Source organism: Hyla sarda, chromosome 3 (genome assembly GCF_029499605.1).
Source record: "Hyla sarda isolate aHylSar1 chromosome 3, aHylSar1.hap1, whole genome shotgun sequence".
NCBI lineage: Eukaryota > Metazoa > Chordata > Amphibia > Anura > Hylidae > Hyla > Hyla sarda.
This window is the reverse complement of record NC_079191.1, coordinates 30,039,149-30,111,237: the sequence shown is the minus strand read 5'-3', so window position 1 is coordinate 30,111,237 and position 72,089 is coordinate 30,039,149. Positions and strand designations below refer to the sequence as shown.

Sequence of the window (72,089 nt, the reverse complement as noted above, 5' to 3'; positions counted from 1 at the left end):
GGTTGATCAATAGTTTTGATAGAGGCTTCCACGCCGGCATGGTCACACTGCCGCAGGCCACATTTGAATGCGACAATCTGCTGTCTGCCGTAAACGATCCCGCTGTTGTCACTGAATTAATAAATGCTGAGCTAATGAAAGGTTATATGATTGGCCCCTTGTTAGTTTCTCCATTCAGGTCTTGGAGGGTCAGTCCGGTAGGGGTGGTAACAGGCAAGTTCAATGGGAAAAAGAGACTGATATTTGACTTGTCGGCTCCTCATGGGTCACTTGTCCCCAGTCATCAACTCTCTCATTCCATCCGAGGAGTTTAGCATGCATTATTCTTCCATAGACCAGGCTATTCAGGTCATCTTGGCGCTCGGCCCAGGGACTTGGATGGCGAAGGCGGATATCACTGACGCCTTCAAGTTGCTGCCATTGCACAGGGACCAGTGGCAATGGTTTGGGCTCAAATGGCAGGGGGCATATTATTTTGCTTCCAAGTTGACTTTCGGATGCAAGAGCAGCCCGTGGCTGTTTGACCAACTGGCCCAGGCATTGCACTGGCTGCTGGTTAATGTCTCTGGATGCAGCCAGGTAATCCTTTATTTGGATGACTTTCTTCTGCTCAGTCGCCCGAGGGAAGAGCCGGACCAGTTGGTCAGATTGCTGAAACTGTTCACTGATATTGGGGTGCCAGTGTCTCCCAAGAAAACGGTCGGTCCAACTAAGTGTCTCACCTTTCTGGGAGTAATCCTAGATTCAGTCGCAATGCAAGTCAGCTTGCCCACTGACAAACTCAACCGTATCAGAGACACTATCCACAAGTACACGGTCTCCCAGGTCACGACCAAGGGCGAGTTGCAGAGCTTGCTGGGAATGCTGGCATTTGCTATGCGAGCAATTCCGCAGGGCAGAGCGTTCATATCCAGAATACTGTCTTTGCTGCATGGTGTCCCTCATCAACGCAGTAGGGTTTGGTTAGATTGCCAAGCCCTGGCTGACCTGAACATGTGGGATAGGTTCATGGCACAATGGAATGGGACGGCTATGTTTGTCCCGCCAGCCTCCGAGTTGTCCCCCAAGATCTGCACCGATGCGTCATCTTCCACCGGTTATGGTGCAGTGTGGGGCGGCAGGTGGATGGCGGGCCAATGGTCCAAGCAGGTATTGGCTCTGGCAGGCTTCAGCAGCACTTCGGCACTTTTTGAGGTTTTCCCCATTGTAGCAGCTGCAGTGACATGGGGCGACAAGTGGTCAGGGCAGGCGGTGGAGTTTCAGTGTGACAATCAGGCGACAGTTGCCACAGTCAACAAGGGCAGTTCCAGGCATGCTACTGTCATGTCATTCATGCGCAGACTAGTCTGGGTGTCCTTGCAACACAACTTCAATTTTGTAGCCAGACACATACCTGGGGTAGACAACATGGCCGCAGATGCTCTGTCCAGGGCTAATTCCCATCTCTTTTCACAGGTGGCTCCGCAAGCAGACGCAGTAGGAACACAACCCCCTTGCCTGGCACAACTAATCTTGGACTGAATTATTACACACAGGTGGCCCGGGAGTTAATGTCGGACGCCTTAGCCCCCAATACCAGAAAGGCCTATCATGCAGCACACGACACCTTCAGGTCATATCTGTCGCAACACAGCATCCCCTTTTCTTACGACACCACTATCATTCTATCTTTCATCGGTTTCTGCCACTCTTCTCTGCACCTGTCTCATAGCACTATTAAATCTTACCTTTCGGGCATTCAGCATTTCATTTCTTTATCCCACCCAGACAGGCTATCTATCCTATCATCTCAGGCTGTCAAGGCTGCGCTCAGAGGGGTGGTGGCTCGTAGCGCCACAGCGCCACCTCTCAGGAAACCGATCAGCGGCGAGCTGTTCCGAGCCATGTCTGACGCATTAGCCAATAACCTGTTTGGCTTCGAGCGCAGACTGATAATCAAATCTGCCATTTATCTAGCCTTCTATGGCTTCCTCCGGCCGGATGAATTTTCATGTGTCAGGCGGGGAGCGACACATCCACAGAGGACTCATTTAAGGTGGCAGGGTTCTTGGTTCGAAGTTTCACTGTCTGTCACAAAAACTTGCAGGTGGGGGGCGGTGGTCAAGTATTTTCCTTCAGGCAACAACTGGTGCCCGGTGGCGGTGTTGGCACAACTGGTTGAGTTCCTCCATGATAAGCCTCCGGAGTCGCCACTGTTGCCTTTCGGTGGGGGTGCTCTTACCACTTCCCTTTTCACATCGCATGTCCGCACGCTGCTTGGCAATTTAGGACACAACCCCAGAGAGTTCTCAGGTCACTCATTCCGCATGGGAGCAGCATCGGCGGCCTCCAGGCACAAGGTGCCTGTACATGTCATCCAGAAGTTGGGGAGGTGGCGTTCTGATGCATATACCACTTATGTCCCAGATCCCTCAAGGGAAATGGCAGAGGCATTTCAATTTTTGGCATTATAAATAAATGATACTTAATTACCCTAACTGGTGGTGTATTTTTGCCCTCTATAGGCGGACCCTCGACGCGGTTTTCAGGCACACCTCAACCGCTGTTCTATGTTACAAGTAGAGTTTTGTGTTAGGTCTTGGTAAATCTAGTTTCTTGCAGGTGGCCTTGGCAGGAGATAACAGGTAAGCCCATGCACGGTTCAAAGTCCTGACCACAAGTGGGAAGCCTATCAGGCTGAATTTGTGGGAGGGGCTTTGGCTATTTAACATCCATTGGCCCCTCCCTCTGGGCGTATGCTGGGTTGGCGAAACCCACCCTCCTCACCCTTTTCTTCATCACCATACATAAGGGAATGCCCTCAATAGGCGGACCCTCGACGCGGTTTTCAGGCACACCTCAACCGCTGTTCTATGTTACAAGTAGAGTTTTGTGTTAGGTCTTGGTAAATCTAGTTTCTTGCAGGTGGCCTTGGCAGGAGATAACAGGTAAGCCCATGCACGGTTCAAAGTCCTGACCACAAAGGTCATTTAACCCCTCCCCTAATAAAAATTTGAATCACCCCCCTTTTCCCATAAAAAAATAAAACAGTTAAAAAAAAAAATAATAATAAACATATGTGGTATCGCCGCGTGCGTAAATGTCCGAACTATAAAAATATATCATTAATTAAACCGCAGGGTCAATGGCGTGCGCGCAAAAAAATTCCAAAGTCCAAAAAAGCACATTTTTGGTCACTTTTTATGCCATTAAAAAATGAATAAAAAGTGATCAAAAAGTCCGATCAAAACAAAAATCATACCGATAAAAACTTCAGATCATAGCGCAAAAAATTAGTCTTCAGACCGCCCTGTACGTGGAAAAATAAAAAAGTTATAGGGGTAAGAAGATGACATTTTTAAACGTATACATTTTCCTGCATGTAATTATGATTTTTTCCAGAAGTGTGACAAAATCAAACCTATATAAGTAGGGAATCATTTTAACCGTATGGAGCTACAGAATAATGATAAGGTGTAATTTTTACCGAAAAATGCACTGCGTAGAAACGGAATCCCCCAAAAGTTACAAAATGGCGTTTTTTCTTCGATTTTGTCGCACAATGATTTTTTTTTCCATTTCGCCGTGCATTTTTGGGTAAAATGACTAATTTCACTGCAAAGTAGAATTAGCGATGCAAAAAATAAGCCATAATATGGATTTTCAGGTGGAAAATTGAAAGGGTTATGATTTTTAAAAGGTAAGGAGGAAAAAACAAAAGTGCAAAAACTGAAAAACCCTGAGTCCTTAAGGGGTTAAATAGACAGGGAGCAGGTGGAGGCTAATTAGACTGATTGGGCCAGGCACCAATCATTGGTGCACTGGCCCTTTAAATCTTAAAGAGCCGGCACGCGCGCGCCCTAGGGAGCGGGGCGCGCGCACAGGGACAGCACAGACGGGGAACGAGTCTGGTAAACGAGCCGGGATGCGAATCGCGAGCGGGCGCGTCCCGCATCGCGGATCGCATCACGGCTAGGGACATTATCGCAGCGCTCCCGGTCAGGAGAACGCTGCTAGCGCTCCGGAGAGGAGCGGGAACCCGGAGCGCTCGGCGTAACATCTGTCCATGTCAGGAATTGTCCAGAACAGGATAGGTTTGCTATGGGGATTTGCTCCTGACACGGTGTCAGCAGAGAGCAATGTGGTCAGACTGGAAAAAACAACTCAACTTCCTCTGGAGCATACAGCAGCTAATAAGTACTGGAAGGATTAATATTTTTTCTTTTTTAAAGAAGTAATTTACAATCTGTTTACTTTTTGGAACCAGTTTATTTAAAAAAAAATGTTTTCTACTTGAATACCCCTTTAATCTTTGGTCTTTGATCTTTGTCCATTGGTCTTTTTCAACCTGCAGTAAATAACTATTTAATTAAAATTTTTCCATAGATAAAAATTTATAAGCGATCTGCAATATTTTACAAGAATTCTGACCATACCAGAATGACCTTTTCCCCTATTTTAATTTTACCATCTACATTGTGCTCCCATAAATGAAGGAGGTATACAATGTATTTTTTCAGGTTATGTAATGTGTAGTATGAATGAGTAATTGTCTGGTGAAAATAAATCCGTCCATTCATTAAAAACAAATTATGAAAATTGTCTTAGTCTACAGTTTGACCTTTTTCATAGGAAAATGTCTGGCATTAGAATAAAGGATGGTATTTGGACCTTCTGTGCTTTACGTGATTTTTGCCTTCACTTATCGTTAATCTTACATTCACGTTTGTATCTAAATAGTTATCATGTAAAAACCTTCCTTCCTTGAATACCAATGAGGACATTGTTTAAAGGACACAGGTTTTATTGTTTATAGACACAAGGAAAAATTTCCGGGAATATGTGAAACTTTTTTCCTATTATATATTTAACCTAATTTGCAAACTTGTATAACACTTGTCTGTGGTGACATGATAAACATGGTAACCACTGGCCTCTTCAATGAGGATTATACTGCATGTGGTTACCGTTTTTATAATGTTGCTATGTTCCTACAATCTCAAGGTATAGGTTTTTGCAAAAAAATACAAGAAAAGAAAAATCTGCACGTCAGCTCATCAACCATGTGAACACAGTCCAATGTAGAAAGCACAATCTTTAGACTGGAGCATGGAGGGGCATCGGGCCGGATCCCATGTATCATGAAAAAGGGTAAATCCAGCTCCAAAAAGTGAAAAAATAAAAAAATATATCTAAATTTTAATTATGTCATGTTAAAAACAAGAAAGAAACCACCTTTGACATGTCTATAAAAACAAAGGAAACTCCAACTCGTTTCGACATCATGATTAAGAGCTTGTGAAGCTCGAAATGTTTTGGCATGTTGTTCCTGCACTTTTTCCATGGCAGGAACAGTGTTCCCATTAGCACCAGTACTGTAGGACCAGCCCTTGAGTGGAAATCTTGGGCGAGTTCGCACACTTTTTTTCCCCAGGACTTGACCCCTGTATGTATATATATATATATATATATATATATATATATATATATATATATATAATTATTATTATTATTACTTGTTCCTTGAAATCTCCCCTTGGGTTGATGGGACCAATAGTAACCAGACCCCTCAAAGTTTATCTAAATATCTATTCTGGAAGGAAGAAAAGAAAGAGGAGGAAAAAAAATATTTAAGATTTCCGATCAGAGCTTTACAAATTTACTTCTTTTTTCGTATCAGGTTACTTGTCTTTGCCAACTGTTTCAGCAAATTATTTTGAGTCATTAGTCCTGTTATATAATATCCTTCAAAAGGAGGTATAATCTCTCAAGGCCTTTCCTTTCATTGCTTTCGCTATTTATCAGCTAACTTCACTCTCTATTTCTTAAAGAGAGCTTAAAAGGGTATTTCAGTCGAATTTTTAATTTTTTTTTTCAAATCAACTGGTTCCAGAAAGTTAAACAGGTGTGTAAATTATTTCTATTAAAAAAAATTAATCCTTCCAGGACTTATCAGCTGCTGCATGTTACAGAGGAAGTTGACTTGTTCTTTTCTGTTTGACCACAGTGCTCTCTGCTGACACCTCGGTGTTAGTAGAAAGCACTGTGGTCAGACTGAAAAGAACTATACAACTTCCTCTGGAGCATACAGCAGCTGACAAATACTGGAAGGGTTAAGATTGTTTATACAGAAGTAATTTACAAATCTGCATAACTTTCTAGCGCCATTTGATCTGAAAACAATTGTTTTCCACAGGAGTACCCCTTTAAAAGCTGCAACACACACCATCCACCAATTCAGGAACCCTTCCCTTAATCCATAAATAATGGACTACCAGGAGTACAAAATCGGTGATTCAAACAACCAAGAAGAATGATCTGGCCATTAAGTTTAGTTACAGGACCACATCTCATATACAAGGACCTTATCGTATGCTTCCAACATTCGTTTAATGAAAGTTAACAAACCCAAACCAAAGTAAAAGAGAGTTATACCAAAATTATGTTGGCTTTGGCTAACCTTAGGGCTATGGTGTCCTTTGGTTCTTTACCTTTAACTCCTGCAAAGGTAGGTAAACTTTACAAGATAAACATCTATTTTGCAGTCCCCTGTATTGTCCCCCAATTGATGGAAGAGTTGCAGTTGCAGGTTGGGGCCATTAACAGGCAGGCTACTGTCAGGTCCAGGAAATGGTAGCAATACGTAGGGTTTGGTGTCAAGCCAAAGGTTGTGACACCGATGCTCAGGCGAAATTTGTTCAAATGACCGGACCTGAGGGGAGAAAACCACATAATTTTTTTTCTGCAGAACGGAGACCCAACACATCCCATTCAATATCAATGGGACCCAGAAGGAGTCTGTTGTGCAATGGATCATCCAGCTCCATTGTTTGGAGTCTGATGGAGCTCCCGAACTTAGTCCATTAATTGAAAAGAAATTGTCAAGTCTGGGCAGGGAAAGAGTGCAGCCCTGAAATCACCCGCAGCCTCTATCCCTGCCTACTTTCATACCCCCCTGAGGTAGGGGGTCCACAACAACGGTGCCAGTCCCTTCCTATATAAGTGATGGCCGTCATTTGTCAGAATAATAAACTACAAAAACAGACAAAAGGTTGGGGAAAGCTGGAAGCACATAAACTAACAGAAAATAACCTAAACCGGCACACACACTAATTTGTAGTCGCCAAGCCGAGTCCAAGCCAAGAAGGAACAAAGTACAAAAACTGAGTTACAAAGGGAAGTCAAAAAGCAGAGTCAAGAGTCACAAAAAAAACAGAATAAACAGACAGCTTAAGAGGTTGCTAGAACTATCACAAGCAAGGAATGACTGGAAAATACCTCCTAAAAATGCCTAAGCTGCAACCAGGAGGAATCTAATTGGCTCAGCAAGCTGAACCGCACCCAGGAGTACAGAGGCGTCGTCCCAGCAACCAAAACAAACAACAGGGCTAGAAAGCATTAAAGGGGTTATCCACCACAAGGTGATTTTAGTACTTACCTACAGGTAAAGGGTATTTTCTGTTGAATTTTGTTCTCTAAACTACATATCCCACAGTTCCATGCTTGAAAGTTTGAGGTCACTTTCCTTCCTCCCACACATCCACCACCTCACCCATTAAAGCACAGTGTTTTCTAATCAGGGGGCCTACAGCTGTTGCAAAATTGAAGCAGGACTGGCTCCCTCTGATCACCTGACTAGTGATGTCAGGTCTCGTCGCACTGCAACCTGGGAAATCCTGAGACAGGAGTAATTTTGTATGCTGTTAAAAATAAATATTGGTACGATAATCACATAAGAATTGTGAGAAAACCGTCACACACAGGTACAGACATTATATTATGAACTACACTAACTGTACAGCCCCTGTAGCATAGTCAAATTAAAAAACAAAAAACCTGGAATACCCCTTTAACCCTATGGGTTCTGGGAGAACCAGTCATCCCAGTACCCCCTCTCACCCTTTTATGAGGGGCCACAAAACCCTTACAAATCTTAGAGGGTTTGTCACGATTCGGCTGGCTGGAGGTGGATCCTCTGTGCCAGAGAGGGATTGGCGTGGACCGTGCTGGTGGACCGGTTCTAAGTTGCTACTGGTTTTCACCAGAGCCCGCCGCAAAGCGGGATGGTCTTGCAGCGGCGGTAGCAACCAGGTCGTATCCACCGGCAACGGCTCAACCTCTCTGACTGCTGAGATAAGCGCGGTACAAGGGAGTAGACAAGAGCAAGGTCGGACGTAGCAGAAGGTCAGGGCAGGCAGCAAGGATCGTAGTCAGGGGCAACGGCAGGAGGTCTGGAACACAGGCTAGGAACACACAAGGAAACACTTTCACTGGCACAATGGCAACAAGATCCGGCGAGGGAGTGCAGGGGAAGTGAGGTATAAGTAGGGAGGTGCACAGGTGAAGGTACTGATTAAAACCTGATGCGCCAATCAGTGGCGCACTGGCCCTTTAAATCGCAAAGACCCGGCACGCGCGCCCTAAGGAGCGGGGCCGCGCGCACCGGGACAGCACAGACGGGGAACGGGTCTGGTAAGGGAATCGGGATGCGCATCGCGAGCGGGCGCATCCCGCATCGCATCCCGGCTGGGAACATTATCGCAGCGCACCCGGTCGTCAGGTCTGACCGGGGCGCTGTGAATAAGAGAACGCTGTGAGCGCTCCGGGGAGGAGCGGGGACCCGGAGCGCTCGGCGTAACAGGGTTGCAAGACAGATGGACTTCATCCTCAATTTCACCCCATTCATTGGTGTCATCTAGCTCACAATTATACTCATCACATTTCTCAGACTTAGGTTCAACATGAACAATTTTAACTGGCTTCTCCATACCCCCAGAAGAAACATTGGTAGAAACAACAGGCATATCAATTCCCCCCAGATACAAATTGTCAGGTTTACATTTTTGAGAAACAGAAAATACCTGTGCGCCACCATGATAACCACTTGGACGCGGAAGCGTGGCACAGGGCCTGATGAAATGTGCATCCTCCCCACAGTAGAAAGTGGCGAAATCTTGTGCGCTCCTCCGGGGTACAAATGGACCCTAACTGCATGGGGTCCGCCTTAGGCACAGGTTTGTGATTAGACAGGAGAGGAGACAGGCAACAATGGAGAGACAGAGGAAGAACAACATTCTCGTCTGCATTCACACAGACGTCTATCCAAACGTACCGCTAAAGTCACAGCTTGGTCTAAGGTGTCAGGAGACGGGTAGGTCACCAGCATATTATTTAGGACATCAGATAACCCAAGTCTGACCTGGCAAATCAAGGCTGGGGTGTTCCATTTGGAAGCCACACACCACTTCCTAAAGTCTGCACAATATTCCTCAACAGGCCTACGTCCCTTTTTTAATGTACGTAGCTGAGACTCTGCATACGCAGCTCAGTCAGGTTCTGCATACAGAAGACCCAAACCAGCAAACAAAGAGTCCACAGAAGACAACTCAGGACCTGTTTCTGGGGACACACACGCTCCTGTACCTACCATGTGATGTATTGTATTTTTTTCCTACCTTGATCGGACGCTGGTTAGTAATATTGCTAAGTTTGAGGCTGCTTATTATTGTGAATGTGTTACTATTGCTTGTGTTTGCACAGGGATTTGCTCATTGCATGGATTTGCATGCTAGTTTTATAATATTTTGGCTGCTAGGATTAGTGCAATAATACATTTACATCCAAAAATTGTACTGGGGTACACGGTAGCAAGGGAGTGTTTGTTATACATATCTGGGATTGCGGATGTCCTTTGAGGGGACTCTCCAGGTTACTGGGGGTATTCATCTGTGGCTTTGAGAGACTATGTGTTATCTGGCTCCCATATTTTAATTGTTTTTAACTGTGGGATACATACACTGTTTTTTTATGTGATTTAAATAAAGTATAAATTGTTATTTACTCATAGGTGTGTGCCTTTGTGTGCTTTTTCTGTTTCTGGTTTGTTACTATCGTACTGACTATGAAGCATTGGTAGCACCCATCTCTGGTTTATTTATTGGTTGATCCCACATATCTTTATGTGTAGGAGAGGGGTAGGTCACCAGCATATCATTTAGGATGCCAGATAACCCCAGTCTTAACTGGCAAATCAAGGCTGGGGTGTTCCATTTGGAAGCCACACACCACTTCCTAAAAGTCTGCACAGTATTCCTCAACAGGTCTACGTCCCTGTTTTAATGTACGTAGCTGAGACTCTGCATACGCAGCTCGGTCAGGCTCTGCATGAAAAATACCTAAACCAGCAAAAAGAGAGTCCACAGAAGACAACTTAGAGGCATCAGGATCAAGAGAAAATACCCACTCTTGGGGACGCCCTTGCAAAATGGACATAATAATACCAACTCTCTGGGTCTCAATACCAGATGAATGCGGTCTTAACCAAAAATATAGCTTTCACAAAAAGTTTTAAAAGCTTTCCGGTTCCCCGGTTCCAGCTCCAAAGGAGCTGAAGGAGGAGAAGTAGGAACAGTAGTGAGTGATGACTCAAGCGCTAGGACTCTGGACAGCAACCTCTGATTCAGCTGCTCCTGATGTTCAAGCCTCTCAATCAAGTCCTGATTTATTCTATACTGGGATTGAGACGACTCTTGCTGCTGTACCTTCTCAGCTAAATCCTGGACCAACTGAGTTAGGTTCTGCATCTGACCAACCAGAGCTGTCATGGGGTCCATGACTAACAAAAAAACAGATGCAGTAGTTTGTATAGGCTTCTGATAATGTCACATTTGGGCAGGGAGAGAGTGCAGCCCTGAACTCTCCTGCAGCCTCTATCCCTGCCTACTTTCGTACCCGCCCTAGACAGCAGGTCCACTACCACGGTGCCAGTCCATTCCTATATAAGTGGTGGCAGTCAGTTGTCAAAACAATAAACTACAAAAACAGTCAAAAGGTCGGGGAAAAGCTGGAGGCACACAAACTAACAGAAGAGAACCTAAACACACACACACACACTAAATTCATAGTTGCGAAGCCAAGTCCAAGCCAAAGAGGAAACAAAGTACAAAAACTGAGTTACAAAGGGAAGTCTAAAAGCCGAATCAAGAGTCACAGAAAATCAGAATGAACAGACAGAGTAAGAGGTTGCTAGGTCAGTTCCTATCACAAGCAAGGAATGACTGGAAAATGCCTCCTTATATTTGTCTAAGCTGCAAATAGGAAGATTCTAATTGGCTCAGCAAGCTGAACCACACCCAGGAGCACAGAGATGTCGTCCCTGCAATCAAACAAACAACAGGGCTAGAAACCCTACGGGTTCTGGCAGAAAACATATTATGGAACTTTACTTCTGCTTAGGTTCCAATTTGACCTATTTTATTAGGAAAGTATTTGGCACTAGAATAAAGGATGTATTTAGACCTTTTGTGCTATATGTGATTTTTGCCATCACTTCCCACATTCAGGTTTTTACCTACATAGTTATCATGTAAAATCTTTTTTCCTTGAATACCAATGATGTCATTGTTTAAAGGACACAGGTTTTATTGTTTGTTGACACAGGGAGATATTTACGGGAATTTGTGGGACATTTTTCTATTTAGGCAAATTTGCAAACTTGTATCAAGCACAGGGAATCTATAGGAATAATCTGGTACAACACCAGGGAAAACATAACAAGGGCTGATAAAGGTGATGACATCTTGATCTTGCAACTGGGCCTGTGAGCTGTGCCCTTGGCCATGGAATACTACAGTTATGTAAGGGCTAAATGCTTCCAATATACTTAATATTTGATTAAAATTCACCCTGGAAAAAAAAAAGAAGCTATCTTGCCAAAAGATCAGATGACAAGTTATAGTCAAATAAATTGGAGACTTTTAACCTTATCCACTTACATACTTTATATCCATATGTAAGTAAGGTCAACCGGATAATGAAGGTAAACGTGGATCTTAGTGAATAATACAGTATAACTATACTTATAAACAGAGTAGTGGAGAGAAGTGCCAGTAAAGATAGAATGTAGACACAAAGAAGTCTCTTTACAGATTAAAGCTCAGATGTTAATTAGAAAATGTAGATCAGTAGGAAGAAGTTTTGGGTAAGAAGATACAAAGCTACATAGCCAACATTGCTTACATGAACTAATAGATTCTTAACCTCTTCAGGACGCAGGGCGTATGGATACGCCCATGGGAATTCAGGTCCCCGTCGCTAGCCGGTTGGGGACCAGACTTGGATGCCTGCTCAAATCATTCAGCAGATATCCCAGCACATGGCCGAGGGGGGTCCTGAGACCCCCCCATGTCGACGATCGGAGAAAATCGCATGTCAATTCAGACATGCGATTTTCTCCTATTCCGGGCTGATCAGGTCTCTGGTGACCCGATCACCAGGAAAATAGGGATAATCGGAGCTGTCAGTGACAGCCCCGATCATCCTGAGGGATAGGAGCGAGGTTGCAGTGCTGCGATCTCCTCCTATCCCCTGCCATTAGTCAGAAATTAGTTCTGGCCAATGGCAGTGCACGACAGGGGGTTGCCATGGAAACCTCCGACTCTGCCCACCCCTGGATGTCGGGCACTACTGGGGGAGAAGATGGTGGCCGCTATCTGGAAAGAAGATGCCGTGGGGACCACCGATCATCGGTGGAGACAGTGGAGATCAGCTGCGCAGGTAGGGAAGCGACGGTTGGGGGGGGGGGGGGGGGGGCGAAGGAAGGTGGCAGTAAACCGATATTTACTGCTTCCCTTATAGTGGTTGCCAAACTGCAACTCCTAGCATGCCCCGACAGCCAAAGGCTGTCTGGGCATGCTGGGAGTTGTAGTTTTACAACATCTGGAGGGTCACAGTTTGGAGAACACTATTACAGTGGTCACCAAACGGTAGCCCTCCAGATGTTGCCAAACTACAACTCTTATCATGCCTAGACTGCCCAGGCATGCTGGGAGTTGTAGTTCTGTAACATCTGTCCTTTCAGATTTTGCAATTTTCATGAAAATTTTGAAAATTGCTGCCATTCTGTGAAGCCCTCTAATTTTTCCAAAAAGTACAAATATGTCCATTTTATGATGCCAACATAAAGTAGACATATTGTATTTGTGAATCAATATAAAATTTATTTGGAATATCCATTTTCCTTGCAAGCAGAGAGCTTCAAAGTTAGGAAAATGCTAAATTTTCTAAATTTTCATGTAGTTTTGGGATTTTTCACCAAGAAAGGATGCAAATAACAACAAAAATTTACTGCTCACATAAAGTAGAATATGTCATGAAAAACAGTCTCACAATCAGAATAATCGGTAAAAGCATCCCAGAGTTATTAATGCTTAAAGTGACAGTGGTCAGAATTGCGAAAAAAAGGGCTGCGTCCTTAAGGTGAAAATGAGCTGCGTCCTTAAGGGGATAATATATTACAAATATGTTCCTATATGTGAACTTATTTGTTGTGCACTTTACTGAGTTTGCACATATATGCTGTATATCTGTTTGCACTAATAATGTATAGAGGGGGAAAAAAAGAACAGAAGTGGTGCTAATAGTGCAGTTAATCCCAGATGAAATGGGAGGCTGGTGAAGATGTAAGTGAAATTTGCTCACCTTGGTGTGTTGTGCGGGTAGGCACAACACTAGCTGGAGGGAGAGGAGCATGGCAGGGCTGACCTCTCTGGACCAGGATAAAACATCCGATTTTAGGCTCCAAAGGCGCACTCCCGGAGACTTCAGATGTGTAAATCAATGCCGTAAACTGGACCTGAAGAAGAAGGTGTAACCTTTGAAACGCGTTGTCCTTGCTGTAAACTGCCATCCTTGACTTAATAAAGACGGCATTGATTTACACATCTGAAGTCTCTGGGAGTGTGCCTTTCGAGAATAAAATCGGATGTTTTATCCTGGTCCAGAGAGGAGGGCCCTGCCATGCTCCTCTCCCTCCAGCTGTTCTCCTCTGCACTAATAATGTATGGAATAATGGCTACAATTGCATACTGTAAGTTCTGCTTAGATTTATTGATTATATTGCATTAAAGGAGTACTCCAGAGGAAAAATTATTTTTTTAAAGGTATACAGATTTGTAAGTTACTTCTATTCAAAAATAATAATCCTTCCAGCTGCTGTATGCTCCAGAGGAAGTTGTGTAGTTCTTTCCAGTCTGACCACAGTGCTCTCTGCTGCCAACTCTGTCCATGTCAGGAACTGTCCCGAGCAGGAGCAAATCCCTATAGCAATCCTATCCTGCTCTGGACAGTTCCTGACATGGACAGAGGTGTCAGCAGAGAGCACTGTGCTCAAGACTGGAAAAAAAAAACTTCTGGTGATGTATTTTTTCTTCTTTTTTTTTCTTTTTTTTTTTCTTCTAATTTTCCATTTTATTGTCTTTATTTTAAAATAATTCTGAAATATTGCACTTTCCATTCTGGCCAATGAGCCTTAAAACTAATCAGATACTTCCTGTTCTCTACAGATAACTTCCCAGCAACCTCTTCCTTATCATCACAGACAGAATTATGGAGAAAAATGACACCAGTGTATAGATAACAGAATTACAACCAATAGCTAATAATCACAGCTCAGCCTCCCCTTCCTGTAAAATGGCCTCTGAAAAGGTCACAGAGCACGCCCAGACATCTCTCTGTTCATGGGAATCGGACAGGTCCTGTCTATTGTTGCCTATATCCATATGTCTAGCTGTTAAGCATATCTCTAAATGCTGTAAATAACAACAATAGACAGGACCTGCCCCTATAACAATGTATAAAAAAAAATGTTTTACAAATTGAATAGAAACCGATCAGAAAAAATGTTTTAGAATCGGGGTCTAATCAGAAAAATATCTAGGTGATACAATCCCTTTAAACAACTGGGGCATAACTTCTAGCTTGTGCTCTCCAATGCAAAATCTGTAATGGAGCCCAATGTTTACCATGTGTCATTACTACTAGTGTCTTCTTTTGGGGCAAAGGTGCCTTGGGGCCCTCTCAGTCATAGTTACCGTATAATACAACCCTATCCCATATCTTCCCTTATGCCTTGAAACCTACAGTGTGTGTATTGTCTTCTATTTCTTTTACATGTTCTCTTGGCTCCAGGATGTGCTGTATTCCCTTGTGAGTCATTGCTCCGGAGATAATTAGCATTCAATGTAATTATTAGCTACAAATCTGACTTTCCATTTTTGTGGGTGGCAAGTTGTAAAATTCAAATCCTTTCCATCCATCTCAATTAATATGACATGTTATTACTATACTGGGTTTCATTTTCTAAAGCAGTTTGGATTGGTAACTTTTAAAGGGAGCCTGTCAGTAAATGTATGCTGCGGGTAGAGATGAGAGAACTTACAGTAAATTTGATTCGTCACGAACTTCTCGGCTCGGCAGTTGATGACTTATCCTGCATAAATTAGTTCAGCCTTCAGGTGCTCCGGTGGGCTGGAAAAGGTGATACAGTCCTAGGAAAGAGTCTCCTAGGACTGTATCCACCTTTTCCAGCCCACGGGAGCACCTGAAAGCTGAACTAATTTATGCAGGAAAAGTCATCAACTGCCGAGCCAAGAAGTTCGTGGCGAATCGAATTTACTGTAAGTTCGCTCATCTCTAGCTGCGGGTCAAAAGGCTAAATTAAATCCCAAAAAGCTCCCTTCTTAGGAACACCTAAGGCCTTGTTCACATGGCAGTATTTCCAAGCAGAATTTTTTCATAATAAAGTATCTGTGATATTTATTGAAGGGTCAATTTATGGTTTGTTAAAGGGGTACTCCAGTTGAATTTTTTTTTTAAAATCAACTGGTGCCAGAAAGCTAAACAGATTTGTAAATTACTTCAATTAAAAAAATCTTAATTCTTTCAGTACTTATTAGCTGCTGTATACACCCCAGGAAGTTGATTAGTCCTTTTCTGTCTAACCACAGTGCTCTCTGCTGACACCTCTGTCCATGTCAGGAACTGTCCAGGGCAGGAGAAAATCCCCATAGCAAACCTATCCTGCTCTGGACGGTTCCTGACATGGACAGAGGTGTCAGCAGAGAGCAATGTGGTCAGACAGAAAATAAATTAAAAAAGAAAAGAACTTCCTGTGGAGTATACAGAAGCTGATAAGTACTGGAAGGATTAAGATTTTTTAATAGAAGTAATTTACAAATTAAAAAAAAAAATAATAATAATTTCACCGGAGTACCCCTTTTAGTGTCAGACCCCTGTGGGGTCAACCCTTTTGGAGCAGGTGCTCTGTTCCAGTTGAATACTATGGTGTAATAAGGTTGAGTGGCCAGACGGATTGTCCTTGTGTCCTTCCATTTACAGGGATAGCTGTGAGCTATTAACATTGTGGTCAACAAAACCCCAACCATTGTATCCGTTGGACATAAAAGGTTATTTAAATATAGTTATCCTAACTATAAAGTTTATGCATTATTGTTCGTTGCTATTGATTTTGTTCTTCGCTACTACACATCATCATCATGCACTCCCAGCAAATTTTAACGAAGCAGCAAGTCATACCACAAATGCCTCGCCACTCAGTTTACATGACCAGAGACATCCCTATAACCTACAGTATTTGCGCAAATCCTCAAAAAACAAAGTTACAATGTATGGAAAAACTAAAATTTTCCAGAGTGTTTTCTTTTTCTTTTTCAAATGTGGATAACTATAGAGGTTCTAAGGCTATTGACTTACTTGCAATACAGTGAGGCAGACACTACTTCTACTGCATCTAGTAGGTTAGTATTCCAATTATAAACCTTTTTTAGGGGTTTGGAATGGGAGCTTCTGAAATTGGACCCTTTCTTACGCTGGTCCAAGATCTGCATCAATTCACTATTTTGGATCTGCCAAAGAGGCCATGTTGGAGACTGACGTACAAGAACTAATAGACCTGGAGTGAAATGCCTGTCACTCTATAAAATGTCACTTTACTCTATAAAACAACTCATAAAACTTCTTGTCAAATGTCCTGAGGTAAAACTGGTAGTGTTTATAAATATAATGAAGGATTTGGAAGGCGTAATCCTTTAACTAGTCCCATTAGCACTACAAAGAATTATGTTGCAAGCCTTGAAAGACAAGAACTGACAAGAGGGTGGAATATATCAAAATGCATACTTCCTCCTACCAACATGTCATTGTTTTCTTTGGTAACTTGACTTCAGATATAGAACAGGTGATGCCTGAGATAGAGTAAAAATACTAAGTGACCATTCCAGATAATTACTTGATCATGAATTAGTTAAAGGGAATCATTAATTAGTTAAAGGGAATCTGCATATTCACGCAACGGAATTTCCTATCAGCCCCTTCTTAACTGATGTACAGGGATTGGTACACCAGACAAGAAGGGGATAAGAAGGTAGGGCAAGCCAAGAGGTGTGCCAGGCTATGACACTTGAGCAACTTGGCCACACCTCTTTGACACTTGGCTGAGAACTATAAAGGTAAGGTTATAAGTAGAGATGAGCACATTTTAGAAGAATTTGATTCAGCCGATTTGCCAATTTTGTAGAAAAATAATCGATTTGATCAGAATAAATTTAGGCAAATTTTTTGTTAGTAATGTATTTTAATAATGTGTTTAATAAAGTGTGTGTGTTTCACTTTTTTCTTTATTTCTTTAAACTTTTTTTTAGGTAGTACTACTAATCCCAGCATGGAAAAGACTGTTCCATGATGGGAGTAGTAGTACCTGTACTAATAGATAGATCGCCCCGGGTGTCACTCCTGACACCTGCTGCGAATGTCCTGTATAATGTATAGATGCGGGCGGCTTTCTCGCATCTAGATAGGGCAATCGTATCGGATGTCAGGAGTGATACCTGCTGTGATCTGTCCTTAATGACAAGTACTACTGCTCCCAACATGGAGCACACTCTTTTCTATGCTGGGAGCTGTAGTACCTGCATTAATAGACAGATCGCACCGGGTGTCACTTCTGACACCCGATGCGATCGTCCTGTATAATGTATAGATGCGGGCGGCCGGACGCTCTTCTCTGGTCCCACTGTAGTACGAGTATATGCCATATATATATATATATATATATATATATATATATATATATATATATACCTATTATTCATATTTCCCACAGAGAGCTGTGATTGGCTGGAACCATGTGGCCAATCACAGCTCTCTGCAGGAAATGTTAATAAGTGATGTGAATTCTATTCACATCACTGGCCGGCCGGAGTATAATGCAGAGATGCGAGCGCAGGAGAAAGCCGCTCCATCTCTGCAATAGAAAGGACAATCACATCGGGTATCAGGAGTGACACCTGCTGTGATCTGTCTAGTAGTACAGGTACTACAACTCCCATCGTGGAACAGTCTGTTCCATGCTGGGAGTAGTTATACTACCTAAAAAAAATTACAAAAAATTAAGAAAAAAAAGTAAAACCCACACTGTATTAAACACAATATTAAAATACATCACTAATAAAAAATAAATTATTATTAAAAATATATTATTTTTATATTTAAATGGCCCCTTTCTACATTTTTATTACTGTGGGCTATATTTTTAGCCCACCCACATAAATTGATATCTGTTCATAAATTCGATTGTCCTATCTATTGCAGAGATGTGAGCGCAGGAGAAAGCCGCTCGCATCTATACATTATACAGGACGATCGCAGGGGTGTCGCTTATGAAGAAATTGTTATTTCGAATTGAGTCAAAGTCCAGATTCGGTCCGAATCAAATTTTTAATGAAATTCGGAACGAATTTGACTTCGTCCGATTACATTCGCTCATCTCTAGTTATAAGTTTGTGAAATTTCCTCCAACAATGTTGTTGGAGGAAATTTCACAAACTTATAACTAGAGATGAGCGAATCAAATCGGACAAAGTTGAAAAATGGGACGAAGTCGAACAATGGGATACCTGAGGGAACTTCAAGACAAACGTGGACAGGTAAAAAAAAATTATACCCAGCATGCAACAAATTTCACAGGCCAATCCCGCTTCTTCAGGCCAATCAGCTTCTTCAGGCCTAATTATGCATGCTGGGTATGTTTTTACCTGCCCAGGTTGTTTTGACGTTCCTTCGGCGTAAAAAATATTTCATGGTTGTTGGAGGAAAATTGGAGTATCGAATTGTTGTTGGTGGGAACGCTGCAGAGGGTCCACTTACACTATTACATGTTCTTTCCAAAGTTGTGCTTGGATATGCACAACCACCCATGGTAACTGCTTGTTCAGATGAAGCGTTTGCTGAATTATAAAGGTATTGCACGATGGAACGCTTCTCCTTTGTCTTGTATATTATACGTTTGGAAACCACCATCAGCTCCAGAAAAATTACAATTTGTTTTCATACCCGTACAGCTATCCAACAGTGTCTGCAGTAAATACTACTAAAAGATTACAAATTGTGGTTCTACTATGGGCTTTATGTTTTTTTTTTTTCTTACATGGGCTCCATTGAAGATGAGGGGACATTAGACATCCTTGTATGAAGCTCATGGCTTTAAAAACCAGATATGTTTAAAAGCAAGTACAATACAACAACTAAAATGTAAACACACGTCACTCATACTCATTGGCTCTTACATAAGTGATGAGTGTTTTCCTATCTACTGTTCAGCACATGGATGAAGAGATGGAAAGCAATATTGGCATGGATAAAGCATTCAGCCTGATGACTTTAATAGCTATGTTAATAGGGTAGACACAATAGCCGTTCCAAAAGGTTAAATGGTATCGCTAAGGAAAAGTCAGTATTTACCTATAGTTATTGAGCTGTACATGCTGAAATCTGATTCTATGTAAGACTATTATACAGTATCAGTCGTCAATGTCAAGAGCTCTCTAGACAGAAATGAGTTTACTTTGGTTGGTTAGTGCTAGAGCTAATATTTTTCTTTACATCAGTTGGCATATAATAAAGCTGATGGTGCCATAGACTTCCTGGAACAATGCCAAGAAGGGGCTTAGAAGAGATGACGCAATTAATATTTGCCTTGGATCTAGCTCTGGGTGTAGGTTTTTGACCAGAATTCTGGAGCTCTTCTTATCCCGAAGCTTTAGGATGGATCTTATCCCAAGGCTTTTTATCTGTCCATATACAGTGGGGCAAAAAAGTATTTAGTCAGCCACCAATTGTGCAAGTTCTCCCACTTAAAAAGATGAGAGGCCTGTAATTTTCATCATAGGTATACCTCAATATGCGAGACGTAATGAGAGAGAAAATCCATAAAATCACATTGTCTGATTTTTAAAGAATTTAGTTGCAAATTATGGCTGGAAAATAAGTATTTGGTCACTTACAAACAAGCAAGATTTCTGGCTCTCACAGACCTGTAACTTCTTCTTTAAGAGTCTCCTCTGTCCTCCACTCGTTAGGCTCCTGTTTGAACTTGTTATCAGTATAAAAGACACCTGTCCACAACCTCAAATAGTCACACTCCAAACTCTACTATGGCCAAGACCAAAGAGCTGTCAAAGGACACCAGAAACAAAATTGTAGACCTGCACATGGCTGGGAAGACTGAATCTGCAATAGGCAAGCAGCTTGGTGTGAATAATTATTAGAAAATGGAAGACATACAAGACCACTGATATTCTCTCTCGATCTGGGGCTCTACACAAGATCTTACCCCGTGGTGTCAAAATGATCATAAGAATAGTGAGCAATAATCCCAGAACCACAAGTTGGGACCTACAGAATGAACTTCAGAGAGCTGGGACCAAAGTAACAAAGGCAACCATCAGTAACACACTATGCCGCCAGGGACTCAAATCATGCAGTGCCAGACATGTCCTTTGCTTAAGCCAGTACATGTCCGGGCCCGTCTGAAGTTTGCTAGAGAGCATTTGGATTATCCAAAAGAGGATTGGGAGAATGTCATATGATCAGATGAAACCAAAGTAGAACTTTTTGGTAAAAACTCAACTTGTTGTGTTTGGAGGAGAAAGAATGCTGATTTGCATTCAAAGTACACCATCCCTACTATGAAACATGGGGATGAAAACATCATGTTTTGGGGCTGTTTCTCTGCTAAGGGACCAGGACGATTGATCCGTGTAAAGGAAAGAATGAATGGGGTCATGTGATTTTGAGTGAAAACCTCCTTCCATCAGGCAAGGGCATTGAAGATGAAACGTGGCTGGGTCTTTCAGCATGACAATGATGCCAAACACACCACCCAGGCAACGAAGGAGTGGCTTCGTAAGAAGCATTTCAAGGTCCTGGAGTGGCCTAGCCAGTCTCCAGATCTCAAACCCATAGAAAACCTTTCGAGGAAGTTGAAAGTCTGAGTTGGCCAGCGACAGCCCCAAAGCATCACTGCCCTAGAGGAGATCTGCATGGAGAAATGGGCCAAAATACCAGCAACAGTGTGTGAAAACTAGTGTTGCTCGCGAATATTCGCAATACAAATTTTATTTGTGAATATTGCATATTTGCGAATTCGCGAATATAGCACTATATATTTGTAATTACGAATATTCGTTTTTTTTTTGTTTTGTTTTTCACAGTACACATCACAGTGATCACCCCTCTCTGCTTCCAGCTTGTGTGGTGTAAAGAAGGCTCTAATACTACTGTGTGAGACTGGCGAGCGAATTTTCGCATATGCGAAAATTTGCATATGGTCATTTTCGCATATGCGAAAATTCGCATATGTTAATTTTCGTATATGCAAATGTTCACATATGGTAATTTCGCATATGCGAAAATAAAACGTTAATATTACGAATATGCAAATTTAGCGAATATATGACGAATATTCGTCCATATATTCGCGAAATATTGCGAATTCGAATATGGCCTATGCCGCTCAACACTAGTGAAAACCTTATGAAGACTTACAGAGAACGTTTGACCTCTGTCATAGCTAACAAAGGGTATATAACAAAGTATTGAGATGAACTTTTGTTATTGACCAAATACTTATTTTCCACCATCATTTGCAAATAAATTCTTAAAAAAATTTGATTTTATGGATTTGTTTTCTCATTATGTCTCTCATAGTTGAGGTATACCTATGATGAAAATTACAGGCCTCTCTCATCTTTATAAGTGGGAGAGGCCTGTACAATTGGTGGCTGACTAAATACTTGTTTTCCCCACTGTACCAGTCTCAGTAATTTAATGCAATTTTGCCCAGCGCTTGAAGATATCAATTTTTTACTTCCCTATGTTCCATGACCTTCTCTAACTTGCTGCTCCCTGTGCTCCCTGCTGCACCAATGGCTCTTCAGTGTTGCACATGTTACATAACCACTGAAGGTAAGTTGGACTGAAGTCACCACCTGGTAGCAGCTCATAGAGCGCCCTTGTTCTTTTGTTCCATTTTTTCGATATATAAATTGCTATTCCAAGGCTTTACTTACCTAAGGAGTACCATTCTGGACATCCCCATATCTGAAGTTTGTGTAGGCCATTGCAGAATGATAACTATGCAGTGCTTTAATCCCTTTGTATTGTTTACTGTCATTGTTAGACTTGTTAAAGGGGTACTCCGCTGCCCCAGCTTTCAGAAGATTTTGTTCCGAACACTTAGAGCGGGCTGCGGGGGGTTGTAATGTCAGCTACGCCCCTTGTGATGTCACACCATGCCCCCTCAATGCAAGTCTATGGGAGGGGGCATGGTGATGCCACGCCCCCTCCAATAGACTTGCATTAAGGGGTTTGGCGTGACGTCACGAGGGGGCCTGGCCATGACATCAGGTGAGTAGGTGCTGAGTCCCTCACCAATCGCTATAACAAATGGGAAGAAGCATTGTTCCCCCCCCCCCGCTCTCCCCTCACTGCAGGAGACAGGCTTATAGACTTACTTTAGTGTAAGCTTAGCCCTTCTTCCCATTTGTCTCAGTGATCGGTGGAGGTCTCAGCAATCAGAATCCCACCGATCAAAACACCTCACATGTCTCTATGACTTGTCGAACGTTTTATTGAAATTGACATCCAAGTAAGTATGGTGTAGGCTGAAAAGCTAAATCTACTCTATTCATGGCGGGTGCTGGCTGTTTTAAACAGCGGATACTGACCGGCACCACCGGTATTGCAGTTATCATGGTCAATAGCAACTGTTACAGCTATACAGATGCCCTTTGTCACTCCTTTGTCCATATTTTTGAAGTTCATTATGGTCTAAGATCCCTCACCTGGTAATCTACTCTGTCTTAAGGGGTACTCCGCCCCGAGATATCTTACCCCCTATCCAAAGGATAGGGGATAAGATGTCTGATCACGGGGGTCCCGCCACTGGTGACCCCCGCGATCTCCCTGCTGCACCCAGCGTTCGTAAGAGCGTCTAGTGCAGTGATGTCTGTCACACCCTCTCCCATAGACTTGCATTGAGGGGGCGTGGCTGTTACGTCACGAGCGGGATTTGGCCATGATGTCACGCGCCTCCGGCGCTGCACTCGATGCTCTAAACGAACGCCAGGTGCAGCAGGTAAATTGCGGGGGTCACCAGCGGCTGGACCCCCGCAATTAGACGTATTATCCCTATCCAAAGGATAGGGGATAAAATGTCTAGGGGCGGAGTTCCCCTTTAATGTGTTCCTTGATAACTTTTCCACATGTTTCTGTTACACACCATATATCTGTGTTTGAAGATCTTTATCAAGAAAAATAGATTAAACTGAAATATATATATATATATGTGGTAGGCCTCTGGGGTAGTGGTAGTGTAGTCAGGGTTTTGCTTTAGTATATCAGGGGTTAATGTTAACCCTATTGTTTGTGACGCCAGGCTGAGGGCTAGTATGCTCAGGTAATTCTCCGGCCTATCGCCGCCCTTCCCGGTAACGATAGGTGCATGCGAATAATGACTGAAGGTCCACAAGGTAGTTGAACTTGAACTTGGATAGACTTTACTTAAAAGGTTTTCGGTACATTCAATGAACAGCAACAGTCTCATTCAAACAGTCTCTATACACTTCAGTGACTGACAGTTGATGCGGACCTTGACTTTGGATATAAGTCTCTGAATTTAGGGTTAATTGCGAAGATCCGCCCGGATTTAGGGGATAGATAAGGTCCGGTGATCTTGCAGAGTGCTTAGGGATTGATACACTCACGGTTTGGTAATAATCAGCTGTCGCCACAAGGCTCGGGCCTAAACTCACTGATGAAAGCAGCGCAGATCCTTCTCTCACGACAGCCCAGGAACAAGAGATGTTGCTTGCTTGGCTGCACAGGAACAAGAGAGCGAGCAATGGCCGCCGCGCCCTTATATGGGCAGGGGCAGAGCCGTTTTGATTGGTCCGAATAACTGTCACTCACCGTTACAAGGAACGATGGGTGCAATACGTCATAGGGACCTCCAAAGGTCCTTAAGCAAAAACCATAGAGTTTACCTGATCACGTGACCCGCAGGTCCTGCTACGCTCCGTACAGGTAATTAACCAATTATATACATTTGTACTATTATATTTATGTAAATCCTGAATAAACTGTTAGATTTACTAATTCCTGGATGAGAGGTGACAAGGGGCGGACTAGATAAGGAGGACCCCAATGTCCTAGGGACTCTGGCTATGGGGACCTATATACAGGTACCGTATAGGATGCGGTACCGGGATACCGCATATATATATATATATATATATATATATATATATATATGAAGTTATATTCTTCCCTTTAACCATTTTAAATGATGTCTACAGGTTTCCTTACACTCTGGCACCTGTTACCTATCAGCAGGAGCATCAACATCAAACATTTTGTCCAATCGAGGATTAAGTTGACAGATTTTGGGGAGGTGCAGATCAAACCTTGGTGCTGAATAGAAAATAAGATTTAGGTGTCTCGTCCATCATAGAAGATAATTACAAGAATTAAGAATGTTCATTCCCGGGAGACAATTTGTTTCTATTTTTGCTGTAATAATAAACACAGGGGCGTGGACATGTTATATAACCAATACTTATGGAAGTACCTACTGGTTTGTAATTTCAACTGTTCCAGCACCTATGTAAATTAGGATGAGAAACGCCCCAATTTTACCTGCACAGCTTTTTGCCAATGTCAAGTGTGCATCTCGCTCATCATGTGATTGCCTGAAGATCCACACGTGTCAAGGATTCCTATCTGTTTTGGAGTTTAATTTAAGAAAATTGTTTATAATTTAACAGTAAAGACGCACTCCAGGTTTTTTTTTTGCCAATATTATGCACACTCATCATTAGTCATGCAGTGCCATCTATTTTATTCCATCACAGCTGCATCCATGTGTTTTATTACTGTAACTGGGTCATGTGATCACCAGCAGCACTCCAGATTTAGTTTTTTTGCCAATATTATGCACACTCATCATTATTAGTCATACAGTGCCATCTGTTTTATTCCAGCACAGCTGCATCCATGTGTTTTATTACTGTAACTTGGTCATGTGATCACCAGAAGCACTCCAGGTTTTGTTTTTGTTAATATTATGCACACTCATCATTATTAGTCATACAGTGCCATCTGTTTTAATCCAGCACAGCTGCATCCATGTGTTTTATTGCTGGAACTGGGTCATGTGATCACCAGTCTCTCTGTTACTGTGCTTAATGTGTCATAGGATGTGGCCAGTACTGCTGCTGTAATCTCTATAGGATCAGGATATGAAGTAGTTATACACCTCCACTGATGTTTTATTTTTTTTAATTTTTTAATTTTTTTTGCTGTGTGTTCTTTTTTTTATTTTATGTTATGTTCCTGACAAAAATGGTGATATATTACCATAGTTCTGCAAATCATGATAAATATGAGTCATTTTTACCACAATTTTGGAAAATCTAAGGGGAAAAAAAGGCAAACTGCTGTACAAAATGTGTGAAAATGCTGTAAAAATTGAGTATGTGAACGCAGCCTAAATACTTAACCTCTTCAGGACACAGGGCGTATGGATATGCCCTGCACGCCGAGTCCTTAAGGACCGAGGGCGTATCCATACGCCCGTGGGAAATCCGGTCCCCACCGCTAGCCGGTTGGGGACCGGAGCCGGATGCCTGCTGAAATCATTCAGCAGGCACCCTGGCACATCGCCCAGGGGGGTCCTGAGACCCAGTGGCGTTGCTAGGGTTGGTGTCACCCGGTGCGGTAGAAAATGGTGTCACCCCATACCTCCCCCCCTCAGTAAGTTTTTAGCCTGTTGTGGCAGACACCATTGTTGTAGCACATTGTGAGAAATTCCAGTATAATAATCAGATATACCAGTTGCCACAGAATAGGAAAGTGTTAAAGAAGTTTTCACCATTGAAATATACAGCTCCCAGAATTACTTAAAGGGGTACTCCACTGGAAAACATTTACTTTTATATCAACTGGTGCCAGAAAGTTAAACAGATTTTTAAATTACTTCTATTTAAAATTTTAATACTTACAGTACTTATAAGCTGGTGTATGCTCCACAGGAAGTTGTGTAGTTCTTTCCAGTCTGACAACAGTGCTATTTGCTGACACCTCTGTCCATGTCAGGAACTGTCCAGAGCAGGATAGGTTTGCTATAGGGATTTGTTCCTACTATGGACAGTTCTTGACATGGACAGAGGTGTCAGCACAGAGCACTGTGGTCAGACAGAAAATAAATTAAAAAAGAAAATAACTTCCTGTGAATAGCTTATACAGCAGCTAATAAGTACTGGAAGGATTAAGATTTTTAAATAGAAGTAATTTACAAATCTGTTTAACTTTGTAGCACCAGCTGATTAAAAAATGTTTTTTCCAGTAGAGTACTCCTTTGAGCAGTGGTGAGGTTATGCTGGGAGTTGTAGTTTCACTGACCTAACTGTAGAACTGACAAGTGATTCCAGCTCTGGTAGGACATAGAGAGGAGAATATACAATGATATCAGTGACTACAGGTGACGTCTTCTCTATAGTGAGGAGAATACACAATGATATCAGTGACTACAGGTGACGTCTTCTCTATAGTGAGGAGAATACACAATGATATCAGTGATTACAGGTGACGTCTTCTCTATAGTGAGGAGAATGTACAATGATATCAGTGACTACAGGTGACGTCTTCTCTATAGTGAGGAGAATACACAATGATATCAGTGACTACGGGTGACGTCTTCTCTATAGTGAGGAGAATACACAATTATATCAGTGACTACAGGTGACGTCTTCTCCATAGTCTTCCCTTATCTAATTCAGATGGTACATACCGCCAGGACTTGTTCCAGCTAAAACTTCTGTCTGTAGAATGTGACGCCCAGACGTCTCCTCACTATGTCAGCGCATTCTCATCCTCTATATGAAAACAAGTATTATTATAAACCTGACAGACACTGTATCCTCTAAATATAATACTACTATACACTACACTCTTTGATGACAAACCTTCCATACACCATACCCACTGTATATAATACTACCACACACTGTACATTCTGAATATAATACCAACACATACTGTACACTCTGAATATAAATCTGCCACATACTGTACCCCTGAATATAATACTATCACATACTGTACCCTCTGAATATAATACTACCATATACTGTACCCTCTGAATATAAATCTGCCACATACTGTACCCCTGAATATAATACCGCCACACACCGTATCCACTGAATATAATACTACCACATACTGTACCCTCTGAATATAATACTACCACAAACTGCGCCCTCTGAATATAAATCTGCCACATACTGTACCCTCTGAATATAAATCTGCCACATACTGTACCCTCTGAATATAAATCTGCCACATACTGTACCCCTGAATATAAATCTGCCACATACTGTACCCCTGAATATAATACCGCCACATACTGTACCCTCTGAATATAATACTACCACCCACTGCGCCCTCTGAATACTTAGAGATGAGCAAACTACAGTAAATTCAACTCGTCACAAACTTCTCTGCTCGGCAGTTGATCACTTTTCCTGCATAAATTAGTTCAGCTTTCCGGTGCTCCCGTGGGCTGGAAAAGGTGGATACATTCCTAGGAGACTCTTTCCTAGGAATGTATCCACCTTTTCCAGCCCACCGGAGCACCTGAAGGCTGAACTAATTTACGCAGGATAAGTCATCAACTGCCGAGCCGAGAAGTTTGTGATGAATCGAATTTACTATAAGTTCGCTCATCTCTAATAATACTACCACAAACTGCGCACTCTGAATATAATGCTACCACAAACTGCGCCCTCTGAATTTAACGTTGCCATACAGTGCACCCTCTGAATATAATACCACAACCGCAGTAACACCCCTCAACATCCATTAGCTGATGCTATTACCACGGGAGGGGGGTATTGGTGGTGTTGCTAGTGGATGATGAGGGTGCTACTGGCCATCCCCCCTGGCAGTATCACCCCCATCATCCATCGGCAGGATCATCCTCCTGGCAGGAGCACCTCCATCATCCACCATCAGGATCTGCTGATGGAGGTGCTGCTGGGGGGGGGGGGGGGGGGGGGTGTTGCTGGTGGATGATGAGGGTGCTACTGCCAGGGGGGGAGCATTAGGTAGGCAGCAGTTCCCCCACATTAGATAGGTCGCAGTTTCCCCACATTAGGTAGCATCTATTCCCCATATTAGGCAGCATAGATTCCCCACATTTGGTACCAGTTCCCCCACATTAGGTAGGTACCAGTTACCCCACATTAGGTAGCAATTTCCCCACATTAGGTAGCACAGATTCCCCACATTAGGTAGCAATTTCCCCACATTCGGTAGCACAGATTCCCCACATTCGGTAGCACAGATTCCCCACATAAGGTAGCATAGACTCCCCACATTTGGTAGACTCTCCACATTAAGGTAGCATAGATTCCCCACATTTGGTAGACTCTCCACATTAAGGTAGCATAGACTCCGCACATTTGGTAGTAGTTTCCCCACATTAGGCCGCAGGTTCCCTTGCAGGTTCCCCACAATGGGTCAAAGTCTCCCCACAATAGATCGCTGGTTATACCCCCCCCCCCCCCCCCCACCACACACACACACACGAAAAAAAAAAACACATACAACACAGAGAGACAAACACACACACACTCACAGACAGACACACACACAGAGTCACACACACACAGTCACACACAGAGTCACACACACACACAGAGTCACACACAGTCACACACACACTCAGAGAGTCACACAAACACACACAGTCACACACACACACAGTCTCACACACACAAGCATAGATAGAGACATACAGACAGAGAGACAGACATACACACTCACCCATCCAGCGCAGCGCTCCTTCTCACCGGGCGCCGTGCGAGTGACGTAACTGACGTCCTCCTGCGCGGCCATGCGGTGTGACGTCAGGCCGGCGCAGACGTGGGAGCGGAGGCCGGGCACAGTGCTGGTGAAGGTGAGGCGGGTAGTGATGATGGACGGGCGCACAGTGAAGGTGAAAGAGGGGGGTTGCTGACGGACGGGCGCACCGCACACACAGCGCAGGGGGGGGGGGGGCGGGGGTGCTGACGGATGGGAGTGCGGTCGGGCACAGGTGAGGGGGGGGGGGTGCTGCGGAGCGTCTTGGTGTCACCCCATTAGGTTGGTGTCACCCGGTGCGGGCCGCACCCCCCGCACCCGGGTCGCAACGCCACTGCTGAGACCCCCCTCCCCATGTCGGCGATCGGAGAAAATCGCATGTCAATTCAGACATGCGATTTTCTCCAATTCCGGGCTGATCGGGTCTCTGGTGACCCGATCTCCCGGAAAATAGGGCTGATCGGAGTTGTCAGCAACAGCCCCAATCAGCCTAAGGGATAGGAGTGAGGTCGCAAAGCTGCGATCTCCTCCTGTGGCAACCACTAGGAAGGCCAAACTGCAACTCCCAGCATGCCCAGACGGCTAAAGGCTGTCTGGGCATGCTGGGAGTTGTAGTTTTGCAACATCTGGAGGGTCACAGTTTGGAGACCACTGTTACAGTGGTGCCCAAACAGTAGCCCTCCAGATGTTTTTCAAACTACAACTCTCAGCATGCCTCGACTGCCCAGACATGCTGGGAGTTGTAGTTCTGTAACATCTGTCCCTTCAGATTTAGCAATTTTCATGACATTTTTGAAAATTGCTGCTCTACTTTGAAGCCCTCTAATTTTTTCAAAAAGCAAAAATATGTCCATTTTATGATGCCAACATAAAGTAGACATATTGTGTTTGTGAAGAAAAATAAAATTTATTTGGAATATCCATTTTCCTTACAAGTAGAGAGCTTCAAAGTTAGAAAAATGCAAAATTTTCTAAATTTTCTTGAAATTTTGGGATTTTTCACCAAAAAAGGATGCAATTAACGCTGAAAATTTACCACCAAAATAAAGTAGAATATGTCATGAAAAAGCAATCTCAGAATCAGAATATTCGGTAAAAGCATTTTCGCGTTGTTAATTCGTAAAGTGACGGTGGTCATAATTGCGAAAAAGGGCTCAGTCCTTAAGGTGAAAAAGGGCTGCGTCCTTAAGGGGTTAAAGGGGTACTCCGGTGAAAAACGTTTTTTTTTTTTTTTTTTTATCAACTGGTGCCAGAAAGTTAAACAGATTTGTAAATTACTTCTATTAAAAATTCTTAAATCCTTCCTGTACTGATTAGCTGCTGAATACTACAGCGGAAATTCTTTTCTTTTTGAAACACAGAGCTCTCTGCTGACATCACGAGCACAGTGCTCTCTGCTGACATCTCTGTCCATTTTATGAACTGTCCAGAACAGCATATAGTTTGCTATGGGGATTTCCTTTTACCCTTGACAGTTCCTAAAAATGGACAGAGATGTCAGCAGAGAGCACTGTGGTCATGATGTCAGAAGAGAGTTCTGGGTTTAAAACGGAAAATAATTTCCACTGTAGTATTCAGCAGCTAATAAGTACAGGAAGGATTAAGATTTTTTAATAGAAGTTATTTACATATCTGTTTAACTTTCTGGCACCAGTTGATTTAAAAAAAAAAACAAAAAAAAAAGTTTTTCACCGGAGTACCCCTTTAAAATCTTCATAAAACTCCTCAATTGCGATTTTGCTTCATGGAAAGGTTGTAAAGGCTGTAGGTGCAAGGTACAGTCTATTATGCTTTAGTTCAGTGGTCTCCAAACTGTGGACCTCCAGATGTTGCGAAACTGCAACTCCCAGCATGCCCGGACAGCCGTTGGCTGTCCGGGCATGCTGGGAGTTGTGGTTTCGCAACATCTGTAGGTCCATAGTTTGAAGACCACAACAGTAGTTCTATGACATTGAAATAAACTGAATTTTTATTTATTTATTTTATTTTTTTACTTACATTTCAATAGTAAAACTTTGCAAATATTTATAAATTTCACCCTAGATGTGTCTTCGTTTGCCATCCACGTAATGCATTGCCGTATTTTTTTTTGGAGGCTGCCTGCAGAAGATACCTGAGATGTTCCCTTCGGTTAATCCTGACGATTATGTGTCTCCGCACTGTACTGTGTTGTATTGTTCCTGTATGTTTATTCTAATAAACCGCCCTAGTTTGGTTTGGCTTTACGGGAATTATACTGTAGCAGACATATTTCGTGTAAGAATTACCAGGTCTAGAGGAAAGAAAAAAAAAATGCCTTAGAATAGAAAATGGCGCTATGAATAGTCTTCACTCAACTCTATCGATAGGAAGGCCAAGGATTACTGACGCATTAGAAGTAAGGGGTCTATATTTGCAGATTATAATAAAGAAATGACATGAGGCTGTATCCGGCATTTTATTCCAAACACTACTTTAACCCCTTAAAGACGCTGCCTGTTTTTTCCTTAAAAGGGGTACTCCGCCCCTATACATTTTATACCCTATCTAAAGGATAGGGGATATCATGTCTGATCTCAGGGCCGGCGCTGCAGAGTTACGGTCACGGAAGCCTGGGGCTTCCATTATTTTGATGTCACACCACACCCTCTATATTCATGTCTATGGGAGGGGAGGGGTGATATCTAGTACATAGATGTGGTGTCGGACGGAGTAACGTGTAATTAACCTTATCGTGACGCCAGGGCGAGGTTGACCTATACACCACCCGAGGTAGACCAGCTTCACCTGTGCCGGGCACGGGGCAATTAATCACTCCGACGCAAGGTTACGGTTAACTGGCTTGCTATACTGAGGTTGGAAAGATGGTACAATCCGTTACAGCTCAGAATAGCGTGAAGGAGTTGCAGTCCTTTCAGATCCACCTCACAGACAGACTTCACTCCTCACCAAACTGTACCTCAGATATATATATATAGGAGGAATTTAGAGAGATCCCATTGGCCGGATAAGTCACATGTTCCCCACTGCATACTCCCCTTAACAACAAGGTCCTTGACAACAGGTTTCTTAAGGGAAAAAAGTGCATAGAAAATACAATACATTAACCCTTATGTAACATTACATTATTTAGTGCATTATGGAGAGTTCTAAGGAGAGTGGACTGAAGACAGACATTGAAGCAGCATCTGCAACACAGGATGGGCAGCAGTACAGAAGAACACGTGATTCTGTACTGGGTCACCACAGAGACATGAGTGGAGGGGGCGTGGTGTCTGTGTTTGCCAGTCTTCTGGCATCATGCACCACATGACTGAGGACCCCCGCAATCTCTGCCTTGGCACCCCCACGATCAGACATGTTATCCCCTATCCTTTGAAAAATTGGGCTCAGGCATTAAAGGGGTAGTCCGCTGCTATACATGTCTAGCAGCAGAGTACCCCTTTAATGACTGAGCCCAATTTTTCAAATCTGGCATGTGTCTCTTTAAAGCATTCCTGTTAGATCCCCCTTCCCCCCCCCCCCCCCCAAAAAAAAAAAAAAAATTATATGTTACTCAGTACCTAATCCTTACCATGTACATGTCATTTTTCTGCCTCTATCACCTATGTTTATTATAAAAATCCCTCTTTTTATTAGCTCACAGTGTTAGAAATCCTTGCAGAGAAAGAGAGGATGTCTCTCCTTGAATGTGGTGGGCAGTGATTGGTGTCTCTGCTCATGCAGTCTTGTCCATTATTCATCTCTTGTCCATGACTCATGGACAAGCCTGATGCTGCTGCAGGAATTGTTAGTGTCCCTGTAGGTATGGGGACCACTAGAGGTGGGATTTTCAGGAGCCGTTTCCTTTCTTAAATATTGAAAAAAAAATTATCAACCATATTACGAAAGGTCTTTAATTATCATCAGTAAAAACATAAGAAATATTTGGATCTGACAGTGCCCATTTATATGGTAATTACTTTGAAATGCTTTTACTGGGCAAAGCAATTCTGAGATTGTTTTTTCGTGACATATTGTACTTTATATTAGTGGCTGATGACGGGCAATACAGGGGCCGGAGTATCGTAACGTCACAGCCCCGCCCCCTCATGACATCACACTCCGCCCCCTAAATGCAATCCTATGGGAGGGGGCATGGCGACTTTTCTTCGCTCCATGCAGCTGGTGAATGGAGGTGCTGCAGAAGAGATCACAAGAAGAGGTCCCCCAGTGGTAGGACCCCCCCAGATCAGACATCGTATCCCCTATCCTTTGGATAGGGGATAATATGTCTAAGGGCGGAGTACCCCTTTAAGCTCTCCTATATACGGCTGTCATGCCCCCTCCCATAGTCTTGCATTGAGGGGACAGGGTGTGATGTCATGAAGGGGCGGGGTTATGACATCACGAGCGCCCGGCTCCAGCATTTGGAACCGTTTGTACGCTGAGTACCCCTTTAATTAAATTTTTTGAGAACCCCTTTAAGAAAATAGTAACAAATTATTTTAATTTTATTTTTTGTCTCATTCCTAAAGTAAGTATTGCCCATAATAACCCCAGTCAATAACTAGTCATAATCCGTTAATTTCGTCTCATCAAATGGCCCAATGCCCGGCTGTGACCACGCTGTTTAAACAAGAACGTATAATTTTTCCTTCAGTTTTAACAACCCCTTTAATACAATGTAATCACTTTAATCTTTTTCCCAAGGCAGGTATTGTCCATTACCTCTGTCAATCCTAGAGGACTGCCAGCCATAATCCTATTACCTGGTATTGTTTATTTCGGCCCATCACATGGCCCGGTGCCCAGATGTGGCCAGGCTGTTTAAACAAGAACATGTCTGTCTTCTTCCTTAGATTCTATTATTGTTACCGTAAACTAAGTGTATACAATTCTGTAGGAAGAACTTCTTATAGAGACAATCAACAATAGGGATGTTTTCATGTGTCATTCTAATGCGATCCCATAGGCATATTGGCACCGCACTTGTGTAACCGGTGTCATTATTGTCTCGTGGCTTTTTATGATGCAGATTGCTTCATCCTTTTATAACAAAATCTCAGGAAGTATTTGATACAAGTTCCCTATAAATAGAACGTTCCGCTGCTGTAACCTCACATCTCCTTCATCGCTGAAACCAAGGAAGGACGCCAAGTGTGCAGGATCTCCATCTAGAGCCGAGGAAGAGGTAAGGAGCACCGGCTGTACTGCATAGACTCATCTTATACTGTATAGTAACATTGTATCTTTTATCTAGAATGTTTCATTATTAAACAGATTTGGTTTCATAATGTCCCTTTTTTAAATTTATATATATATATATATATATATATATATATATATATATATATATATATAAATATATATATATATATATATATATATATATATATATATATATTTTGTTATTTTTTTTTTCTACTTTGTTCCCTCCTTTTTAAGATTTAGGTTTGTTTAACTTACTTTTGTTAGGCCAGTTTTAAAGCAATTTTACCAACTTGTAAATAATGTAAAGTGTTTATCGTTTGTAAAAACTGAAAGGAGTACTCAAAAGGTTCAACAATTAACAGAATTTCCGGAGAATTTAGTTATAGCAGATTAAGTAAGCAAGACCTTTCTTAAAGGGGTACTCCGATGGAAAACGTTTAATAATTTTTTTCAAATCAACTGGTGACTAGGGTTGAGCGGCATAGTCCATATTCGAATTCGCGAATATTCGCGAATATATGGACGAATATTCGTCATATATTTGCTAAATTCACATATTCGTAATATTCTCGTTTTATTTTCGCGTATGCAAAAATTAACATATGCGAAAATTAGCATATGCAAAAATTTGCATAGGCGAAAATTTGCATAGGCGAAAATTTGCATAGGCGAAAATGTACATATGCTAATTTTCGCATATGCGAAAATTCGCACGCCAGTCTCAAACAGTAGTATTAGAGCCTTCTTTACACCACACAAGCTGGAAGCAGAGAGGGGTGATCACTGGGATGTGTACTGTGAAAAAAAAAACAACAAAAAAACGAATATTCGTAATTACGAATATATAGTGCTATATTCGCGAATATACGATATTCGCAAATAAAATTCGCATTGCGAATATTCGCGAGCAACACTACTGGTGGCAGAAAGTTTAACAGATTTATAAATCATTTTATTTAAAAATCGTAATTCTCCCAGTACTTATTAGCTGCTGTATACTACATAGGAAATTATTTTCTTTTTGAATTTCCTTTCTGCCTGACCACAGTGCTCACTGCTGACACCTCTGTCTGTGTCAGGAACTGTCCAGAGCAGGATAGGTTTACTATTGGGATTTTCTCCTACTCTGGACAGTTCCTGATATGGACAGAGGTGTTAGCAGAGAGCACCCTCCTATAGCCGCCACACCCCCTCCTATAGACTTGCATTGAGGGGGTGGGGGCGTGACATCATGAGGGGGTGGGGCTATAATGTCACAAGCTCCCGGCATCGGTTCCAGCATTCGGAACAGTTTGTTCCAAACACCGAGCAGCGGAGTACCCCTTTAAAGTTTAGAAAACTAAGATATGAGATGTCTAACAACAAACGTATCAATTACAGGAGGATAAAAGATGATGAACTCCGCTCTGTGCCTATCAACCCTTCTTGTGGTCAATGTGGTCCTGAGTCAGGTATGTGAACCCCACAATGTATTTGGATCCTAGTGATGTTATGAAAGTGGAAGACAATGTCATCTCTTCCTCCATTTTTGTTGTTCCAATAAAACAAAATATACAAAGTTAGGCTGGGTTCCCATTAAGTTTTCCCCATACGGAGCGCATACGGCAGGGGAGAGCTAAAAACTCGCGCTCCCGTATGCCTTTCTATGCGCTCCCGTATGAAATTCATTTCAATGAGCCGACCGCAGTGAAACGTTCAGTCCGGTCAGCTCATTTTTGCCCCATGTGCGCTTTTCCCCCGCACCTAAAACCGTGGTCGACCACGGTTTTAGGTCCGGTTGTAAAAGCACATACGGGGCAAAAATGAGCCGACCGGACCGAACGTTTCACTGCGGTCGGCTCATTGAAAGGAATTACATACGGGAGCGCATAGAAAGACATACGGGAGCGCGAGGTTTTAGCTCTCCCCTGCCGTATGCGCTCCGTATGGGGAAAACTTAATGGGAACCCAGCCTTATATAGTTTATAAGGTTAAAAAAAAGTCCATGAAGTTCAACTTATGACCCCACTGTGTCCTTTCCTTGTTAAAGGGGTACTCTGGTGGAAAACAATTTTTTTTTAAATCAACTGGTGCCAGAAAGTTAAACAGATTTGTAAATGACTTCTATATAAAAATCTTAATCCTTCCAGTACTTATCAGCTGCTGTATGCTCCACAAAAAGTGTTATTCTTTTTGAATTTCTTTCCAGTCTGACCCTAGTGCTCTCTGCTGACACCTCTGTCCATGTCAGGAACTTTCCAGAGCAGGAGCAAATCCCCATAGCAAACCTATCCTGCTCTGGACAGTTCCTGAGATGGACGGACAGAGGTGTCAGCAGAGAGCACTGTGGTCAGACAGGAAAGAACTACACAACTTCCTGTGGAGCATACAGCAGCTGATCAGTACTGGAAGAATTAAGATTTTTAAATAGAAGTAATTTACAAATCTGTTTAAATTTCTGGCACCAGTTGATTTAAAGAAAAATAATTTTCCAGCGTGGTACTCCTTTAATCCAGAAGGCAAAAAAATCTTACGAGCCTGATGCCAATTGCCCCATACTAGAAGAAAAAATTACTTCCCGACTCCAATATGGTGATCAGAATAAATCCCTATATTAATGTTCTATCCCATAAATCAGTGTCCTCAATTTTTTACTCTCCAGAAATGCATCCAGACCCATTTTTCACGCTAAGGGTACGTTCAGACGAGCGGATTTACAGCAGATTTTACGCTGCGGATCCACCGCTGAAGGATCTCTGTATGCTGCCTTTACATGTGCCTGCTCGGAGCAGCAATACGCCGCTACGAGCAGACACACTGAGGCGATGTGCGAGTCGCCGCGCATGTTCGGTGTACTATCACACATCGCGGCCGCTCCCCCTGCTCTATGAGCTAGGCCGAGAGCTGACGGGATGTGCGAGTATACTGCGCATGCACGCGGTGACTCACACATCGCAGTGTGTCTGCTTGTAGTGGCGTATTGCCGCTCTGAGCAGGCACATGTAAAGACATCATACAGAGGTCCTTCAGCGGCGGATCTGCAGCGAAATTCGTGCGTAAAATCCGCTCGTCTGAACGTACCCTTAACCCCTTAACGACGCAGGACGTATATTTACGTCCTGCGCCGGCTCCCGCGATATGAATCGGGATCGCGCCGCGATCCCGCATCATATCGCGTGGGTCCCGGCGCTAATCAACGGCCGGGACCTGCGGCTAATACCACACATCGCCGATCGCGGCGATGTGCGGTATTAACCCTTTAGAAGCGGCGGTCAAAGCTGACCGCCGCTTCTAAAGTGAAACTGAAAGTATCCCGGCTGCTCAGTCGGGCTGTTCGCGGCGTCCCGAACAGCTGATCGGACACCGGGAGGGCTCTTACCTGCCTCCTCGGTGTCCGATCGACGAATGACTGCTCCGTGCCTGAGATCCAGGCAGGAGCAGTCAAGCGTCGATAATGCTGATCACAGGCGTGTTTATACACGCTTGTGATCAGGATGAAAGATCAGTGTGTGCAGTGTTATAGGTCCCTATGGGACCTATAACACTGCAAAAAAAAAGTAAAAAAAAAGTGTTAATAAAGGTCATTTAACCCCTTCCCTAATAAAAGTTTGAATCACCCCCCTTTTCCCATAAGAAAAATAAAACAGTGTAAAAAAAAAAAAAATAAACATATGTGGTATCGCCGCGTGCGTAAATGTCCGAACTATAAAAATATATCATTAATTAAGCCGTACGGTCAATGGCGTACGCGCAAAAAAATTCCAAAGTCCAAAAAAGCGTATTTTGGTAACTTTTTATAACATTAAAAAATGAATAAAAAGTGATCAAAAAGTCAGATCAAAACAAAAATCATACCAATAAAAACTTCAGATCACGGCACAAAAAATGAGCCCTCATACCGCCCCGTACGTGGAAAAATAAAAAAGTTATAGGGGTCAGAAGATGACATTTTTAAACGTATACATTTTCCTGCATGTAGTTATGATTTTTTCCAGAAGTGCGACAAAATCAAACCTATATAAGTAGGGTATCATTTTAACCGTATGGACCTACAGAATAATGATAAGGTATAATTTTTACCGAAATATGCACTGCGTAGAAACGGAAGCCCCCAAAAGTTACAAAATGGCGTTTTTTTTTTCCGATTTTGTCGCACAATGATTTTTTTTTCCGTTTCGCCGTGCATTTTTGGGTAAAATGACTAATGTCACTGCAAAGTAGAATTGGCGACGCAAAAAATAAGCCATAATATGGATTTTTAGGTGGGAAATTGAAAGGGTTATGATTTTTTAAAGGTAAGGAGGAAAAAACGAAAGTGCAAAAACCCTGAGTCCTTAAGGGGTTAAAGGGGTACTCCGCCCCTAGACATCTTATCCCCTATCCAAAGGATAGGGGATAAGATGTCAGATCGCCGGAGTCCCGCTGCTGGGGACCCCGGGGATCCCCGCTGCAGCACCCCGCTATCATTACTGCGCAGAGCGAGATCGCTGCACGTAATGACGGGCAATACAGGGGCCGGAGCATCGTTACGTCACGGCTCCGCCCCTCGTGATCTCACGGCCCGCCCCCGTCAATACAAGTCTATGGGTAGACTGCCATAGACTTGCATTAAGGGGACGGGCCGTGATGTCATGAGGGGTGGAGCCATGACGTCACGCTGCTCCGGCCCCTGTATCGCCCGTCATTACGCACAGAGCGAACTCGCTCTGTGCAGTAATGATGGCGGGGTGCTGCAGCGGCGATCCCCGGGGTCCCCAGCAGCGGGACAGCGGCGATCTGACATCTTATCCCCTATCCTTTGGATAGGGGACAAGATGCCAGGGGCGGAGTACCCCTTTAAATTGAGTTCACCTTGACCACTTACTCTGGTAGAGAGTTCTATAGTCTCACTGGGGGGAAAATTCATATTGGTGTAGGTCAGTGGTCTCCAACCTGCGGACCTCCAGATGTTGCAAAACTACAACTCCCAGCATGCCCGGACAGCCGTTGGCTGTCCGGGCATGCTAGGAGTTGTAGTTTTGCAACATCTGGAAGTCCGCAGGTTGAAGACCACTGGTGTAGGTAGATGTTTTTTGTAGATCGTTTTGGTTGGTCTAAATTTGGCGCAAGGCACATGATAAATTTCGTGCAAAGTTCTAAATCTCCACACAGTTCTATTTGTACACCTGAGCTGCACCTCACAGGAAAAATGGACACTGGGATTTTTTTCTATTGCTTTAAGGCTCGGATTCCAATGAGGTTTTTTTGTCCACTAGTAAAAACGCCAGAAAAACTGTCCCAGCTTTTTTCCTGCGTTTTGTCAGTTTTTCTTGCATTTTTGCTGGTGTGTGGAAAAAGTCATTTTTGTACCCGGTGGCAATTTTTTTCACTGCCTTCAGGTACCACTCCATGGGTCAGATGCAGAGTGCCCGGTCCACAGAGGGTAAGGAGGTAAGGAGCAGGGCTGGTGCAAGGATTTTTGCCACCCTAGGCAAAAGCAAATTTTGCCGCCCCTTCACTCCGCCTATTTGCTCCGCCCCATGACCCGCCCCTTTTTTTTACCGCTCTACCTATATAAGGCTGCATTCACACCACGTTTTTTACATACGGGTGCCGGATCCGGCGGGGGGAGGGGCAAACCGTATACTACGGTTTAAGGTGGGGTCCAAAACCAGATACGGGTCAAAATTGAGCCGACAGGAGTCACCATTTGACTCCGGTTGGCTCATTAAAGTAAATGGAGTCACAGGCTGATCCGTATGTAAAAAGTCATGGCACCCGTATGTAAAAAACGTGGTGGGTTCACACCATGTTTTTCCAAGTATGTTTCCCGTATACGTTTTCATTATTGAAAACTTATGGAACCGTATTGAAAACCTTATACATAGCCAAATAATTGAAAACCGTAGGCACCCGGAGACATCCGGTTGCGTACGGTTTGCTTGCAATACGGTTTTCTCCCGTATTTAAAAACCGTGGTTGACCATGGTTTTGTCTCCAGTTTAAAAAACGTACAGCAACCGCATACATTTTTTTTAACATGGACGTCAATGGGAAACGCACATGTATACGGTTTTACTTTGCACATGCGCATTTTCATTATAAAGTCCCCACCCAAGACCCCTCCCATTAAAAATGGACAAAATAAAAAATAAAAATAAAACGTATTTAAAAAAAAAAATTCATAAATAAAAACGGACGGAACTGTATGCATTTTTAAAAACAGTATACGGTTTACTTTTTCCCCATACTGTTCCATCCTTTTTTTTGCCATACGGTTTTCTTTAGAAAAACGGATTGAAAACAGTATGGCAAAAACGTGATGTGAACCCAGCCTTAGGTGTGCTCATCAACAGGTCTGCTCCAGTCCACGTCTCACCAACATGTGCTTATCCTCAGGTCTGGTGGTCCACTTTTAAAGGGGAACTCCGATGGGAAAAAAAAAATTTCAAATCAACTGGTGCAAAAAAGTTTAACAGATTTGTAAATTACTTCTATTTAAAAATCTTAACCCTTCTATAGGGATATGATTCTAATCTGGACAGTTCCTGACAAGGGTAAGGATGTCAGCAGAGAACACTGTTGTCAGACAGAAAAGAAATTCACAAATGTCTCTGTTTTATATAGCAGCTAATAAGTACTGGAAGGATTAAGATTTTTTTAATATAATTAATTTACAAATCTGATTAACTTTCAGGCACCAGTTGATTTGAAAACATTTGCCTGATGTGGGTGTCTGGGGGGGCTGCTGTGTTTGTCTGTCACTACTTGTCAATCTCTAGTCTGGCAGACTGGCTTCATCAGTCCTCTATACCAGTAGCGGCGCCAGGAATGGTGGTGGTGGAGGGGGAGGAGTCTTGGGAATGGTGGCGCGGGAGATATTTGAATCAATGATCAATGTGCGGTGGCATTTGCAGCTGCTGAGGGCGCAGTGTCTGTCAGGGGCATGAGTGCACAAGCAACCGCTACCCCCTGCCAGCGGCGTTGCTAAGGTTGGTGTCACCCGGTGCAGTAGAAAATGGCGTCACCCTATACCCCATACATCTCCAAAGAGACAATAGCACAGACAGCACTGCTTAACCTGAAGGGTGGTGGAGTTAACCCTAGCAATCCTCTCTGGTAAATCCCCTTGCTCCTTTGGCTGTTGGTGCTCAATCTTTTTATACAGAATATACAGGAATTGATAGATGGCACTCACCACTTAAACCCTCAAAGTACCAACCAAAGTAACTTTCTGGCCTGTTGTGACGGAGGACTACAGTGTAGCATCTCAGGAAAATTATTTCAGGAGTAAAAAGCGAATATACCAATTGCCAAGTAAGCAGGCAGTGCTGAAGACGTTTTTAACATTTGAAACTACAGCTCCCAGTGTGATCTAAGCAGTGGCATGGGTATGCTGGGAGTTGTTGTTTCATCCATCATCACCGCAGAAAGTGACTACAGCTCTGATCTGGCAGAATACACAATGATATCGCAGGGGAGTGGATCCTGCCGCCCTCTCCCGTTCAATAACTTCTGATCACATCGGATCTCAGAAGTGTGCCCCGGTGCGATCAATCCCTCAGCCCATGTACTACAACCACCATCATGGAACAGAGTCCGTCCCATAATGGGGGTAGAAGTACAAACACTCATGTAGCCTCCCCAGCCACCGGCAGACTCCTGCAGTCGGGGAATTACTACTTCCATCATGCAAACAAATCTGTTCCATGATGGGAGTAGTAGTAGTCCCAACTGCGGGCGTCTGTAGGCAGAGGTGTTAAAATAACGGTACATGACGGATGTTATAACTGGTCTTAACGGATGAATATGCCTGTTATTTTGACGGACATTATTAAGCCGTTAGCACCTGTTATTTCATCCGTTATTATGCATCGTTTTTTTTATTATACAATACAGAAAACGGATGTTTAATAACGGATGAATACTCATAGTGTGAAAGCAGCCTAAAATGTAGACTCCATTCTTGGGTGTATAAAAATTATGAAGCCACAAAAAAAAAAAAAAAAAAAAAAAAAAGTTAATGTTCATTTTTAAACAGGGATCAATTTATATGGGAGGGCAAGGACCTAAAAACGTAGCCGACAATAATAAAAATGTTGAAAGGGGCCATTTTTATGTAAAAATAATATCTTTTTTTATAATTTATTTTTTTAAATGTTTTATTAGTAATGTATTTTAATATTGTGTTTAATAAAGTGTGTATGTTTGTTTTAATTTTTTTTCTCAATTTTTTACATTTTTTAGGTAGTACTACTACTTCCAGCATTGAAAGACTGTTCCATGATGGGAGTAGTAGTACATGTACTAATAGACAGATTCCCCCAGGTGTCACTCCTGACACCAGATGCGATTGTCCTTTCTATTGCAGAGATGGAGCGGCTTTCTCCTACGCTCGCATCTTTTCACTATACTCTGGCCAGCAAGTGATGTGACTAGAATCACATCACTTATTCATATTTCCCGCAGAGAGCGGCATATACTCATACTACAGTGGGACCAGAGAAGAGCAGTCGGCTGCATCTATACTTTATACAGGACGATCGCAGCGGGTGTCAGGAGTGACACTCGCTGCAATCTGTCTTTTAATGCAGGTACTACAGCTCCTAGCATGGAGCAGAGTGTGCTCCATGTTGGGAGCAGTAGTACCTGCAGTTGAAGACAGATCACAGCAGGTGTCACTCCTAACACCTGATGCGATTGTCCTATCTATTGCAGAGATGTGAGCGCAGGAGAAAGCTGCTCGCATCTATACATTATACAGGACGATCGCAGCAGGTGTCCCTAATGAAGAAATTTGTTATTTCGAATTGAGTCAAAGTTCGGATTCGTTGCGAATTGAATTTTTCATGAAATTCAGAACAAATTCGACTTCGGCAAATTCGATTAGCTCATCTCTAGTCTCAGGAAAATGATCCACTGCGATCTGTCCCTCAGCCCCAGGACTATAACTCCCATCATGGGCAGAGTCTGTCCATGATGGGAGTAGTAGTCATAACTGTCCCAAAATAGGGATGTGCAAGTGCTGTCCCTCAGCACTGCGGTACTACAACTACTCCCATTGTGGGACAGACTCTGTCCCATGATGGGAGTAGTTGCAGTTTAGCAGTGTAGAAGGCGGCTCCTGCATCCTCCCGGCTGTCTTAGTAGGACACTTTCCTATGTGTCCATTTTGATAGTGTATTTTTGCGAAAAAGAAACGTATTGCGCCGAAAAATGTGTCTAATCAAAAAAATGCACATGATGAATTAGTATCCACTACAAAATGCATTCCACAATACACAAAAAAATTTACTACTTGCTTTTTGTCCTATCAAAAGATACACACAAAAAAGAAGCAAAATAACTCACTGCGCAAAAATTTGCGCTACATATAGAAAAGAAAAGCTTCTATCACTAATGATAAATCCCCCCCCCCCCCACTGCTCTTACAGTAAAGAACACTCATTTGTGCTGTTGTAGAAACCTTCTTTCCTCTGGGTGAAGAGGTTGCCCCAGCAGCGCTGCACACTCAAATTGGTCCCTGTCCCTACTGGAGCTCACAATCTAAACTCAACTATCAGCCTGATTTTGGAATATGGAAGAAAACCGCACACAAACACTGGGAAAACCTACTAGCTCATTGCAGATGTTGTCCAAGGTGGGATTTGAACCTAGCGCTGCAAGGCAACAGTGCTAACCACTGCCCCAGTCCTGGGCATGATCATGAAACATAAAAAGTCTTGTATGATCTTGTGTATATACAGCTCCTATTCAAAGCTGTGTCTCTATAGTTACAGACTACAAATAATCTCTGTACGTAGTCTCACTCTACAGTTGTGGGATAACCCCTTCCTTCCCCTCTCTGTCATGATAAAGTTACACTTACAATAAGTTTTAACTCTTCCCATTCCTTATCTCTCTTTTGTCCACTTCCCCATGTCAATCCACATTAGATGAATGTCATCTGAACCTGATTTTGAGTTTCCCAACTCTCCCAAGATAGCAGATGTTGGGGGAAAGAAGGATTAGGCATGTTGGATGGCAACATAATGGCCCTCATTTACTAAGAGTGTTGTGTAGGTTTCTTTGTGGGTTTTAATTCCCTACAATTTATTTTCCACGGTATTTACTAAGGTTTCCCTACATTTTCCACTTTCCCTACATTTTGCTTTTTTTTTTTTACACATGCTCTGATCTGTTAGGTTTTCCTCAGCTCAAATCCACCACATTTAATGTGGAAACCAAAAATATTTAGTTTTTTTGTGAAAAGGATGGGGCACGGGCCTTTTCTAAGACTATGCCCCTTTTCCCGGCGGCCATGTCCCTTTTCGGGTTTTCTTAGCAAAATGGAGGGGGCTTTTTCAATTCTGGCGCAAAATCTGGGGCAGACAGAATTTCTGGCGCAATGCAATAGAATCTGATGCAATGCGACAGATCCTGGCGCACAACCCGACAAAACATGTCAGGTTTGCAATGGTAAATGAGGGCCAATGCGTTTTTGTTTCCCTGGGAGAACATGAATGGCCCAGCAAGGGTCTATTCCCCATTTAAATAAACACGAACAATCTTACCTGTAGATGTGTACAAAGTGATGGAGATAATTCTCAGGATACGCAGAGCAATGGATGACGCCACCTTTCGTTTTCACAGCTAGGTCATTGTAAAACATGTACATGAGATTAGAACGATTATATGTTAGATACATCATCATATGTGATGACTCCCAAAGGCGGAACAGCTAATGTCTTGCTAAGTTACTATCAAGTCCTTCTTGGCAGACTATCCCGGGAGCTGGGTGTGTTTTTAGTCTTCTTTTATTAATGCAGAGTTTGCAGAATCTATATTGGAATGAGATGATGACTGATGGTCAACCTTTCCTAACCCTAAGCCTTAAATAGTAAAACTGTTTATAAAGTCTCAGGTTGTTTATCATGTAATTATACCTTTATGTCATGGAGCGCTAGCGGTCTCGAAAGAACCTGAATGACAAGTGACCAATTTAACATATAACAAAAATTGGTTAAAACGAGTCAAAAACCACACTGTGGTTAGCTTCAGACTGTGGAATTTCTGGGCAGGATTTCTGCCGGAGATCGAGCCGGCAGCACTAGGACCGCGTGAACTACATTGCCGTCCCCATAGATGGCAAGGAATTTCTGAGCAGCTTTCTCAAATGATCCACCCAGAAATGCACTGCAGTCAATGGGGACAGCAATGCAGTCTGCTCGGTCCTAGCGCCACCGGCTCGATCTCGTGCAGAAATTCTGCCCAGAAATTCTGCAGTGTGAACCCAGCCTAAGCGTCTATTCACACAGTAGAATATCCCCCTCAATTGCAGAATTCCCCCTCAAATGAAAACCCACTTCCAGGGGATTCCGCACTTCCATTCGCACTTCTGGATTTCTGCTTGTGGAATTCCGCTAGCGGAGATTAAGAAGTGTGAATGGGAGTGCGGAATCCCATAGAAGTGCATTGGGCTTTCATTTGCAGGATCGGCCACCACAATAATCCCTCGTTGCGAGGATTGAGCAAACCTGCACTGTCACCCTTGACGGCAATGCAGTCAGTGCATAATTTTGCCCCAAAAATTTACATTCTTTTGGCCGCTGAAATTTCGTAGTCTGAATGGGTCAACAGAAGACCCATTCATGCCAATTATAGATTAGTGTAGCGGAATCTCCAAAAGGAATTCCTGAGCTGAGTTCCACACGGGGATTACGTAGTGTGAACATACCCTAAGAACTTCTCTCGGTTGATCCATGGAGTTGGGGTTTAGTCTATTTTCAACCTGTTATGTTCCTGACTTCTTATTATTGCTGGGAACAGGAAGAATCTCACCTGTGAAATGTTTATCTTTCAGGCTGCAGTTCTATCAACTTGTCCATCAACAGATGATGTTAAGGTGCAGAAAAAAATTATTGAGAAAACAAATTATTACCGAAAAATTGTTCAGCCATCTGCAAGAAACATGTTAGAAGTGGTAAGTTTTGTCATTTACATAGCGGGATGGTATAATAGGATGGCACGATGTACTGTAAAGATAGCGAGAGGTTAAAAAATAATGGAAATCTTCATAAAAAAAATCACCCCAATCTAAAGCAACACGGTTTACAATAATTTGGATTGATAATTCTAAAAACTCTTAAATTATCTATAAGAACTAAATAACGGTATGAAGTGGAAGGCAATACATTCGATTAAAGGGTGTTTTAGACAATGCAAAAAAAGATCTTGAATGTTATTACAGTCTGCTTATTAGAGTTCTAGAATTTCAGAAAAGTCATAATAGAAACCTTCATAACAATGAAACTCTCTATTTAAAAATCTTAATCCTTCCAGTACTTATCAGATGCTGTATGCTCCAGAGGATGGTGTATTTCTTTCTGGAGTTCTTTTCCTTCTGATTACAGTGCTCTCTGCTGACACCTCTGTTCGTATCAGGAACTGTCCAGAGCAGGAGAGGTTTGCTATGCGGATTTGCTTGTACTCTGGACAGTTCCTGACATGGACAGAGGTGTCAGCAGAGAGCACTGTGGTCAGACTAATTAAAACTCCAGAAAGAAATACAACTTCCATTGGAGCATACAGCAGCTGATAAGTACAGGAAGGATTACGATTTTTAATAGAAGTCATTTACAAATCTGTTTAACTTCCTGGCATCAGTTTATTTAAAAAAAAAAAAATAATAATAATAATAGTTTTCCACAGGAGGACCCCTTTAAAGGTATTATTAGCTCCAGGAATAAATACCTTGCATTTATTACACCTCGCAGGTTTTATTAGGGATAGAAACTTCTTTTAGGTTCCCTGGGTCACTGTATTTATTTATTTACATACTATGCTATTGATGTCACTTTGTACTTAATTGACTGTGCATATATGGAAATGTGTCTTTCTGTTAACAGTTGATGGATATGGATGATTAACTATATAATTCATGTCCTCTCGGTCATTGATTTACTCTTTTGTTTATACCCCCTGAGGACGTTCGCTATACACAAGCGAGCAGAAACGCGTTGGGTGTTGATTACCGTACTTTCCTCTATAGGTGTGCAATTAACTGCACCCTCTAGTGTGAGGTGGCTTGGGACTGGCTGGGCCCTGCAGAGCCCCGAGTGCACCTTGTTATTGTCTTTAATAAGACCGAGTTGCTTTTATAATCTTATCATAACACATAGACACTTGTTATTACATTTAATTTGACATTAAAAGTTACGTTTTATAGAGCACATCCCAGACATTAGCAGTCCTATCTTTCATACTAGTCATTTTATGACACACATATTGGGATATGCAGAACCAACCAGACTAAAAAGTAAGGAAAGACAAATCTGTATGTCCTCACTCTTGAGGTAGCCACCCAATTTCAAACTATTCTCTATTACTTGATCTTGTTGCTATATTCTTAAGGAAATACTGCAGATTTAATCAGTATTTAAAAATACTTACAGGGTACCTGTCATTAAAAAAAACTTTTGATATATTATAGATTAATGTATGCAGAATAACTTTCCAATAGCATGTTATTAAAAAATATGCTTCTTTCTATTTAATTTTCCACTTTGAAAAAATTACCACTAGGGGGTCTCCCTACCAGTCCTTTTTATAGATTTCAGGCTCATGCTGGAGTCCTAAATCTCAGACTGCAGCCGGGACACAGACAAGCTCAGCACTGCTCCCTGCCAGGGAGTTTGTCTGTGTCCCGGCTGCAGTCTGAGATTTAGGACTCCAGTATGAATCTGAAATCTATAAAAAGGACTGGTAGGGAGACCCCTAGTGGTTATTTTTTTAAAGTGGAGAATTAAATAGAAAGAAGCATATGTTTTAATAACATTGTATTGGAAAGTTATTCTGCACACATTAATCTATAATATATCAAAAGGTTTTTTTTGGATGAAAGGTACCCTTTAAGAGTTTATAGGAAGGGTTTAAACATTTTCAGCCTACTGTCAGGATAGGTCAAAAACATTTAATGCCCTCTTAATACCAAACTTAATACCAAACTTTAGCTGGTCTTTTTTGTTTTTCTGCTATGAGGACAGTTTGCCATTTTTTGTAGAAATTTATTGTAACTGAAAACTAGTTAATGTGTTTTCTTCCTTTTTTTATTTTTATTTTTTTGAAGTCATGGAGCAATGAAGCTGCAAAGAATGCAGCAAAATGGGCCAAACAATGTAAATTCGAACACAGCAAACCAGAAGAAAGAGAGATTGAAAGTAGGTGAATCTATGGATAATCTTTGTAATATTACTGTGGACTGTCTATACATTTACTGCCTCCAGAGGGGACTAAGAGAAAGGAGTAATGTACAATCTCCTAATATACAAGATTAAAGAAAGAGATAAAGTACAATCTCCTAATATACAAGATTAAAGAAAGAGATAATGTACAATCTCCTAATATACAAGATTAAAGAAAGAGATAAAGTACAATCTCCTAATATACAAGATTAAAGAAAGAGATAATGTACAATCTCCTAATATACAAGAATAAAGAAAGAGATAAAGTAAAATATTCTTAAATACAAGATAATAGAAAGAGACAATGTACAATCTCCTAATATACAAGATGATAGAAAGAGATAATGTACAATCTCCTGATATACAAGAATAAAGAAAGAGATAAAGTAAAATATCCTAATATACAAGATGATAGAAAGAGATAATGTACAATCCTCTTATATATAAGGTTATAAAAAGACAATGTACAATCCACTAATATACAGGATTATAGAAAGAGAAAATGTTCAATCCTCTAATATACAGGATTATAGAAAGAGATAATGTAAAAACCCTAATATACAAGATTATAGAAATAGTTCATGTACAATCCTCTAATATACAGGATTATAGAAAGAGATAATGTAAAAACCCTAATATACAAGATTATAGAAATAGTTCATGTACAATCCTTTAATATACAGGATTATAGAAAGAGATAATGTACAATCCTCTAATATACAGGATTATAGAAAGAGACAATGTACAATCCTCTAATATACAGGATTATAGATAGAGATAATGTCCAATTTCTAATATACAGGATTATACAAAGAGATAATGTGCAATACTCTAATATACAGGATTATAGATAGAGATAATGTCCAATTTCTAATATACAGGATTATACAAAGAGATAATGTGCAATCCTCTAATATACAGGATTATAGATAGAGATAATGTCCAATTTCTAATATACAGGATTATACGAAGAGATAATGTGCAATCCTCTAATATACAGGATTATAGATCGAGAGAATGTTAAACCCCTAGTATACAAGAAATATAGAACGATGTCATGTAAAACCTCCCATGATATTTTATTTAGGGATTAAAACATTTATGGAGTTTCTGTCCATTTTTTGAAAGGTAAACAGTGATAAGTTTTGCAATAATCCAACCTGGATGATATTACCATAAAAGGTATATTAGGTTGGGTTCACATATATCCGGAATCTGGTATAGGTGAACTCTGCCTAGATCTTGACGCAACTGATGCCACAACTGATGGCATTGTGAATCAGTTGTCATCAGTTGTATGGCACCTGGCATCCATAGTTTCTGTTCTCTGTCCCTTGTGTTTCCCTGTTCAACCATCTGCATCAAAATTCAGATGCTGACTGATTGTTAACTGTCCCATTTAAATGAATGGGATCAGTTTTAGCATCAATTTTCCTCCAGTGGGAAACTATGCCAGACGCCTGACATATGTGAACCCATCCTTACATTTTGATACAATATTGTGTGAAATTTAGAATGTGCAGGACATATTAGACTCAGTTGATATATGTCCGTTGTCATCCGTTGTTTAGCTTCCACCATTCATTATTTCTGAATGACAGACGGGGGAATGCCGGCATTTCCAACTATCGGGCGTCCGAACCAAGATGCCTGATGATTGCGAACTGTCCCATTCAAAGAAATGTGATCAGTTCTAGCATCAGTTTCCCTTCTGTGCTTTTTAGCAAGCAACGGAGGGAAATGATGACTGACGGTGGACATATATGAACAAGCCTTAAGAGATTTGAGCTGGGCCCCTAATAATGGAGGCTCCATGTTATAAGGCTGGGTTCACATATATCAGGTGTCCGGCACAGTTTCCCTACGGCGTGCACCTGAGGGGAACTGATGCTAGAACTTATCCCAATCGTTTAACAGTTTACAATCATCCAGCGTCTCAATTTTGATGCCAGATGGTTGGACACGCCGGAGGGCACCCAACAGGTGAATGCAGCTTGCTGCGTTCCCCTGTCTGCCGTCCAGAAACGGATGCCATAAAACTGATGAAAACTTGTCATCAGTTGTGGCATCAGTTGGGTCCAGATCTAGGTTGAGTTCACCTACGCCGGACATATGTGAACCCAGCTTATCTCAGCTCAGTCTGATGATGTCGTTATGGGGGATGTCACCAAATTGTCTGGTTAGAATTATAAAAAACTAACATGGATTATGATATTAATATCTAGACTATTCCTGTGGAGAAAACCTTTACATGACCTCAGAGCCAGCCCCCTGGGATGAAGCGTTTAAGGCCTTTGACAATGAAAAAAAGGATTTCCGTTATGGAAAAGGAGCAACCTCAAAAGCCGCTGTGACTGGACACTACACTCAGGTACCGTGGGTTCTTCTATAGTTCTTCTATGGCAGATTAAAGGGGTAATTCGCCCCTAAAATCACGATACAGGGGCCAGAGTATTGTGATGTAATGGCCCCGCCCCCTCATGATGTCACACCACGCCCCCTCAATGCAAGCCTATGGGTGGTGACGTGGCAGCCGCCACGCCCCCTCCCATAGACTTGTATAGAGGGGTGGAGCATGACATCATGAGGGGGCGGGGTAATGACATCACGATACTCTGCCCCCTGTATCACCCGTCATCAGACACGAAGCAAAGTTTGCTACTTGCAGCAGAAGACAGGGGGTGCTGCAGGAGAAATAGGGGATAAGATGTAAAGGGGCAAAGTACCCCTTTAAATCATACCCATCTGTACAAACCTATCATGATGTTATACTAAACGTGAATAGTTTGTGATTTTTGTGATTTCTACACCTGAAGTGGCTGACAACAGGGAACCAAAGAAATTTGTCTGTAAATTCAGGAAAGTAGATTAGTGAAGATGAAGACAACCTCAGTCTATAAAGCCCACTGGGAAATAAAGACATTATAAGAGGAACATCCTTAGGCCATGTTCACATGGGGGAAATTTCAACATTTCTAAGTGGTCCTACTGCATCTGGAACATGCAAATGTGCGGGATGTCCTCCTGTGTTTTCAGAGCGGAATTCTATGCATTGTAATATGTGTAAACATTTAAGGAGTAGTATAGTGTTTTTTTTTTGTTTTGTTTTTTATTATTACCCCATTAAGCTCGGGCTGCAAAAGGTAAAAAAAATAACTTGAACTCACTTTCCGGCACTCCCCCGATACGTTGATATAGCTCCTCGATCCTCCAGTCCTGGTCTTCTTTCTGCTTCCCTGTGCACGAATCCTCACACTGTGATCAGCGAATCACCCGCGATGTCCCGCCTCGTCTGGTGATAGGCTGAGGGTCATGTCATGTAAGGAGCCTGGGCCCCACACTCAACTCTAGTCGCCATGTAGTTGTACATTTCCCCTGCAGCAGCCACCACAGTGGAAAAGCCAGACTGGTTACAGCTGCCCTGGTGAAACAAGCCGGGACCCAAGTGTGGGTTCTGGGATGATCAGCTGATCACCCTAACAGCTAAATTTTAATGAGACAGTCCCCGTAAGGGTGTGTTCATACTACAGATATGGTGAGGAAAATTTCCTCACTGAAATCTGCTAAAAATCAAGCACAAATAATGCAGAATTTGGCACCGAATATCATTCATGGGATTCACAACAGAAATTACTCTGTATGCCCCGCGTCCATTTAAGTCAATGGAATCATGTTTCAAAGCAGAATCCTTGTGGAATTTAATACAGAATAATTAGGTTTCTAGTTATTAAGTTTTTTTTATTGTTTGTTTTTATTCCAGAGGGTAATGATGTTTCAGTTGTATTTAGTGATTCGGTTGTGTTAAAGTTATTATCTCAAGTGATCATTTATACCAGTGTTTCCCAACCAGGATGCCACAGCTGTGGCAAAACTGCAACTCCCAGCACTCCCGGTTTTGCCACACCCAGAGGCACCCTGGTTCGGAAACACTGATCTATCAAAAGGAAAAGGGATAAGAAGGGGTAGGGGTATAAGTATTTATCTTGGGTTAACCCCTGCTGCACTGTTGATGTCTCTAAATGCTAGTTACAACAAACTAAATGCTTTTTTTTTTCCTTAATAGCAAATTTGGTACAACTCAAGGTTGATGGGATGTGCGTGTGCTCATTGTCCTGGTGGGGAGTACGAGTACTTCTATGTATGCCAATACTGTCCACCGTAAGTATATAATAATAATAATAATAATAAAAACAACATGAATAATAATAATAACACTGACAATAATAATAATAATAACATTAATAATAACATGAATAATAATAATAATAATAACAATAATAATAATAATGATAATAATAATAATAATGACAAAAACTTTATTATTAATAATTATTATATCATTAATGATAATGACAATAACACCAACAATTTTATTATTATTATAGTAACAAAGTTCATAAGGTTGAAAAAAGACCAGAGTCCATCAAGTTCCACTTATATCCCTAATGAGTCCCTACTGAGTTGATCCAGAGGAAGGCAAAAAACCCTCATACTAGAGGTAAAAATTCCTTCCTGACTCCAATTAGGCAGTCAGAAAAAATCCCCGGATCAATCTTCTGTCCCTATAAATCTTGTATACATATCCAGCGATGTTATTATTCTCCAAAAATGCATCCAGACCCCTTTTGAACTATTTTACAGAGTTCACCATGACCACCTCCTCCAAGAGAGAATTTCACAGTCTCACTGCTCTTACAGTAAAGAACCCCCGTCTGTGCTGGTGTAGGAACCTTCTTTCCTCTAGACGTAGAGGATGCCCCCTTGTTATAGATACAGTCTTGGGTATAAATAGATCATGGAGAGATCTCTGTACTGTCCCCTGATATATTTATACATAGTTATTAGGTCGCCCCTAAGCCTTCTTTTTCTAAACTAAATAACGCTAATTCTGATAATCTTTCTGGGTACTGTAGTCCTCCCATTCCCTGTATTACCCTGGTTGCCCGTCTTTGAACCCTCTCCAGCTCCACTATATCTTTCTTGTACACTGGTGCCCAGTACTGTACACAGTATTCTATGTGTGGTCTGACTAGTGATTTGTACAGTGGTAGAATTATTTCCTTGTCGTGGGCATCTATACCCCTATTGATGCCCCCCATGATTTTATTTGCCTTGGTAGCAGCTGCCTGACACTGGTCACTACAGCTAAATTTACTATTAACTAAGACTCCCAAATCCTTTTCCATGTCAGTCATCCCAAGCGATCTCCCATTTAATACATAATCCCAATCTGGATTTTTCCTCCCCATGTGCATTACCTTACATTTATCAGTGTTGAACCTCATCTGCCACTTCCCAGCCCAAACCTCCAACCTATCCAGATCCATTTGTAACAGTGCACTGTCCTCTATAGTGTTTACCACTTTACAGAGTTTAGTATCCTCTGCAAACATTGCTACTTTACTATTCAACCCCTCTACAAGGTGATTAATGAATATATTAAATAGAACAGGACCCAAGACTGACCCCTGTGGTCCCCACTAGTAAAGTTACCCAATCAGAATAAGTACCATTAATAACCACCCTCGGTTTCCTATCACTGAGCCAGTTACTTACCCACTTACACACATTCTCCCCAGCCCAATCCTTCTCATTTTATGCACCAACATTTTATGTGACACAGTATCAAATGCTTTGGAAAAATCCAGATATACTACATCCAGCGATTGCCCCTGGTCCAGTCTGGAGCTCACCTTCTCATAAAAGCTGATCAGGTTAGTTTGACAGGACTGATCCCTCATAAAGCCATGCTGATATGGAGTCATACATTTATTTTTTATCAAGATACTCCAAAATAGCATCTCTTAGAAAACCCTCAAACAATTTACATACAACGGAGATTAAACTAACAGGTCTATAATTCCTGGGGTCACCTTTTGACCCCTTTTTAAATATTGGCACCACATTTGCCATGCGCCAGTCTTGGGGAAAAGTCCCTGTTACTCTTAGAGTCCATGAATATTAAAAATTGGGGTCTGTCTATTACATTACTTAATTCCTTTAGAACTTGGGGGTGAATGCCATCTGGACCTGGCGATTTGTCTATTTTGATTTTTTGTAGGCGGCACTGTACTTCTTCCTGGGTTAGACAGGTGCCCTGTACTGGGGAGTTTACCTTATCTTGTTGTATTTCACTGGCATTTCATTTTCCTCGGTGAATACAGTGGAGAAGAATTTGTTTAATATATTTGCTTTTTCCAGATCCCTCTCTATAATTTCTTCCTCATCATTTTTTAAAAGGCCAACACTTTCATTTTTGACCTTTTTGCTATTTATATAGTTTAAAAAAATGTTGGGGTTAGTTTTACTCTCTTTGGCAATGAGACTTTCTGTCTCTATTTTTGCAGTTTTTATCTATTTTTTACATATTTTACATTTTTCTCTATAGCTTTTTAATGCTTCTTCACTGTCGTCCTGTTTTAGTAGTTTGAATGCTTTATTTTTGTCATTTATTGCCCCTTAACATTTTTATTCATCCATATTGGTTTTCTTTTATTTCTGACCCTTCTATTCCCATAAGGTATATACATCTTACAGTGAGAATTTAAAATATTTTTAAAAGTCTCCCATTTAGTGTCAGTATTCTTGTTTTTGAGGGCATTATCCCATTTTATATTGTTAAGGGCTTCTCTGAGTTGATCAAACTTTGCCTTCCTGAAGTTCAGTATTTTTGCGGCCTCTCGAGAGATTCTCTTATTGAAGAACAAGTTATAATGTATTATATTATGATCACTATTTCCTAGGTGTCCTTCTACCTGCACATTAGTTACTCTGTCAGGTCTGTTGGTTAATATTAAGTCTAGTAGGGTGCCCCCTCTGGTCAGGCTCTGCACCATTTGGGACAGATAATTGTCTTTAGTTATAGTCAGAAACCTGTTTCCTTTATGAGATTCACAGGACTCAGTCACCCAGTTCATATCAGGATAGTTAAAGGGATACTCCCCCCTTTTTTTTTTAAATCAACTGGTGCCAGAAAGTTAAACAGATTTGCAAATGACTTCTATTTAAACATCTTAATCCTTCTAGTACTTATCAGCTTCTATTTTCTCCACAGGAAGTTATTTTCTTTTTGAATTTCCTTTCTGTCTGACCACAATGCTCTCTGTGGACATCTCTGTTCATTTTAGGAACTGTCCAGAGTAGGAGCAAATCCCCATAGCAAACCTTTCCTGCTCCAGACAGTTCCTAAAGTGGACAGAGATGTCAGTAGAGAGCACTCTGGTCAGACTGAAAAGGAAATTCAAAAAGAAAATAACTTTCTGTGGAGCAAATAGAAGCTGATAAGTACTAGAAGGATTAAGATTTTTAAACATAAGTAATTTACAAATCTGTTTAACTTTCTGGCAACATTTGAGTTATAAAAAATAAATAAATATGTGGAGTACCCCTTTAAAGTCCCCCATTATTATCACATCGTTTTGATTTGCTGCCTTATTTATTTGCCTCAGTAACTGATCTTCTGCCTCTTTCATTATGTTTAATGGCTTATAGTAAACCCCTATCAGAATGAATTTATTTTATTTCCATATAATTCTACCGTTAATTACTCCTCATTATTGTTTCCCTCCCATATATCCTCCCGCAGTGCGGCCTTCAGACTGGACTTTACATAAAGACAAACTCCTCCCCCTTTCCATTTTCTCCGATCCTTCCTAAATAGACTATATCCCTGTATGTTGACTGCCCAGTCACATCTATCGTCCAGCCAAGTCTCTGTTATACCCACTATGTCATAATCCTCCTCAGACATCAACCACTCCAGTTCGTCAGTTTTATTGGTCAGACTTCTGGCATTAGTCATCATGCAATTCAATGGTGTATATTTTTTCTTCCTATGAAGCCTATCCCTATTAACTATTCTAACCCCTCCCTCCTCTCCACCCCCAAGTACATTAATAAGTCCCACCTCTCTCTCTACACCATCTTCTCCCTCTATGTTCTCCCTCTATGTTGTAGGTTCCCTCCGACAGTGAAGTAGGCCCAGTTCTCTATGAACCCAAACCCCTCCTTCCTACATCAGCTTCTGAGCCACTTGTTCACCTCCCTAATCTCCTGCAGACACGTTTCAAACCATATGGTTCTTAGTCATGGCACTTAGTCTTAGTCATGGATTAAAACTAGCCCTACCTTACCCTGATCCGCCCGGCCGTTCGCCCACAATTGTAGCTTTATTCTATGTGTATATCTTGCTGTAACTGGCACGGGCGGGGCTTCTGCAGCTTAACTGGCACTGACGTCAGCGGCGCTTATGAATATTCATCCCCCCTTCCTCCAGTTCTTCCTCTCTTCGCTGCTCCTAACTGGAGGGAGGGGGAATGAATATTCATAAGCGGCGCTTACATCAGTGCCAGTTAAGCTGCAGAAGCCCTGCCCGTGCCAGTTACAGCAAGATATACACATAGAATAAAACTACAATTACGGGCAAATGGCCGGGCGGATACGGGTAAGGTAGGGCTAGTTTTAATCAGCATCTCCCGCACTATCCACCAGTACCTATGGATAGTGCGGGAGAAAATATCTGACAGTTTTCCTTTAAGCTTGGGGCCTAAATCCCTGAAATTATTTTTAAGGACACTCCACCTACCTCTTACTTTGTCATTGGTGCCAATATGTACCATGACTGCTGGGTCTTCTCCAGCCCAACCCAGCAACCTGTCAACTCGTTTCACATAGTGCCGAACTCGAGCGCCAGGCAGACAACACACTGTTCGGCGATCCTGGTCTTTGTGAAAGATCGCCCAGTCTGTCCCCCTAATAATAGAGTCCCCCACTACCAGTACCTGTCTGGGCTTCCCTGCACTCCTCCTTCCCTCCTTACTGGAGCAGACACCCCCCTGGTGGTCAGAGGCAGTATCTTGCTGCAGTACTACTAGCTCTGAAATAGCATCCCCCTCATCTGCTAACCGGGCAAACTTGTTGGGGTGTGCCAGTTAAGGACTATCCTCCCTGACACTTTCCCCTCTACCCCATTTTCTAACTATAACCCAGCTAACTGCCTAACTGTCCTGCTCCTCCGTCCCACTATCCTCCCCCACCTCTACCCCAGAGAGTACTTGCTCAGTGAGCAGGAGACTCCTCTCCAAGTTGTCAATGCGTCTCAGTTTTGCCAGTTGATCTTCTAGATCCAGGATCTGGGCTTCCAAATGAGCAACTCGCACACATCTCACACAACAATATGCACCCTCAAACTGCTGATCAAGGATTGCATACATGGCGCAAGATGTACAGTGGACTACATTTTCCAACATGGAGACCATCTAGGTACAGGGATTTCACAGATTAACAGCCAAAAACAGACAGTAAATATTATAATTAAATTCTCGGTAGACCTTGTGAGTATAAAGTCCCTACAGTGTAAGTAAAGTAACACTCACAGCGATTTCAAACTCCTGCTTTTTAACTCTCTTTCAGCTGCCTCTCTCCCAAAGCAACACTCAGACAGAGCACACTCAGAACTAAGTCCCAAACTAAGATTTAACCCCTTAAGGATGGAGGGTTTTTCCATTTTTGCATTTTCATTTTTTCCCCATCACCTTCTGAAAATCATAACGCTTTAAATTTTGCACATAAAATTCCAAATTATGGCTTATTTTTTGTGCCACATATTTCAACTTTGCAGTGACATTAGTCATTTTACCAAAAAATCTACGGCGAAAATGGAAAAAAAATTCATTGTGCGACAAAATTGAAGAAAAAATGCAATTTTGTAAATTATGGGGGCTTCCGTTTCTACGCAGTGCATTTTTCGGTGAAAATTACACCTTATTGTTCTGTAGGTCCATATGGTTAAAATGATAATGTAGGTTATATAGGTTTCATTTTGGCGTACTTCTAAAAAAAGTCATAACTACATGCAGGAAAATGTATATGTTAAAAATTCTCATCTTCTGACCCCTATAACTTTTTATTTATATTTTTCCGCGGACGGGCCGGTATGAGGGCTCATTTTGGTATCATTTTTGCATTGATAGGACTTATTGATCGCTTTTTATTCATTTTTTCATTATATAAAAACTGACCAAAAATACGCTATTTTGGACATTGGAATTTGTTTGCGCGTGCGCCATTGACAGTGCGGTTTAATTAACAATATATTTTTATAATTTGGACATTTCCGCACGCGGCGATGCCACATATGTTTATTTTTATTTACACAGTTTTTTTTATGGGAAAAGGGGGGTGATTCAAACTTTTATTAGGGAAGGGATTAAATGACTTTTATTAACTTTTTTTCCACTTTTTTTGCAGTGTTATAGCTCCCATAGGGGGCTATAACACTGTACACACTGATCTTTTACACTGATCCCTGCAAAGCCATAGCTTTGCATGGATCAGTGTTATAGGCGGTCGATTGCTCAAGCCTCTATCTCAGGCTTGGAGCAATCAATCGCTGATCGGACGCGACGGAGCAAGGTAAGGGGACCTTTTTATTTCATTTTATTGTGATGGTCCCGATCAGCCCGACTGAGCTGCCGGGAAGCTTTCACTTTCATTTTAGATGCGGCGATCAACTTTGATCGCCACGTCTAAAGGGTTAATAGCGCGCAGCACAATGATCGGTGCTGCACGCTATTAGCCCAGGGTCCCGGCTATCTTTAGCCGCTGGGACCGAGGCGGTATGACGTGGCGTGACCCCGTTTTATATAATGGGCGAAGGGAGTACAGGTACGCCCTACATCCTTAAGAGGTTAAGCACCTGTGGTAATTCTACCCCTCCCCCTAGAGTAGAAAGAAAAAAAAGTGAAGAGGCTGTTTAAAATTCTCAGTGATCCATCTATGTGCAAATGTAAGCACTCACACAAGTCTCTCTAACTCCACAGATTCACTTCACACAGCAGATATCTCCTGTTTTAAACTAAGATTTAAGCACCTGTGACCAATCTACCCCTCCCCTAGAGGCAGAGTAGAGGAAAAAAAAGTGAAAAGGCTGTTTAAAATTCTAACAGTGATCCCTCTATGTGCAAATGGAAGTACTCACACAAGTCACTCCAACTCCACAGTCACCCTACACAGCAGATATCTCCTGTTTTTTCAACTCTCTTTCAGCTGCCTCTCTTCCAAAGCAACACTCAGACAGAGCACATAATAATAATAATAATAATAATAATAATACTTATTATAAAAATAAGTATAATAATAATATTTATTATTATTATTAATAATAATAATAATAAATGTGGTTTATAGTGGTATCAAAGATATGTTCTCTGCCTTGTTCCACTGGTGATACATTGAATTGTTTAAAATTCCTCCATAAAAATGATTCTGTCTCTTTTTTTTTGATGATGTGATACATGCAACCAACACCAAAGGAAGCATTGGTAGCATAGCTAAAGTCCAAAATTTTAGGGTACAAGCTCTCAGGGACAGATCAATCCCCAAACACCAAACCCACAATAAAAAAAAGAAGACAGCAGTATAAATCCAAAAGTGTCATCTATTTAACATTCCAGCCTTTTCATAGGGTCTTTTTCAATTGACTGAAACATTGCTTGTGAACGTTGAAAGAATAGATGACGCTGTGATTTTGGATTAAAATTGCTGGAGTGCTGTGTTAGACTGGGTTCACATATGTCCGACATCCGGCATAGGTGAATTCAGCCTAGATCTTGACACAACTGATGCCACAACTGATGACAGGTTGTCATCATTTGTATGGCATCTGTCATCCATTGTTTCTGCACAGCGGTCAGGGGAACACAGCAAGGTGTGCTCCCCTACCCGGTGCCCTCCAGCGTGTCCAACCATCTGGCGTCAAAATTGAGAAGCTGAATGATTGTCAACTGTCCCATTTAAATGAATAGGAAAAAAAAGAGAGATATGCCCCACTAGTGAAATATGTCGAAGTACACACAAGCATACAATAGGTGGAATTGCACTCACCCTATGGGGTTGCGCTAAGAGCGCAACACCTCAATAGACGTCTGGTATTGATAGTGCTGGTTGTGGATCTGCAGCCGAAGCTCAGCCGGACTTGAGAAATGCAGGTCCGGAAAACAATACAGGCAGGCAAAACAAAAGTTGGCACTGTTCCAAAGTGGTTCATAAATTGAAAGGACACATGTCAAATGTCCTAAAATCTACTTTATTGGCAATACAGCAACGCGTTTCTGGTCCGGACCGGACCCTTCGTCAGGCTAGAGGCATACACAAAGACAGTAAAAGCTGCTATAAGTACCCTCGTGGTGTCCTAGTAAAGGTCACATATAATTAGGGTATTCTTCATGGTTCTTGCACAGTTTTTCTTACATAAAACAGTTAACAGTATAAACTATATCCATAAAAGACACACAGTACATTAATATATCAGAGCACAGACATTTTTACTACTTGATCGGTACTACTGGTTGATGCATTGTGACGTTTTTCCAATATATTAAGTGTGTAAAATAACATACCCTTCAGCGGGGATACGCAATCACCATAACTAGTGGGAGTGTCCCAGCTGGCCCAGAAACGGCAGGGAATAAACGGAATGTCCACGGCAGATTTTATGAATTAACTGGAGAACTTTACCTGCAGATTTTATGCAACAGTCTTTATACAGAAACAGTCTCTTTAGAGGTAACCGGGATACAGGCTCCTCACAGGCTTCGCTGGGACTTGAAATAATGAGCTGTTTTATGCAGGCCACTGTGCTACTAATTATAGGATTTTAGCTGGTAGAAGTCACACAGGATTTGGTAGGTTGAGCTTTGTAACTTACGGTTTAGTGGCTGCAGGTTCTTAGGCTTTGGCCTAGATGAATTGAAGTTATGCTGATTTGCGGATTGTGCTTCTTTAGTGTCCAGGTCTCAAGAGAGTGCAGGAACAAGAGCAGGAACTAAGAGAGCAAATTTAGTGGCTACATCCCTTTACATAATAGGGGGCTGGACTAAGCTCATTGGTCATCAAACCTGTGAGTCCTGAACCCAGCGAACTCTGGGTACATCACATGACCCAGTAAGGTCCTTAAGGGGGTACTCCGGTGAACACCTTTTTTCTGTAAAATCAACTGGTGGCAGAAAGTTAAACATATTTGTAAATTACTTCTATTAAAAAATCTTAATCCTTCCTGTACTTATTAGCTGCTGAATACTACAGAGGAAATTATTTTCCTTTTGGAATGCTCTCTGACGACATCACGAGCACAGTTCTCTCTGCTGACGTTATTATAATAATAATAATGCTTTATTTATTGTTGTCCTTAGTGGGATTTGAACCCAAGTCCCCACCACTGCAAGGCAGCAGTGCTAACCACTGAGCCACCATGCTGCCCTTAGCATACCTCTGCTATGCACGGTTGCTAAAATGGACAGAAATCTCAGCAGGGAGCACTGTGTTCGTGATGTCATCAGTGTTCCAAAAAGAAAGGATTTTCCTCTGTAGCATTCAGCAGCTAATAAGTACTGGAAGGATTAAGATTTTTTAATAGAAGTAATTTACAGATATGTTTAACTTTCTGCCACCAGTTGATTTAAAAGAAAAAAGGTTTTCACCGGAGTACCCCTTTAAGCAATTATACATTACAACTGTACATCACGTGACCCGAGAAAGGTCCTATACATATATATTTCCTATACATTAAATATTATATTAACATAAGTTGTATGAGGCGACCAGGGGTAGGCACTACAGGAGAGCCCTGTGGAAATGGAGGGACTCTAGCTGAGGGGACTTTAGACAGGGACAGGACAAGGTCCTGTAACGGGAAACCACATGGTGATCAGTGAGGGACCTAGCAGTTGGTGAATTCGCCTAGTCAGACACTTTTCACCTACCCTGTGGATCGGAGATAAGTAGTCATCTTGGGAGTAACCCCTTTATCACTGGAGTCATGGCAAATTTAGGTACAGAGTAAAAAGTCTTTTTTTCCCAGTTCCAACCTATAGGAATACTTTTTGAAACTATCCCAAACCCCAGCAGATTCTATCAGTGTTTCCTTTCATTTGACAAACTTTTGCGCTTATTAACATACTGTATTTCCATGTAACTTATTTCAGGGGAAATTTCGTGGATTCTCTTGACAAGCCATACAAAGAAGGATCTAAATGTGCAGACTGCCCCAAGAATTGTAAAGATGGCTTGTGTAGTAAGTATTTACATTAAAAGAGATCTTCCAGGGGACATCTCTAATGTATTACAGACCAGTGGTGCATTAATATGTGATAGTCAGCTTTCCGTGTATTATTTCTAGGCTTAGAAATTATCAGTAGAAGTTACAGGCCAAAGCCTCAGGCTGCACTACAGAGTACTAGAGAATCTTATGAAAACATGTTCTGTTCTGGTATCTGTCAGGTGTAGTGATGCCATGGACATCTTGCAGGACTGGCCTTCGGTGAGAAGGATAGGGGATAAGATGTCTGATCGCGGGGTTCCCATTGCTGGGACCCCCCGCGATCTCCTGCAGCGCATGTTTAGAACGCCCGGTCCGGCGACAGTGACTTCACGGCCACTCCCCTACGTGACATCACACCACGCCCCCTCCATTCATGTCTATGGGAGGGGGAGTGGCATCACGATCACGGCCTCCGTCTCAAAGCGTCCTGAACAAAATTTTCAGAATGCTGCAGCATCGGAGTACCCCTTTAAATATCATCTTTACCCCAGTTTTGTATACATTCTACCCATAGAATTTACTAAGAGGTACTTCTTCAGTGGAAGAATCATAGAAGGCAAATATCTTAGTTGTCGTCTTCGGTGGGCACCATGGGAGGGAGAGTTATCCAAACCTGTGTAGGGGAAGAGTGGTGCAGTTGCCCATAGCAACCAATCGCTTCTTTCATTTTTAAAGAGGCCTGTGAAAAATGAAAGAAGCGATCTGATTGGTTGCTATGGGCAACTGCTCCACTCTTCCCCTACACAGGTTTTGATGAATCTTCCCCCCATACGCTCTTACTTCCCCCCCATTCAGTAACTCTTGAGCTCCGTTCTTATAGCTCCTGTGTGGGACAACCAGAATAAGGAAACCTATATACCAGTGGTCTCGAATTTTGGCCCTCCAGATGTTGCAAAACTTCAACTCCCAGTATGCCCGGACAGCCAACGGCTGTCCGGGCATTCTGGGAGTTGAAGTTTTGCAACATCTGGACTAGTTTGAGACCACTGCTATATACCACTGCTATATAACCTTCTGCTGCTAGATAGAGAATAAAGAGAATATGTATGGACATTTATCAAGGGGTTTAGTCAGGTTTTCTTTACTCTAATTGTCGCAAAATTGTCGCAACTGCGACTACGCAATTTTTCGTGCGACATTTTGACTGGAAAGCGAGAAAAGCAAGTTTTCCAAAAATTAACTACGTAGTAATAATTTTAAAATGGACTACGGGTAGTCAGGTATTTATTAACTGCGACAGTCGCAACTGCGCAAAAAAAAAAAATCGCAACAGGGTTAAAAATTGACTAAATTTACTCCAGCTCAAACATGGAGCAGAAAAAGCTACCACCAAAGTAAAAAAAGGAAAAATTGCAACTGAAAGCAGTTGATAAATAAATCACACATAAGCAATAAAAAAGTAAGGAAATAATTACTAAAAAAAAGAATACATAAGCAAACATTGATAAATGTCCCCATGGTGCCTACCGATAAAGAATACTAACATATATGCCTTCTATTTAGGGAAGAGAGGAAGATGCTATGAGGAAACAGATTTTTTTTTTTTTATTAAAACAAAATAAAAATGAAAACAAATTGTAAGCATACAGACAAAAACACATAAAAAAAAAACATTTAGGCTAAGTTTCCACTTGTTTTTTTTTTTCTGGCAGTTTTTGGAATACTGCCACTACAGTTTTCGAGCCAAAGCCAGAAGTGTATTCAAAAGGAAGAGGACATATAAAGGAAGGACTTATACTTCTCCACCTTTATGGATCCACTTCTGACTTTCTGACTTTGGCTCAAAAACTGCAGTGGCAGTATTCCAAAAACTGCCAGAAAAAAAACAAGTGGAAACTGAGCCTTATGCTGCAAAAAAAAAAAATGTTTATATAAAAATAAAAGCATAATGGATCTTAGGTGAGAAAGGAAAGAAATGTCAGCAAAAACTAAAATTGTTACAGCATAAAGGGGTTTTTAAATATAAGAGTGTCAATGGATTTACAGTGTACAGGGACCAAAAATTGATGGAATATAACCCCCCCATCCAGACCATTAGTGACAGGGATGCCTAATCTTTTTGCATGGTGTATACTATTACTATCCTACCCAATTTAGTACTCCTTCAGTAACATACAGCTGTCAGTAGTTACTCAACCCTCTAATGATAATGAAATGACTCTGCCTATTCTGTCCCAGGCTATGCAGCAAATCTGACAAATCAGGTCACATGTGGTGTAAAATTCAGGCTCTATGAATGCAGGAGAAGATTTATGCTCCTAAGCCACCCCCACCCCCCAGTGTTTTAGGACAAAAGTAAACGCTCACTTACCGCTGGGGGAAATACACACATTTGTAGCCGAATAGTGAAATACAAGCAGGGATTATTAGGGCAACAAAAGAGGTATTATTTATAAGAGCACAAGGAAGAACATTTACCTTGTGCATGGTACGAAGGGGGATTATTTAGCAGTAGAAGGGTGAATTGTTCAATTGGGGGCTGTAGGGAGCACAAAGGAGGGCAACTATTACATTGGCAGGGATACACATTGGTTAATATTACTGTGGGGAAAAAATTGGTATAATTACTTTACACTGGACAGGGGGGATTTTTACTATGTATGGTAAAAAGCGACAATTAAAGGGGTATTCCAGGAAAAAAACTTTTTTTTATTATATATCAACTGGCACCAGAAAGTTAAACAGATTTGTAAATTGCTTCTATTAAAAAATCTTAATCCTTTCAATAATTATCAGCTGCTGAAGTTGAGTTGTTGTTTTCTGTCTGGCAACAGTGCTCTTTGCTGACATCTCTGCTTGTCTCGGGAACTGCACAGTGTATAATTGGTTTGCTGTGGGGATTTGCTTCTAAACTGGGCGGTTCCCGAGCCACGTGTCATCAGAAAGCAGTTAGACAGAAAAGGACAACTCAACTCCAGAAGCTCATAAGTACTGAAAGGATGAAGATTTTTTAATAGAAGTAATTTACAAATCTGTTTAACTTTCTGGAGGCAGTTGATATATAAGAAAAAGTTTTTTCCTGGATAACCCCTTTAATTACTGTGGGAAACCCAGAAAGAACGTATATTACTATAATTGTGGTGCACAAAAGAGGATTTTTTTTATTTTGTGATAGCCACAGTGGGAAAATTACAGTGTGAGGGCACTATTACTTTGTGAAGCACCAAGGAGGGTACTATTACTGTGTGGGGCACACATTGGTTATGTTATTATTTTGTGAGGGGTGAAATGAGAATAGCAGCTGGAAGGGGCATTTCTGTGCACAGACGAGTTGGGAGTCTTTTGGGGAGAATTCGGGTAGAAAACAGGCATGGTCGCACATCTACAATCTTGTATAATGATCTGATTGCTTCTCAGCATAATATCAAAAACTAGCAGGTTGTTAGTATACATTTTTTTATCAAAAAGTACAAGCCCACTCACCACGTCAAGGCCACCTATTTAGAGTGGGTCCCTAACGTCCCTAGCATAAAATGGCGTAGCACTGGGCGGCGACCACCACCGCCGTGACACCAGTGCCCACGGGGGGGAAACGACCCACTGACAGAGCGGCCCCAATGCCACTCAAACCAGTCTATGGGTCGTACCCCCCCGCAGACACGGCGCCACGGAAGCAACGGACGCCGCACCGCACCACACCAGTGTGAACAGGGTGTAATAGCTCACTTACCATGCTCTCCCAGTCAGACTGGGAGGCTGCTAGGAAAGAAATGGCCCATGTGTAGCTAATTACTACTTATATAGGGTTGGGCTGAGGGGGTGGGGAAGAGTGCAGCACATGTTCAAACGTGGCCTTGACGTGGCGAGTGGGCTTGTACTTTTTGATCAAAAATGTATAATAACAACCTGTTAGTTTTTGATATTATGCTGAGAACCAATCAGATCATTATACAAGATTGTAGATGTGCACCATGTCTGTTTTCTACCCGAATTCATTCAGTCTTTTGGGGAGGTCAATACATATGTCTTCAGTCTTGTGTCCCTGATTTTAGACCCTAGCAGTGCCCCTGCATGATATGAATACGATGTATATTTCTTGCCTAATGACACTTTTAGTTCTGCTAGATGTGTAAAATGGAAACCTATTGGAACATGCAATTAATGTTTTCTTCATTTTTTCCCCTCCTCTTTTCAGCGAACCCATGCACGGACAAAAACATATTCAGCAACTGTCCCGACCTGGCAAAAAAAAACTGTGGTATGCCGTTTGTTAAGGAGAAGTGTGCAGCCTCATGTAACTGCAAAACCGAAATTATATAAAATCTGCAGCATCTTTATTTTCATGTCAATATCCTGGAGGAAGATTAAAGAGGTATTCCAGGCCAAAACTTTTTTTTATATATCAACTGGCAATTTAAACAGATTTGTAAATTACTTCTATTAAAAATCTTAATCCTTCCAATAGTTATTAGCTTCTGAAGTTGAGTTGTTGTTTTCTGTCTAACTGCTCTCTGATGACTCATGTGCCGGGAGCTGTGCAGTTCCTATGGGGATATTCTCCCATCATGCACAGCTCCCGGGACGGGACATCATCATTGAGCAGTTAGACAGAAAACTTCAGAAGCTAATAACTATTGGAAGGATTAAGATTATTTAATAGAAGTAATTTACAAATCTGTTGAACTTTCCGGAGCCAGTTGATATATATAAAAAAAAGGTTTTGACAGGAATACCCCTTTAAGTAGTAGTTTGTCCGATTAATATTCGTTTTTTTTTTTGTCTTCCATTTTTTTTAGATAAATAAAAGCAATTTTAAAATAAATATTGTGTGTACACTTATTACTACCACACCATCAGGGATAACAAAGCTTGGGTGGATATCATTAGAGAACATAATTTTGAGTAAAAACCTTATGGAATTTAACAAATATCATCCCATATAATACACAACACACCAGATAAAATAGATAAAAGCAAGTTAAAGGAGTACTGCAGGACTGGAAAACGTATCCCCTATCCTAAGGACCCCCTGCGATCTCCTGTGTGGGGCCCCAGCAGTCCGCGGGAAGGGGATGCATAGACCGCCGCATGAAGTGGTGGCTGCCACACACCCTCAATACAACTGTATGGTAGAGCCAGAGCACTGTATTGAGGGTGGAGGGGGGGGGGGTGTTGGTTGCTGCTCCGTGAGGTGGTCAACACACGATATCTGGCCAGAGAGCCGGGGCCCCATATGGGAGATCGCAGGAGTTCCTAGTGGTCAGACTCCCAGCTATCTGAAACTTATGTCCTATCCTCAAAATAGGGGAAAATCCTGGATTACTCCTTTAAAGGGAACCCATCACCTGTATTATGCTACCCAAACTGCAAAGCATACGCGCCCCCCCCCCCCCCCCCCCCCGCCACTTGACTTCTTACATGCATGTTAGGGTAACACCTCTGGGCCAGCAGGGGGCACCTTTCGAACTTCATATCCTCACTATCTCTGCCAGCAGGGACATCTCCCAGGTATGGTAAGGAAAAAGGTTTGACCATATATAACACCCTACCATTGTAAAATCTAATAACAGGTTCCCTTTAAAGGAGTACTGGAGTCTTAGACACTTATCCCCTATCGACAGGATAGGGAATAAGTGTCTTGGGCTACAGATCTCCTTTAATAAGGCTCTATACACCAGACCCAAGGAATCTGTGCTCCCGCCCCTCCTCAAAAAAAAAAAAATAATAATTAGGCCTGATTTATACAGTGATGTCTTACTTGACAGGAGTCCCTGCTCCACTTGCAAAGTCTCTGTGGTGGTCTACGCTGCTGTGTAGAGAAGTTTACTGCGGCAAGTTCTGCGAGGGTCTGCAAGGTCTTCGCCACTGGCTGCATCTGGATACACAATACACTGACCGAATCTTCACATTAGGTTAAACAACCATATAGTATTTAGGACAGAGTTTCACAAGTGTTAGTGTTATATTCATATTCAGTCTAGAACAATGTTTTGGTCCTTCTGGTAGCTAGTTATTTCTATGAATGAGAAAACCATACATAATGAAAACTGGGGTACATATAGCATGTATAGATAAAAGAGTCTTAGAACTTAGTAGCATTACTATACAGGAGATCCGTCTTAAATAATGGGGTGCTTAGAGATTCAAAAAGAATAATGAAAGGTACAAAAGACCTATATATGAAGAGAGTTGCTAGTAATACTGTACACAGCAGGTATATGAACAGCATGAGGTTCTATATAGAAGATGGTGATATATGAGTGTCCATGATGGCTAATGTATAAATAGGAATTATGATGGTAGCTGATGAAAGTATGCAGGAAGGTGTGAGGAGGATGGCGATATGCCAAAATATATTAGGGGTTATGTGCTATGTGTGGCATTTTGGTGTGTCAGACACATAGGTCAAGCTCAGCCCAATTACTTTTCTTGGTAAATCCAGAATCTCTGTGGCTGCCATTGCGCCCGTCACCGAAGTATACGCCAGTATACGAAGAATGAGCTGCCATATATTACTGTGACTTTATTTGTCCACACTAAATCTCATTTGAGGAACAAGGCTGAGCCTCCAGTGCCACGGAGGAGCTCATGTACCCCCAACACAGAGCTCTGACCCCTACCTAAAAGAGACAGTGTCTAATCCACCACATACTGCAGACTGGACAAAAAGATGTCCATGACGATGTCATTTAGGTGAACACCACCAGGCTGATTGTCACCTTCTAGATGCCTATGATGAATCACCATCCCCGCCCGGGAACGGACATACCGAGCAAAATATATAGGAATGGCAAAGCAAGTAGATGACAGAAGAACCTACATAGAAGCAAATTAGCATGAACATAAGCAAAACAACCCACCTTCTACCTCCAAATGCGTTCTTCCTCTGCGATGGGTAAACCACTCCGGAAAGCCTCCGTAGCCATACCAATGCAGAAAGAATGAGTGCCATGCTCCTGTTCCAGCATACCCAGAGCCACCAAACACATCTCAAAAACTGTAAAAAAAGAAGAGTACTCAGTCCTCAGCACAACCACTCAAAGAGATTGTACGGTGGATGTGTGGTACAATAGGGAAAATAATGAACGCACAGACCAATATAAGAATCTTTAGATTTAATAAACAATATCAATAATAAATTAATATAAATTCAAAAACTCAAAGATTAAAAAAGATTACTGCCGCAGGGCCCTACGGCTGCACAGTGTTAGAGTAAAAAAAAGGTAACAATGATTGCCAATAGAAACCTCAGGGAGTATTCATAATTACACCACGATTGATCAAAAAATCTGTATGTATAAGTTGCATGCAACATAGAATAAATGTAGCAAAATATGGCAATAAATTTAGGTGGATTGCAGCAATGAAAACATTCTAAACCTGTAGAGAAAAATATAGAATAATTATCCTAAAGGGGTATCAGCGTCCGTCCTAAAAGAATAGATGGACAGTAGGTATAATGTCCCAGGAATATAGCTGAAAGTTCTGTGCGGGGAATGGTGAGCACCTGTTACCTGTAGTAATACTGGAAGCTCGGCTGGAGATCTGCTGTGCCGATGGAGATCCTATTAAGGAAAAAAGACACAGGCACTTGCGTGCCACTCACCCACTCCTCAATGGACCCAGTAACGGTGGTCGTCCTGCTCTAACTAAAAACTGCTGGAGCACCAACAAGTGCAATCACCGCCGCAAGCTCTCGGCACCTGATGTAGCGGGTGGGTGGTCACGTGTCTGGCAATCAGCTGATCAGATGGATTCGGCCTGCTTCACAGTGGTGCAATGGTTGGTTGCGGCAATGCTCAGGTGATGGTGTAGATAGCCACCAATGATGAATTTCCGCGCGGATGGATTCCTGTGGTGTGGGCGCTGAAGGGTAAGTCCAATAATCCGGTATAGCCGTTAAGATAATGCCAAAATAAAATGTCCCTTGTACAGGCAAATCCCTACGGATAGGGTATCCTTTAGCACAATGGATAAGTCCAGTGATCTGGCAACGGGAATAGATCTAATAGTCCGGTATTGGCAAATGGACAATGGGGATTAAGGATATTCCCTGTGGAGATTTGATTTGATCGATCGTGGTGTAATTATGAATACTCCCTGAGGTTTCTATTGTCAATCATTGTTGCCTTATTTTTATTCTAACACTGTGCACTGGCCCTGCGGCTGTAATCTTTTTTAATCCTTGAGTTTTGGAATTTATATTAATTTATTATTGATATTGTTTATTAAATTTAAACATTCTTATATTGGTCTGTAAGTTCATTCTTTTCCATATTGTACCACACATCCACCGTACAATCTCTTTGAGTTGTGCTGAGGACTGAGTACTCTTCTTTTTTACATGTTACCTTATTTATTCTACGTTGGGTGACAGAACAACCCAGTTAACCTTGCATATTTTTTCTGTGAGCTACACTCATCTATATGTTTTTGTTTACATTCACCCATTTGTGAAGTGCTCCAGAAATATGATGGATGTGTGGTCTCATTTGGAAAAGAAAAAAATATCAATTGAAGAGGTGAGTAGAAGCCTTGACAGAGGAATTGCTGTGGATATAGTGTTTCTGGATTTTGCCAAAGCGTTTGACACTGTCCTTCACAGACGTCTGACAGGTAAGTTAAGGTCCTTGGGCTTGGAAACTTTAGTTTGTAACTGGATTAAACACTGGCTCATGGATCGTACCCAGAGAGTGGTGGTCAATGATTCGTACTCTGATTGGTCCCCGGTTATTCGTGGTGTACCCCAAGGTTCAGTACTGGGCCCGCTGCTGTTTAATTTATTTATCAATGATATAGAGGATGGTATTAACAGCTCTGTTTCTATCTTTGCAGATGACACCAAGCTTTGTAGCACGGTACAGTCTATAGAGGATGTGCATAGGTTACAAGATGACTTGGATAGACTAAGTGTCTGGGCATCCACTTGGCAAATGAGGTTCAATGTGGATAAATGTAAAGTTATGCATCTGGGTACTAAGAACATGTATGCATCGTATGTCTTAGGGGGGATTAAACTGTCAGAGTCACTGGTAGAGAAGGATCTGGGTGTACTTGTAGATCACAGACTACAGAATAGCATGCAATGTCAGGCTGCTGCTTCCAAAGCCGGCAGGATATTGTCATGTATAAAAAGAGGCATGGACTCAAGGGACAGGGACATAATACTCCCCCTTTATAAATCATTGGTACGGCCTAACTTGGAATATGCTGTTCAGTTTTGGTCGCCTGTTCATAAAAGGGACAATGCGGAGTTGGAAAGGGTGCAGAGACACGCGACTAAACTAATATGGGGCATGGAACATCTTAGCTATGAGGAGCGATTAAAGGAGTTACAATTGTTTAGTCTTGAGAAGAGACGTTTAAGGGGGGATATGATAAACGTATATAAGTATATAAATGGCCCATACAAAAAATATGGAGAAAAACTGTTCCAGGTTAACCCCCCCCAAAGGACGACACGCCTTCTTTACCATGAGGACTGTGAATTTATGGAACGGTCTACCTCAGGAACTGGTCACAGCAGGAACAATTAACAGCTTTAAAACAGGGTTAGATACATTCCTGGAACAAAATAACATTAATGCTTATGCAGAATTATAAAACAACATCCCTTTCCCTTATCCCCTTACACCCTTCCCTTCAATTCCGTGGTTGGACTTGAT

At 41.9% G+C, this 72,089-nt stretch overlaps 1 protein-coding gene across 1 annotated transcript; it reads left to right on the top strand.

The window, feature by feature from the left end:
• Window positions 1-34,035: 34,035 nt before the first annotated feature.
• On the top strand, window positions 34,036-66,830 carry LOC130360522 (cysteine-rich venom protein kaouthin-2-like). The gene is made up of 8 exons (XM_056563033.1): window positions 34,036-34,186; window positions 35,587-35,657; window positions 46,007-46,126; window positions 48,272-48,362; window positions 50,612-50,757; window positions 52,450-52,544; window positions 62,369-62,457; window positions 66,620-66,830. The coding sequence occupies exons 2-8, from the start codon at window positions 35,598-35,600 to the stop codon at window positions 66,742-66,744; spliced, it is 726 nt and encodes a 241-aa protein (XP_056419008.1). The 5' UTR covers window positions 34,036-34,186; window positions 35,587-35,597; the 3' UTR covers window positions 66,745-66,830.
• The last annotated feature ends 5,259 nt before the right edge of the window (window positions 66,831-72,089 follow it).

Bases quoted from the DNA above. Each gene is read 5' to 3' on its own strand.
- LOC130360522 (XM_056563033.1), top strand. From the start codon at position 35,598: ATGATGAACTCCGCTCTGTGCCTATCAACCCTTCTTGTGGTCAATGTG. The intron at 46,127-48,271 runs GTAAGTTTTGTC...ATTTTTTTGAAG, and splicing joins CAAGAAACATGTTAGAAGTG to TCATGGAGCAATGAAGCTGC. The intron at 50,758-52,449 runs GTACCGTGGGTT...TTTCCTTAATAG, and splicing joins TGACTGGACACTACACTCAG to CAAATTTGGTACAACTCAAG.